This window comes from Euleptes europaea, chromosome 5, assembly GCF_029931775.1.
Source record: "Euleptes europaea isolate rEulEur1 chromosome 5, rEulEur1.hap1, whole genome shotgun sequence".
NCBI lineage: Eukaryota > Metazoa > Chordata > Lepidosauria > Squamata > Sphaerodactylidae > Euleptes > Euleptes europaea.
The window spans coordinates 5,692,215-5,764,303 of record NC_079316.1 but is presented as its reverse complement, the minus strand read 5'-3'; positions in this window follow the sequence as shown (position 1 = coordinate 5,764,303).

The following is a 72,089-nucleotide window of genomic DNA, read 5'->3' as shown; positions in this document are numbered from 1 at the left end:
ATGTCAAGACACAGCAGACTTATGGCGACCCTATATACGTGGCTCTGCCTTGCCTGTTTTATCCTGACAACAACTCTGGGAAACAGGTTATCCTGAGAAAGAGTGACTGGTCCGAGGTCACCGACTATTCCAAAACACATCCATTTTTCCATTAGGACAGTGTGACAACCTGACAGATGCTCTTTCCTCCCTTCTTTCTGCCTCAGAAGCAACAATCTTGAGTGAAGAACCAGCAACAGAGAGTAATTTTTATTTTATTTTATTTATTACATTTCTACCCCGCTCTCTCCAACCCGAAGGTCGGGCTCAGAGCGGGTGAACCTTCTTCCTCCAGCCATTTCCCTGCTCGAATTCACACAAAACCCCAAATTGTGTTTCACTCTCTAGGGAGAAAATATCAGCACTTGCTATCATCTCCCTGCAGGTGGAAATGCACGGGGGGAGGGAGGAATACTTGGAGGGGAAAGGTTTAAACAGTAAGGATATGAAAACACAACTGTCATAATGCCCACCCAGCCCAAAACATGTCCCACTTGTAAATGTCCAGGAAATCCCAAATCCAAACAGGGCTGTTCCTGATATTCTTCTGATCTCTGGTGCCCCCACCCCGGGTTTGTTCAAAATTGCAGCTTCTACAGCTGCATTTAGGGGAAAGAAAAAGAAAAAGGGGCGGGGGGGGGAGACATCAGGTGTGTCTTGAGCCTCTGTGGGGGCTCTCAGCCGGGCACCGATGTTTAGCTCCATGTCCTGGGGCGCATTGATCTGGTTACCCTGTGGCTACACAACAGTGGTAGCCGTTTGGGATCCGCTTCTCATCCTGTGTGCCTCTGTGCCATTCGTTGACCTGTCGGTTATTTTGTGGGGCTCTTTAATTGCATTGTGGTCAAATCGTTCCGTTTAAGCTGCGTTGGGTTTCCAATTTTAATACAGATTGGAAGGTATGGTCAATATATATAAATCAGTATTTTAGGAACAGAAAAATTTATGTTCTAAACCTTAAAGTCATTTAACAAAGTGTTGACTAAGATGGAAACAGTTAAATCAAAATTTACAGTAAAACAGATAAAACTAAAGTGTTATTCACAAAAGAAATAATATATATATTTTGTTTTGTATGAAGAGAGTTGGAAGTCGGTCTCTGTATTATTGTATTATCTTATTTTTTACTTTTTATTTCTTTTCTTTATCTTTTTCACTTTTTTTTCATATTTTCACATTTTGGTATATTCTGTAATATGTTGTATATTTCAATAAAGTAGAAAAAAAACAAAAAAGGAAGTCCTGAGATTTCAAAAATTGTTGAACACATTTCTTCTAAGAATGCCCCACATTGAATCCTTACAACTATCTAGCTTCCAAAGGGCTTTCAGGCCTAGCGTGAATTTGAACCCAGATCCACGTGGTCGTAAGTCAATACTCTGGCTCGTAAATGCATCTGACCCCCATCATGAATCTGGGCAAAGTGGGTCTGGCTCAATCCTGGGCATCTGTGGTGGCACACGAGGCACCTGTCTCCAGCATCTGCAAAAGGATTGCTTTCTTCCAGCTTTATACACAATTTAAAAAGGCATGCCACACTAACATTCATGAAGCTCATTAAAGAAAAAACCCACCACAAACCACCAAAAAGAAAAAAACAAAGTGTAAATTATCTCTGAGGAGAATGTGGGTGAGGAGGACAGCTGGGATTGGGAACTAACGTCCCTCAGCGTTCATCTACCAAGTCCAAAGAGACCTGTTAATTTTCCCCTGCCAACTCCTAGGAGACCTGCTCATCTCCACAATACTGGAATATTGAGAGGGAGTCAGCCTGATTCCTTTGAACTTACTGAGTAAAAGAAGAAGACTTGGTTTTTATATGCCGACTTTCTCTACCACTTAAGGGAGACTCAAACCAGCTTACAATCACCTTCCCTTCCCCTCCCCACAAAAGACACCCTGTGAGGTAGATGGGGCTGAGAGAGTGTGATTAGCCCAAGTTCACCCAGCTGGCTTTGTGTGTAGAAGTGGGGAAACAAATCCAGTTCACCAGATCAGCCTCCACTGCTCATGTGGAGGAGTGGGGAATCAAACCCAGTTCTCCAGATCAGACTCCACCACTCCAAACCACTGCTCTTAACCACTATTCCATGCTGGTGTAGTTGAGTTGGGGGGAGGGGAAAAATCTTTTCCATTCAACCCAAATTAATCCTACTGCCAGAACTCTTTGGGTTTCAAAGTGGCGACCCCAAAAAGTGTGCAGCAGGTTGGACTGGGGAGGAATAAGGGTTTCGGGATGCCTTTCTAGAACTAGGGGATGGGCTGTGGCTCAATGGTAGAGCATCTGCTTGGCATGCAGAAGCTCCCAGGTTCAGTCCCCGGCATCTCCAGTTAAAAAGACAAGGCAAGTAGGTGATCGGAAACACCTCAGCCTCAGACCCTGGAGAGCCGCTGCCGGTCTGAGTAGGTAATACTGATTTTGATGGACCAAGGCAGCTTCATGTGTTCCTTGTCAGGTAAAAATGTTTGTAAATTGGGGTTGCCAGCTGTCCACATTAGGATTTGTCCAGCAGCGGGGAGGCTATAGATATCTGCTATCTTCATCCTGTCTATTTCTTCCTAGGATTTGGAAATGTTTTTGCCGGTTTTGCAGGTGTCAGAAAAAGAATTCAGTTGGCAGATAACTAAAGTATTGAGTTTCAAAGAGAAGGGCAACCACTAAAAGGACCCTTATTTGAGTTACCATTCAAAGAAGATCCACATCCGAACCAACTCATATGGATTCTCTGAAGAACGGGAAGGTCAGATCTATGCCTCAAACTCTTGCCCCACATTGAACATTTCTGAGGTTCCTCCACTGCATGGAATCTTCAATGCAGAAGGAGACAGGAGCTGGACTTGAATCTTCTTCCACCTAAAGTCCCCTTCCTTGCTCTTTTCCCTATGAGACCTATTGGGGGTTTCAATCATGGCTAAATCTCCTTCCACAGGCCCAGCATTGATACCTTTTCTTCCCCTTTTCTTACAATAACCAATCAGACGCTACAACGCTGAGAGAGGAGGGTGTCACGGTCTCTGACAAGAGTTTACATGGCTTCTTCTATGATCTGAGGTTGTCTTTGACATCTGAAATACAAAAAAAGCTCTTTTCCCAACCTAAGCAGTTACATGGTTTCTCCTTGTGTGGGTTCGTGGATGTTCTTGAAGATTGCCACACTGACTTAATCTCTATCCACACTCTTGAGCATTCTCCCCTGTGTGGGTTCCCAGATGTTTGTAAAGATCGTTGTTACAACTGAATGTTTTTCCACACTTTGAGCATTCAAAAGGCTTCTCCCGTGTGAATTCTTTGATGCCTTTGAAGATGGTCACTGCGACTAAATCTCTTTCCACACTTTGAGCATTCAAAAGGCTTCTCCCCTGTGTGGGTTCTTAGGTGCTGTTGAAGAGAGCCACTCCGGCTGAATCTCTTTCCACACTCTAAGCATTCAAAAGGCTTCTCCCCTGTGTGGGTTCTTAGGTGCTCTTGAAGAAAGCTACTGCGACTGAATCTCTTTCCACACTCTAAGCATTCAAAAGGCTTCTCCCCTGTGTGGGTTCTTAGATGTTTGTGAAGACCGCCATTGCAACTGAATCTCTTTCCACACTCTGAACATTCAAAAGGCTTCTCCCCTGTGTGGGTTCTTAGATGCTGTTGAAGAGAACCATTCACACTGTATCTCTTTCCACACTCTGAGCATTCAAAAGGCTTCTCCCCTGTGTGGGTTCGTAGATGTTGTTGAAAATTGCTACTCTGAATGAATCTCTTTCCACACTCTGAGCACTCAAAAGTGTTCTCCCCTGTGTGGGTTCTTAGATGCTGTTGAAGAGAACTACTCACACTGAATCTCTTTCCACACTCTGAGCACTCAAAAGGCTTCTCCCCTGTGTGGGTTCTTAGATGTTTGTGAAGATCGCCACTCTGACTGAATCTCTTTCCACACTCTGAGCATTCAAAAGGCTTTTCCCCTGTGTGGGTTCTTAGATGCTCTTGAAGAGAACCACTCAAACTGAATCTCTTTCCACACTCTGAGCATTCAAAAGGCTTCTCTCCTGTGTGGGTTTTTAGATGCTTTTGAAGATGGCCACTGCGACTGAATCTCTTTCCACACTCTGAGCATTCAAAAGGCTTCTCCCCTGTGTGGGTTCTTAGATGCTCTTGAAGAGAACCACTCACACTGAATCTCTTTCCACACACTGAGCATTCAAAAGGCTTCTCCCCTGTGTGGGTTCTTAGATGCTCTTGAAGAGAACCACTCACACTGAATCTCTTTCCACACTCTGAGCATTCAAAAGGCTTCTCCCCTGTGTGGGTTCTTAGGTGCTTTTGGAGAGAGCCCCTGCAACTGAATCTCTTTCCACACTCTGAGCATTCAAAAGGCTTCTCCCCTGTGTGGGTTCTTAGATGCTGTTGAAGATAGCCCCTGCGACTGAATCTCTTTCCACACTCTGAGCATTCAAAAGGCTTCTCCCCTGTGTGGGTTCTTAGATGCTCTTGAAGAGAACCACTCACACTGAATCTCTTTCCACACACTGAGCATTCAAAAGGCTTCTCCCCTGTGTGGGTTCTTAGATGCTCTTGAAGAGAACCACTCACACTGAATCTCTTTCCACACTCTGAGCATTCAAAAGGCTTCTCCCCTGTGTGGGTTCTTAGATGCTGTTGAAGATAGCCCCTGCGACTGAATCTCTTTCCACACTCTGAGCATTCAAAAGGCTTCTCCCCTGTGTGGGTTCTTAGGTGCTTTTGGAGAGAGGTACTCTGACTGAATCTCTTTCCACACTCTGAGCATTCAAAAGGCTTCTCCCCTGTGTGGGTTCTTAGATGTTTGTGAAGATCGCCACTGCAACTGAATCTCTTTCCACACTCTGAGCATTCAAAAGGCTTCTCCCCTGTGTGGGTTCTTAGATGTTTGTGAAGATCGCCTTTGCAACCGAATCTCTTTCCACACTTTGAGCATTTAAAAGGCTTCTCCCCAGTGTGGGTTCTTAGATGCTGTTGAACATTGCTACTCTGACTGAATCGCTTTCCACACTCTGAGCATTGAAAAGGTCTCTGCCTTGTGTGTATTCTTTGGTGCACAAGGAGCTGTGATCTGTATTTGAAGTACTTTCCACACTGAAAGCATTCACGTGCCCTCATTATACTATGCTTTGGGATGATTGCCTTACTCTTCCTTCCATGAAAGAACATCCTTCCATTCTCTGAGCAGGTAAATAGCTTCTCACCTGAATTAATCCTTTGGTGTTGAAAAAGGTCTGACTTTTGCGAGAAGCTCTTGCCATCTGAGCAGCTAGAAGGTTTCTCTCCTGAATGTGTTCTTTGATGTCTAAGGAGCTCTGCTCTGCAAAAAAAGCTCTTTCCACACTTCAAGCATCCATGGGTCTCCTTTCCTCTGTGCATATGCAAATGGCTATCATATTGGGTTTGATCTGAGAAGTTCATGCCACACTCCAAATACTTATACGCTTCCTCCACCTTGGGGATTTGTTCACACAACTCCCACCCTTGGCCAGGAATGGGTTTATCCTTCTTCTCGACCATGGGACTTCCTGTCTGCTTCTTAGGTCTGCCTTGATTCTTGACATTTCCTTGCAAATTTTCATTTTTGACTTTATCTGGCAATAGCTGATGCAGTTCCTCATCGCCCTCATTCCACTGATCATCCCCTGTGGAATAAAAAGAGGAGCCCATTAGCACACACACACACAAGGAGGTATGACATTCCCTTGAAGTTCCATCCATACTCAAAACATTGCAGTGGCTTTTTCCTGCTGTACATTGAAATGTACACTAATAGACACTTGAAAAGGATGTGAAAGCCTGCTGCATCAGAAAGGCTTGCTTTGCAGCCAGCAATTTATGCAGCGCCTGACCTGAGTGAATTCTTTCATGTGAAGTAAGGGCTGCTTTACGACTAAAGGTCTTTCTGCACTCAGCGCACGCATATGGTTTAACTCCTGCGGGAATTTGCCTCTTGGAAACATCACTCGTGTTCTTACTGAAAGTCTTTCCAAAGGCCACATTTTCATTTTCCCTGGAGTGGATTCTCTGCTTAGCACGGAGGTCTTTGTTCCTTCTTGTTTTGGTTGACCTTTCTTCATGGACTGGGATTTCATGGAAGCCCCCTCCTCTTTGGGACAGTATGGGCTTATCCCTCCCCTTGTCTGTGTGGCTTCCCTCCTGCCTCTGGGGTCCATCTCCATCCCCAACATTACCTTCGGAGTCTTCATTCTTGGCTTCTTCTGTAGAGAATGCCTGGAATCCCCCAAGCATCTCCTCTACATGTGCTGTTGGAAGGAAGAAAGAGGTCCAGTCAGTACCTATGTAACAAGCCAAGCCACCCATCAGGCACTGCTCATTAAGGGGTCTGCATTTCCTTTACCAGACCTTCTTCCTTTCCAACTAAGCCACTGGTCACACCTTCTACCCAGCCGACCCCCTCCAGATGAGCAGTTATTATATCCTGCCTACCTCTCCCCTCCACATACTCCCCATATGTACTAGAAGTATTTTTACACCTCACTTTTCGGTACCCTGAAGAGTCTCAACGTGGCTTACGAATCACATTCCTTTCCCTTCCCCACAACAGGCACATTGTGAGGTAGATGTGGCTCGGAGAGTTCTGAGAGAACTGTGATAAGCCTAAGGCCACGCAGCAGGCTTCAGGTGGAGGAGTGGGGAATCAAACCCGGTTCTCCAGATTAGAGTCCTCTGCTCTCAACCACTACAACCACTGCTTGCAGGGGGGGGGGAGAGAGAGAACCCAGGACTTCACCAAGTGAACCCCACAGTTCAAAGGGGACCCTCACAGTTTTTGGAAGAGGTGTCAGTTGTTGGAAGGGCAGGCAAGGCCCAAAGGCATCTAGGTGATTGCTGTAGGAAAGGGCCTTTGGCCTCCTCCAGCTTGGCTGTCCATAAGTAACACCCCCCAACCTTTTCCTTGAATATCCAATATTTAAGGATACAGCCACCCCTCAAAAGCTGCAGCTGAGCTCAGCATCAAAAAGAGCTTCTGAGCCACCCAGATTTCAAGCCCCAGAAGGCCTCCCTCCCTTCCCTCCTCTCCCAGCAGATTTATCATTCTACCAAACAATGAGTTGCTAAGAAGTGAAGCAGCAATCCTCCATGGCGATTCCTTGCTAATTCACTGGACATAACCATGGAGGATACTCAAAATGATATACTGCTGCTGTTCAATATTTTGATCCTTGCTTCATTCAATGGCAGCCATTTACACGTGTGGAACCTACGAAACAGCCTTACCCAGAGAGGCCACACTCCCACAGTTCTCCAGCATGACTTCCCTGTAGAGAGCTCTCTGGTCTGGATCCAGCAGGGCCCACTCTTCCTCGGTGAAATGCATGGCCACCTCCTCAAAGGAAACCAGAGACTGAAAGAAAAAGACTCCCTCGTCAGAGATCACGCCAGGCAGAGACGGCCCTCTGGAAGGGCGCAGGATGGAGACCTTGGCATGAGTAAAGGGCCTCTTTCACTTGAACACCGGAGCAGCCACTGCAGGAGCAACCCTGCCCCCGCCCCAAGAAAGGAAGGGGGACTCATCTCCCTTACCTGGACCAGAGGTGAAGCAGCCGCTTCCACACCTCCGCAAAGATGACCGCTTAACAGCGTCTCTACACTGCCTGCAAGGGAGACAACAGAGGAAGGAAGAATGTTAGCCTAGCCTTCCTATTTCATTTACTTGTTTAAATCCTGCTTCGCACACACCCATTTCCAGGATGTTTGTATTGCTTGACTTTTGTGATGTCAAGTCACAGCTGGCTTATGATGACCCCGTAAGGTTTTCAAGGCAAGAGACGTTCGGAGGCGGTTAGCCATTGCCTGCCTCTGCGTCATGCCCCGGTGTTCCTTGGAGGTTGCCCTTCGAAATACTAACCAGGGCTGACCCTGCTTAGCTTCTGGGCTAGCCTGGCACTATCCAGGTTAGGGAATGTATTATATACACTCAAGAACATTCAGGGTTTCAGCTGAATGCAACATCAATGTGACATAAATCTGTCTTGGCCCTCCATGAATCTGTCTACTCCCCCTTCAAGTGAGTGACCATCACTACATCCTGTGGCACCAAGTCCCAAAAGCTCACACTATGTTGTGTGCAGACCTATTTCTTTTTTCTACCCAACAACTTCACCATGTGCCCCAATCCCATCCCGCCACAAAGCAACTTTACCATGTGACAGGGCATCTTGGAGACGCTCCTGGGCCTCACCCCGCTGCCCTTCCTCCGACAGAACTCCTTCTGCCTCGGAAAGCTTCACTTCCATCTTCAGGGATGGTCCCCACATCTGAAAGAACAGCAAGGGAGACAGGGAAGGTAAGATTCTTCACCCCTGCATCGACTAACAGAGCTGCTTCAAGCTCAGGAGCCAGAATCAGGGATGGTTGTTTTCCCAGCCGAGTGAATTCTCTAGAGGTATCAATATCTGGCAGAGAAGCTTTAGGATAAAGTCATTGCTTGAAGGATGTGAACGAAACCCCCTCACCTGCTCTGCCTGCCTCTTCTCCTCAGCCTGACTCAGGAGGAAACCTTCGGCCAGGGCCACCGCCTGGGAACTGGTCTCCGGACCGCATCCTCTGACCCAGCACTGCATTTCCTGGGGCAGGATGCTCAGGAACTGCTCCAGGATCACCAGGTCCAGCATCTGCTTCTTGGAGTGCCTCTCCGGCTTCAGCCAGTGGTTGCAAAGTCCATGAAGCTGGCTGCAGACTACTCGGGGCCCATCGGCCTCATGGTAAAGGAACTGCCGAAAAAGTTGGCTATCTGCTGTCCTCGTTTCCTGAGCCAGGTTCTCTGGCACAGCTCTTTCCCAGAATTCAACGGCACTCTCTGCTTGGATGGGATGGGGACCTTCCCTTGACCTCTTGCCAGTTCCAGGTCCTTCTGTGTCCTGCTGTTCCATCCCCTTCCCTTTCTCTTGGGTGGCCTCTGACTGTGGAAAGATGCCCTTACTCTTGTGGCTATGAAGAGGGAGAGGAAAAGATATCAAAAAGACAGAAAGAGACCAAAAGAAAGCACACCTACCTCACTTTCCCTTCTTCTCAAGAGGTACCTCAGGATTGCCCCAGTGGATCAGAACAAGCGTCATTGTCGTAGTTTGTGGATCAGGATTAATGTCATGGCACTAGATTGCATATCAGGCTTTTTAATGAGATGCTTGTTTGGAGGCGGAGGAGATCTGGGGTTCCCCCCCCCTTTTTTTTTACCTTTGAGGAGTCTCAAAATGGTTTACAATCGCCTTCCCTTCCTCTGCCCACAACAGGCATCTTGTGAGGTGGGTGGGGCTGAGAGAGTTCAGAGAGAAGGGCGATTAGCCTGAGAACATCCAGCAGGATTCACGTGGAGGAGTGGGGAATCAAATCTGATTCAGCAGAGTCATCCACTGTTAACCACTATACTACACTGGCTCTCAGGAAAGTAAACATCTATTGTGGAAGCTATGAGCTTGGCCCTCCATCTGGGGATCAGTCTGTCTACAGCAGGGGTGTCAAACATAAGGCCCGGGGGCCGGATTTGGCCCTTGAAAGCTCTTATCCGGCCCGCGAACCAGTCGAGGCAGACACACACACAGTTCCAAGGTGTCAATGATCAGAGACTGTTAAATAAAAGAAAATACTGGAAGAGTGTTATTGTATTAAGCATGTTTGTATTTTAAGTAAAAAATAATCATTAATTGGTTTTGCCTTTGTCTTCTATAACAGTTTGTATCTCCGGTATCTTGCATTAAATGTTATGGTACACATGGCCCAGCCTGACACAGAGACATTTACGTCACATCCGACCCTCATAACAAACGAGTTCGACACTCCTGGTCTAGAGGCAACTGTAGCCCGGGACAAAAGGACTGGTGACAGCTTAACCATGGCTGATCTCTCCTCCATCGGCTTGAAGCAACAGGCAATAGCTCTGCCTAGCAGAGGGTCGGGGCAGAGGTGTGCCTGACCTCGCCAGGGGAGAGCAAAAAGGCTGCTGGCATGAAGAGGAGCAGGAGGAAGCAGTGAACACCCAGGAAAACGGCACATGGCCAGGAGGGGGGAGATACAGCCAAAATGCACAGCATGTGGGGCAGCCAGTCAGCATGTCTGATTCATGCCCTGTGATCCCTTCTTTCTGAAACCAGTAAATAGGGTTTGGGTTGTAGAACCAACCAGAAATCTAAAAAACAGAAGCAAAGCATAAACGTTAACATGACACAGCAAATGATGCAAAATTGCAGCGTAGGATCTGACTTACAGCAAGCAGTACACAGTAGTATACAACACAATTGCTAACCATTTGTCCAAGTAATTTTGTGAACTGTTTTGCACACTGCCACCCTACTGCGGAAAGCCAGGAGAGTGGGTGTCATCCTGACCTCCTCAGGCAAGCTGATCCACACTGTGGGGACCACAACATAGAAGGCACGTGCACAGACAGTTGTTGATTTCGCCCATTTGCAGGCTGGCACCTGCAGAAGGCCCTGCTCAGCTGAGTGAAGCTATCATGGTGGAATTTAGGGGGAGAGACGGTCACGCACATATCAGGGTCCAAGGACCATGAACGGCTTTCTGTGTGGTAGCCAATACTTTTAATTGAGCCTGGAGGGTCTGGGAATGATATGCAGGCTCCATCCAGCTGCCGATAACAGTCGAACCCCAGCATGGTCAGTGCAGTATAGTAGTTTAGTCACCACGGCATGGATCCAGGAACCAGATCAACCGCATCAAGGTGAGGGGCTATTTTTCCAGCTAGGCTGAGTTGGCAGAAAGCCTCTTTTTTTTGCAGCTGCATTAACTTGCTCCTCTAGCAATAATGCAGGGTCCAGTATAACCCCGAGGCTGTTAAATGTGCCAGCAAGGGTCAGCTGAATCCCAAGAAAAGCAGGCAGCATAACTTCCTTCCAGACCTCCAGCTTCCCAAGCAGCATTTCTTCTGTCTTTCCTGGACTTAGATTCAGTTGGCTCATACTTGACTATTGAACCACAGGCGCCAGGCAGCAATTTAGGATCTCTACTGCATCACCGGGAGAGTTGGGGAAGGATGCATAGAAATGGGTCTCCTCAGCATACTGATGACAAGCAACCCCTACCTGCAAACGATTTGGTCTCAGGGCTTCACGTAAAGATTGACAAGCATGGGGGACAGGATTGGGCCCTGTGGGACCTCCACAGGATGGATAGAAGAAGAGAAGGATTTTATATGCTGCTTTTCTCTACCTGAAGGAGACTCAAAGGGGTTTACCATCCCTTCCTCTCCCCACAACAGGCAACTTGTGAGGTTGGTGGGGCTGAGAGAGGTCACCCAGCAGCATTCCTGGGGAGGAGAGAGGAATCAGCCCCGGTTCTCTCCAGGATAGGTGCCACCACACCATGCTGTGGCAGGTCCCACACTGATGATAAGCGGTCTCTAATGGCAATTCTTTGGTTCTGGTCCAGGTGGAGGGATTTAAACCTGTCCAACGTAGAGTCCCTGATGCCTCCTTCTGCTTGCCAGCAATTCAACCAGATGGGCCAAGTCCACTGTGCCAAAGGCAGCAGATCAATCCAGGAGGAGCAACAAGGAGGAGGCCTGACTTTTGACTTCTTTTAGGCGGAGGCATCTCCCTCTCGTAGCCCGGTCTGAAATCAGACTGAAAAGGGCCTGGAGCAGAGGAGTTCTCCAAGAACACCTGGAGTCATGTCGGCTACTCATGAGAACATAAGAAAGGCCCTGCTGGATCAGACCCAGGCCCATCAAGTCCAGCAGTCTGTTCACACGGTGGCCAACCAGGTGCCTCTAGGAAGCCACTAACAAGACGAGTGCAGCAGCACCATTCTGCCTGTGTTCCCCAGCACCCAAAATAATAGGCATGCTCCTCTGATACTAGAGAGAATAGGGATGCAGCATGACTGGTATCCGTTCTAACTAACAGCCACGAATACCCCTCTCCTCCATGAACATGTCCACTCCCTCTTCAAGCCCTCCAGGCTGGCAGCCATCACCACGTCCTGGGGCAGGGAGTTCCACAATTTAACTCTGCGTGGTGTGAAAAAATACTCCCTTTGATCTGCTTTGAATCTCTCCCGCTCCAGCTCTAGCAGGTGACCCCGTGTTGTAGCATTATGGGAGAGGGAGCAAAACCTCTCCCCGTCCACCAGTCTGCCTTAGGAGGGGCAGCACGGAGATTCCCTCTGTGTGCAAAGTGCCCTGGAGTCACAGCCAGGTTAGGGTGACCCAGGAGGGCTTTCAAGGCAAGGGATGAGCCGAGGGGGTCGGCCATTGCCTGCCTCTGCATACAGGCTTCCTGGGGGGAGGGGAAAGGAGGGGAGGGGGGTCTCCCATCCCAGGACTAACCATGATGACCCACCCTGCTGAGCTTCCGAGACTGGAGGAGAGCCTCCTGGGCCACCCGAGCTCGGGGCTCCGCTTTGTCTGCAGGGGTGCATTATTTTTGTTTTTTCCAGCAGCGGAGGGGGGCTACATTTGGAAACGATTTAAAACTGACCCCCCCCCTCGAAAGGACTCCTGAGAGCTGCATTTCTCTCTTGCAAGGCTGGAAAGCTGATCCCCCACTCACCCCCCTGCAATGACTTACTGGTGAGTAGACCGCCCCAGGATGCCGCTGCAAGGCTGCTGCCCGCTGATGCCTCTCTGAAGCCCCTCGAGGTCTCCTTTGCAATTCAGTAACAAAGCCCCCCCTTTGCCTCCCCTCCTCTTTGCCTCCCCCCCCACCCCTTGCCCGGCCGCTCTAGCAAACAGCTCGGCCGGTTAACCCCTTCGGTGCTGCAGAGGAGCGAACAAAGGGGCTTCCTGCTGTTTGCAATGAGGATCGGCGGCCGGAGGCGGGTGGTGGGAGCGGATTCCGGCCAGGCTGCAGCTCAGCGACGCCCCGTGCAGCTCAGCGGGATTCCTCGGGAGTAACTCCGCACAGGGTGGCGTTTCTGGGGAATCCCCAGGCTGTTGGGACCACAGCACAGCTGAGTTGGGAGAAAGAAAATTAAAGCAAAGCCAGGCAGGATCACGCTAAGGGTCCGGAACCCTCCTCGGATCTATTCAATGGGGCTTATTACTCCCGGCAAAGCGGCTTTAGGGGGGACAGGGTAAAAGCCGGAACAGGCCGGAACGGCCCGGAACGGGCATTAAACAAATCATACCGCAGAAAAAAGCAGTGGCATGTCTTGAGGGGGCTCCAGAACAATATTTTAGAAATCGAAACACGGAGAGAGCGCGCATTTATTAACCCATTCCAGGCCAAAATGCCTCCGGAACGGCACAAAATGGCCCGGAACGGGCATTAAACAAATAATGCCACATCAAAAAACACTGGCATGCCTTGCAGGGGCTCCAGAACTATATTTTAGAAATCGAAACGCGGACAGAGCGCGCATTTATTAACCCATTCCAGGCCAAAATGCCTCCGGAACGGCACAAAATGGCCCGGAACGGGCATTAAACAAATAATGCCACATCAAAAAACACTGGCATGCCTTGCAGGGGCTCCAGAACTATATTTTAGAAATCAAAACGCGGAGAGATTGCGCATTTATTAACCCATTCCAGGCCAAAAAGCCTCCGGAACAGCACAAAATGGCCCGGAACGGGCATTAAACAAATCACACCGCGGCAAAAAGCAGTGGCATGTCTTGAGGGGGCTCCAGAACAATATTTTAGAAATCGAAACATGGAGAGAGCGCGCATTTATTAACCCATTCCAGGCCAAAATGCCTCCGGAATGGCACAAAATGGCCCGGAACGGGCATTAAACAAATAATGCCACATCAAAAAACACTGGCATGCCTTGCAGGAGCTCCAGAACTATATTTTAGAAATCAAAACACGGAGAGATTGCACATATATTAACCCTTTCCAGGCCAAAAAGCCTCCGGAACAGCACAAAATGGCCCGGAACGGGCATTAAACAAATCATACCGCGGCAAAAAGCTGTGGCATGCCTTGCAGGGGCTCCAGAACAATATTTTAGAAATCAAAACGGGGAGAGAGCGCGCATTTATTAACCCATTCCAGGCCAAAATGCCTCCGGAACGGCACAAAATGGCCCGGAACGGGCATTAAACAAATAATGCCACATCAAAAAACACTGGCATGCCTTGCAGGAGCTCCAGAGCAATATTTTAGAAATCGAAAAACAGAGAGATTGGGCATATATTAACCCTTTCCAGGCCAAAAAGCCTCCGGAACAGCACAAAATGGCCCGGAACAAGCATTAAACAAATCATACCGCGGCAAAAAGCTGTGGCATGCCTTGCAGGGGCTCCAGAACAATATTTTAGAAATCGAAACGCGGACAGAGCGCGCATTTATTAACCCATTCCAGGCCAAAATGCCTCCGGAACGGCACAAAATGGCCCGGAACGGGCATTAAACAAATAATGCCACATCAAAAAACACTGGCATGCCTTGCAGGAGCTCCAGAACAATATTTTAGAAATCAAAACGCGGAGAGATTGCGCATATGTTAACCCTTTCCAGGCCAAAAAGCCTCCAGAACAGCACAAAATGGCCCGGAACGGGCATTAAACAAATCACACCACGGCAAAAAGCAGTGGCATGTCTTGAGGGGGCTCCAGAACAATATTTTAGAAATCGAAACATGGAGAGAGCGCGCATTTATTAACCCATTCCAGGCCAAAATGCCTCCGGAATGGCACAAAATGGCCCGGAACGGGCATTAAACAAATAATGCCACATCAAAAAACACTGGCATGCCTTGCAGGAGCTCCAGAACTATATTTTAGACATCAAAACGCGGAGAGATTGCGCATATATTAACCCTTTCCAGGCCAAAAAGCCTCCGGAACAGCACAAAATGCCCCGGAACGGGCATTAAACAAATCATACCGCGGCAAAAAGCTGTGGCATGCCTTGCAGGGGCTCCAGAACAATATTTTAGAAATCAAAACGGGGAGAGAGCGCGCATTTATTAACCCATTCCAGGCCAAAATGCCTCCGGAATGGCACAAAATGGCCCGGAACGGGCATTAAACAAATAATGCCACATCAAAAAACACTGGCATGCCTTGCAGGAGCTCCAGAACTATATTTTAGACATCAAAACGCGGAGAGATTGCGCATATATTAACCCTTTCCAGGCCAAAAAGCCTCCGGAACAGCACAAAATGGCCCGGAACGGGCATTAAACAAATCATACCGCGGCAAAAAGCTGTGGCATGCCTTGCAGGGGCTCTAGAACAATATTTTAGAAATCGAAACGCGGAGAGAGCGCGCATTTATTAACCCATTCCAGGCCAAAATGCCTCCGGAAAGGCACAAAATGGCCCGGAACGGGCATTAAACAAATAATGCCACATCAAAAAACACTGGCATGCCTTGCAGGAGCTCCAGAACAATATTTTAGAAATGAAAACGCGGAGCAATTGCGCATAAATTAACCCTTTCCAGGCCAAAAAGCCTCCGGAACAGCACAAAATGGCCCGGAACGGGCATTAAACAAATCACACCGCGGCAAAAAGCAGTGGCATGTCTTGAGGGGGCTCCAGAACAATATTTTAGAAATCGAAACATGGAGAGAGCGCGCATTTATTAACCCATTCCAGGCCAAAATGCCTCCGGAATGGCACAAAATGGCCCGGAACGGGCATTAAACAAATAATGCCACATCAAAAAACACTGGCATGCCTTGCAGGAGCTCCAGAACTATATTTTAGACATCAAAACGCGGAGAGATTGCGCATATATTAACCCTTTCCAGGCCAAAAAGCCTCCGGAACAGCACAAAATGGCCCGGAACGGGCATTAAACAAATCATACCGCGGCAAAAAGCTGTGGCATGCCTTGCAGGGGCTCTAGAACAATATTTTAGAAATCGAAACGCGGAATGAGCGCGCATTTATTAACCCATTCCAGGCCAAAATGCCTCCGGAAAGGCACAAAATGGCCCGGAACGGGCATTAAACAAATAATGCCACATCAAAAAACACTGGCATGCCTTGCAGGAGCTCCAGAACAATATTTTAGAAATGAAAACGCGGAGCGATTGCGCATAAATTAACCCTTTCCAGGCCAAAAAGCCTCCGGAACAGCACAAAATGGCCCGGAACGGGCATTAAACAAATCACACCGCGGCAAAAAGCAGTGGCATGTCTTGAGGGGGCTCCAGAACAATATTTTAGAAATCGAAACATGGAGAGAGCGCGCATTTATTAACCCATTCCAGGCCAAAATGCCTCCGGAATGGCACAAAATGGCCCGGAACGGGCATTAAACAAATAATGCCACATCAAAAAACACTGGCATGCCTTGCAGGAGCTCCAGAACTATATTTTAGAAATCAAAACGCGGAGAGAGCGCGCATTTATTAACCCATTCCAGGCCAAAATGCCTCCGGAACGGCACAAAATGGCCCGGAACGGACATTAAACAAATAATGCCACATCAAAAAACACTGGCATGCCTTGCAGGAGCTCCAGAGCAATATTTTAGAAATCGAAACACAGAGAGATTGGGCATATATTAACCCTTTCCAGGCCAAAAAGCCTCCGGAACAGCACAAAATGGCCCGGAACAAGCATTAAACAAATCATACCGCGGCAAAAAAGCTGTGGCATGCCTTGCAGGGGCTCCAGAACAATATTTTAGAAATTGAAACGCGGAGAGAGCGCGCATTTATTAACCCATTCTAAGCCAAAATGCCTCCGGAACGGCACAAAATGGCCCGGAACGGGCATTAAACAAATAATGCCACATCAAAAAACACTGGCATGCCTTGCAGGAGCTCCAGAGCAATATTTTAGAAATCGAAACACGGAGAGATTGCGCATATATTAACCCTTTCCAGGCCAACAAGCCTCCGGAACAGCACAAAATGGCCCGGAACGGGCATTAAACAAATCATACCGCGGCAAAAAACAGTGGCATGCCTTGCAGGTGCTCCAGAACAATATTTTAGAAATCGAAACGCGGAGAGAACATGCCTTTGTTAATCCTTCCCAGACCAAAATGCCTCCAGAATGGCCCAAAATGCCTCCAGAATGGACCAAAATGCCTCCGGAATGGCACAAAATGGCCCGGAAGAGGCATTAAACAAATCATACCACAGCAAAAAGCAGTGGCATGCCTTGAAGGGGCTCCAGAACAATATTTTCAAAATCAAAACGCGGAGAGAGTGTGCATTTATTAACCCTTTCCATGTCAAAAAGCCTCCAGAATAGTCCGGAACGGCTCGGAACGGCCTGGAATGGGCGTTAAACAAATATTAACACAGAAAAAAACAGTGGCATACCTTGTAAGGGCTTCAGATAAATATTTTAGCAATCAAAACGGGGAGAGAACATGCATTTATTAACCCTTTCCAGGCCTAAATGCCTCCAGAACAGCACAAAATGCTTCCGGAACAGCACATTATGGCCCGGAACGGGCATTAAACAAATCATACCTCAGCAAAAGACAGTGGCATGCCTCTCAGGGACTCCAGAACAATATTTTAGATATCAAAACGCAGAGAGCGCACACATTTATTAACCCTTTCCAGGCCAAAATGCCTCCAGAACGGCCCAGACGGACATTAAACAAACAACAGGACCACAAAAAACTGGGATGTGTTGAAAGCCCTCCAGAACAATATTTAGAAACCAATACTCAGAAATAGTATGCATTTATTAACCCTTTCTGGGTCAAGATGCCCCCAGAACGTTCATCTTTCCTTTTTAAAATAGCAGTTGAATATATCACTATGATATGGCAGTGTTTCTCTCTGATTCTCCAAATTCCCAGATGTATTTTTTTTAAGTGTCTAGCTACTGTTGCAAATATGTTCTCCACTTATATCTCTGCAATGAAACGGGCTAGAGACTTACTTGTTAAAAATGAAACCTGGAAATTCAGAGAATCAGTTAGATACATTTTTATAACATAAGATTGTAAAATGATGTCCATGTGCTGATAAGAAGAGTCATGGTGCCAGAGGAAGTGAACTACTGCTTCCGGGGACAGGGGAAGGTAAGATGGCTGTTGTGTGGGTTGGCCAGGCAAAATTCTACTCACATTACAGCCATCCAGGGTTTGCTGAGATCTTTCTCACAAATTTGCGGCCAAGCAGATTTGGGAAAAATTAGAGACAAGCAGGGGAAATCCCAGGAGATGCACAAATGCATCTCTCTGGGCACCTGCTGTCCCTTTTGTCAAACCCCTCTTCAAATACCAAAGCTTCATGCACATTTCGAATCAACTCAAAAGACAGCAGTAGCATTACAGTTTTTATTCACATCTATCCACTGTACACAAGGCACATCCTCCCCACCTTCCCTTTATTATTGCACTCATGTTCATTCTCACCCACTGCCTGAATTAAGATAGTATATTCTAGGTGGCCCTACAGAAGGGGCTACAATCCCTCAGTTCAAGATTCTACAGCAGGTTCAACCTTTGGCATGTCCAGTTCAAGAAGAATTGCTGCAAGCTGGATTAAAGAATATCTGTGTTAGAAAACCTGGGACAACTACTGCCAGTCTGAGTAGAGGAAGGGCCATAGCTCAGTGGTAGAGCATCTGCTTGGCATGCAGAAGGTCCCAGGTTCAATCCCTGGCATCTCCAGTTAAAGGGACTAGGCAAGTAGGTGATATGAAAGACCTCTGCCTGAGACCCTGGAGAGCCATTGCCAGTCTGAGTAGACAACACTGACTTTGATGGATCAAGGGTCTGATTCAGTATAAGGCAGCTTCATGTGTTCATGTATTCATGACTGGCTGTGGAGAGCAATGCTTAAAGTAGTTTCAGTTGTTCACTTGTTTATATACGTTAATATTGTATCTCTTTTTTATTGTTAGCTGGTTAAATACTGCACTTGGTCTTGTGGAACTTTAACAAATTGACTGATGTGCAAGTAGGGGACCTGCAAAAACTCTTGGGGAGGGGAAATACCCATTCGCCCCTTCCACAGAACCCTTGGCTCTGATTAGGTTGAGGCCATGCCTTAAGCCCCAAGCTACCAGTGGACAGTTGCAGGGGGGGGGGTTATTGGCATTGAAGTATGCCCAGAGGCCCTTTCAGCCCTGACCCACCACAGAAGACCCTGTTGCCTGCCACTCCCACCCAATCCTGTATTGTTCTCCCCTCCTGTAATCTGCCCAACCATCCTTTCCATAGCCCTCTCTTAGATCATCCTTACCTTTGCAAGGGGATCTTCAGGTACTAAGCAACCCAACATTTCAGACCATTTTCATGTGATTTTTGAGCAAGTGGAAATGTTGATGGCTAATTTGGATGGAGTGTAACCCCCATTTTGGGGAGGGAAGATGACATTGGATGTCATCAAATTTCAGAAGCTAAGGAGGGTTGGTACTTGGATGACAGACCACCAAGAAAAACTTTGCAGAGGAAGGCAATGGCAAACCACCTCTGCTTCTCACTTGCTTTGAGCTCCTAACTAGGATCCCCATAAATTGGCTGTGACTTGACACTTTACACTCACATGCACACACCCCATTTTAAATCCCACTTTTCAGATTTCTCTGCAAATGGGTATTCCTAAAAATTGTAGAAACATATCTGCTGGGGATGTAATTTAACTCCATGCCATTAAGCTTTTCCTGCTTATTTCCTTTATTAAAGGGACAAGACATTTTTCTCAAGACCTGTTGGTAACCCTTGTTCCAGGCCACTTTATCAGCTACATTAAGTGAACTTCCATACAGAAGAATCACATGCACAGCATGTTTAAAGAATAGTTACCTGAGTAATCCTTTGCCTTTCAAATACATTTGCACGCTACCAAAAAGTCCACATATGTGGCATATTAATAGAAAGAAATATGAACATACAATTTAACACACAAACTGTGCATTCCTGAGCTTTGGAACCCAAAGTGCTTCCACTGAGAGCCCATAGCCACTTACTCCCCACCGCAGCCCATCCCCGTGTGGTCATGCGACCTATTGGCATAAGGAGGGCAGCGAACTCCCCATGGGGAGCGGAGTGGCCGAGGGTCCATGGGTCGGTGTTTTGCATCGCCGGGAGAAGCAGGATGTTAACCCTGAGGTCATGGTGGCTGACAGCCCTTATCAAACCACCATCCACTCCTGTGGCTTCTTCCACTGTCTTGGCCTCCCAATCCACAAGCTTTCCTGTCTGACTGCATCTTCTCGGTGGTGCCTTGTTGGCAGGGGAGTGGTGGGAGGGCTGGGGGCCACCACAGCACTCTGTCCATGCAGAACCGCACTGTAATGCTGGCTGCAGCCATGAACGGGGGGTTCTCTGACGGTGTCTCTGCACATTGGACAGCGCCTGCTAAGGGCTCTCTGGGGAGGCTGAGGTTCAGCGCCTGGGCAGCTCTGACAGTGGCTGGCAAGCCCTAGAGAAGCTGCAGAGGGCATGGGTTGGCATTGCAGTGCTGGCAGCTCCCAGCCATCCTTGTGGACATTTGTATGGAGCTGGAGGTGTCCTTTGGTGCAGGGATGCTCACGGCCACAACCTCCCAGTGCAAGTAGCGTCCATCGGGGGGGGGGGGTGTGTGGCCTGCACTGCTCCCCTGCTCCCTGCACCCCGAAAAACTCCAGCAGTCGGGCCACCATGACATCTCGGCCAGGTGTCTCCACACAGGTGGCTACCTCACTGCTCAATCAGGCTCCATGGGTCTTGCTGCCTTCCGAGCTTGGACGTCCCACGGCACAGCCACAGGGATGGCCGGGGCCTGCACACTCACGGGAACAGCCATCTGTACAGATGTGCAGTGTCAGGATCAGGCGTCTACCCCTAGCATCCCATAAGCAAACCCGTCCAGGCAGGTAGTCCTGAAGCAGTAATACTTTATGAGGAGCAAAAAGGTAGAGTAAAAGAACTGACTGTCATCAAACAGAAGAAGGCTGCTAATGGCGCTACATTGGCAGGTTACATGTTTAAAAGCACTCTAGCCTGTGAAAGTAAAACAAAGCGAGGTAAACCCGAGATAAGGTCTTCCTAGGAAGTGTAGACTAAATGTTACACAGCTGTGGAAAACACGACGGACAAAATTATACACAGAGTTTACAGGCATGAGAACCAAGGTCTTGACGTGAAAAAAGAGGCTGGCCTACTCATGTCAAGCAACCAGCAAAGGCCTGACAAACCAGCAAAGGCCTGACATTCAGTTCCTGTGTCTCGCCCCATTGGCTAGAGCAGTGGTTCCCAACCTGTGTTTTCCGGGGGTTCGTCGCCACATTATAGTATAAGAGCTCCGGTGGTGCGCGCGCAGCTCTCCCCTCAACCGCCATCATCTCCTCCTGCTTCTCACCCGCTCCTCCGCCATGAAGACCAAGTTCTGTAACGGCGACGAGGCCGACCCTTCCCCACTGGGGATCCTGCTGGGCTGCAGCCCGGGCCCCGTCCTGCCCGCCCTCGCCCAGTCACACTCCTCCGCACCATCGCTGCCTCCCTCCCTCTCCAAGGTGGAAGCCAAGGAGCTGGGGCTCCGGGGCCAGCAGCCCCTCGTTCTGCTGCCGCCGCCCACCCCTCCCTCCCCGCCACTGTAAGCCCTTGGCCCAAATCTGAACCCAAAAACCAACTCAGAGACAGTCAGGTCCAAAGAAGCTGGTTTTTACTGGTCAAAATAGGTTAACAGAGCATAAAGGAAAAGGTGACAGCAATGACATTTGCTGGCTTGAACTTGGAAATATAAAAGCATGAAAAAACGCAAGAGATTACAGAACACAAACAGCACTGTGGTTCACACAGCTTCAAAGGCATTTAGGTATGCATAACAGTCCTTGAGTTCTTGAGCCTGATCAGTGAGAAATCGAAAGGAAACGAAAGCAACTGAGATACAAGCCTGACAGCCGCTTGAGGACCAACCCAATCTCCGCACTGGCCGCAAGGCATATCTGTGGTGCAAGGAGTTCCTGTTGGGGGCGTGGCGGGGGCTGCAGGAGGACCAGCTGCGCATCACTCCCATCAGGTCAGCACCGGGTGGGTGGGGTAGGCTGCTCGAGTTGGTGAAGGCATGGTCTGCTAGGGGAAGCGTTGACCGCCACGGGTTTCTGAGCATGTACAGAGCGCTCTTCCCTCGCCATGGAGTCATCCCCCCAGCCATCTTGTGTTAGTCCAGAACAGTCTCCTGATGTTGTAGCCGGTGGCGGAGTGGGGCTAAAACTATTGGTTGCCAGGAGACAAAGGGGCCCCACCCACAACTATAAGGCTGTCATTTGGTTTTTATAAAAAAATAAAATTTTCGAAGAATACAAAAGGGGGGGGGGAAGTACAATTAAAAATTCAGTTTCATGCATTAATAGTATTGGAACTTCTGTTACGTTTTCAGGCTACTAAAAGGTCATCAACATTTTAAACATATTGTCTAATCAGTGGCAAAGGGGGTCTAAAAATGTTGGTTGCCAGGAGACAAAGGGGCCCCTCCCACAACTATAAGGCTATCATTTGATTTGTATAAGAAATAAATAAAAAATTTCAACAATACATAAGTGGGAAAAAGGCACAATTAAAATTTTATATGCATGCAGTAATAGTATTGGAGCTTCAATTATGTTTTCAAGCTACTAAAAGGCTATTAACATTTCAAACATATTGTCTAATGTTTAAGGGGCCCCCACTTCATTGGGGGCCCACTTGCCATTAGGCAAATGGACACCCTGGCCAGTCCGCCACTGCGGCAAGGGTGTGAGTTTGCCCGATGGCAAGTGGGCTCTATGGGCCCTTGATTAGTGAATTAAATATTACGTTAATTAAATATTATGCAATTAAATATTACGTTGGAATTATATTCTGAAAAATCCATTTTTAATGTGTTTCTTTATCCTACTGAAAATCTCATTTTATGGCTTTCTGCAAATGTGGCAGGGGTCGCAGGTTACTAGGCAATTGTAAAAGTGGGTCGCGACTCGAAAAAGGTTGGGAACCACTGGGCTAGGGAGTCTTGAAGACAGATCCCAGTAAAAAATGGGGCCGACGGAACTATCTGTCAGACCCTGCCCTGCCGAGCAGAAGTGTGTTGGCTTGTGTGTGGCACCTCCAAGCTTGGACCCTTACAGACCTACCCCCATTTTCTGGGACCACCTTTCCCTTGGTTCAAAGGCAAAGCTTGCAGCCACCCTCTTGCCGTGAGTGGCCACTGCCCCCTTTGCCAATCTGTGGCCTCCAGTGCTGGGAGCAGCCAGCGAGTAAGGTGGCTTCCAGGTGGTGGCCCAGGGAATGCTGCCATGCAGCCATTGAGGGCTCCCACGTGTATAGGCGCAGGGGGGTGGCAGGAGGACTATGTGGAGATGATGGAGGACATGCTGGACATTAGGGAAGGCACAATGTGTTCAGATGGGTGGCTGCATGGCAGTTGTACTTGCCAGCACAGAGGACTGATACCTCACTACCACTGGTGATGCAAATGAAGGGCGGGTAGGCACGGATCCATAGGAAGGACACCTCATTCCCTACCATCTACCCGCTCCCCCTCATTCTGTGCTCACACTCCCCAAGACCCGTTGCCTTCCAATAAAACTGCTGTCGCTGAAGGCAATGCCTCCTGACTCTTGTCTTGGTGGCAGGGGAGCGGCGGATGAATTGGGGGCTGCCATGGCAATCCCAGACCCCAGGGAGGGATGTGGGAGCCCATTGAAGGGGTGCTTCTGCTGCCATCTCCATGTGAGGCAAAGATTCAGTGGCTGGACAGCCCCCACATTGGCCGCAGAGCCAGAAAAGAGGTCACGAGGGCAAGGGCCAGCGTCGCTGCACTGGCAACTCCCAGATACCTTCGCGGACATTCGCATGGAGGATCCGCCGTCCTTTTGGTTTCAAAAATATAGTTCTGAAGTGTCTGTAAGGCATGCCACTGTAAGCCCCTTGTTACCCGAATTGCTCTATAATTGGGGAAATTAGCTTAGCAATCGGTAACTATGTATTTTTATAGCGAGATCGCACTCAACTCTACCAGAATCCGTTTAATGAGACTTTGAATAAAGACAGACAAAGGATTCCAAATTAAACAGTGTTTATGTCTTCAAGCATTCAAATGGTGCAACACAAACATACAAGAGGCTAAGAAATAACAGGCAGTAGTACAGAGACGTTTGCCAATGTGGCAGGAGAGCGTTGACCAAATATTTGCCGTATCTAGACGAGGTGTTGTCCAATTTCATGTAGACTAATAAACAGATTGAAAAGGAAGACCGAGATGGGGGTAGGGGTTCCCGGGGACTTGACCAGCAAGACGGGAGGGAGCGTGACTAGACTGCGCAAAACCAAACCAACAGAGTAGGGCTGTCAAAAAAAAATTCGGTACAGTTCGGATTCGGCTGAATTTGACCCTTGTGGGGTCGGTACGTGCAGAAGTCCGAACTCCCCCGCTTCGGATCCCCGGTAATTCGGGGGGATCCGGAGTTCGGGGGAAAATTCGGCCGAAGCGCGCCTTCAGGGATTCCCTGAAGGGGGGCTGGCTACCCTTTAAACTCCCAGCTGGGAGGCGCAGATCAGTTTAAAGGGCAGCCCGCGCCTTTCAGCGGGCTCCCCTGAAGGTGGGGCCGAATTGGCCGAATTTATTCGTGAACTCCCGAACTCGCTGAATTCGGCCCCCCCGGTTGCCCGCCAGATTTGAGTTCGGATCCGTCCGAACTGAAAATCACCGAATCAGGGGAAATTCGGTTGATTTTCAGTTCGGACCGAACCGAATTGACAGCCCTACAACAGAGTAACAGCTAAGGTGCCAGGAAAGACCTAAGGTGACATAATGGGCTGGGATTCCCACAGTTATACTGTTTTTCTGGGGGCAGGGAGAGGGGTGGTACCCCTCCTAGGTTCCCAGGTGGCAAAAGGTGACAAAAGGATTAATCTGTGGCTGCCGGGGCGGAGTAGTGAGAATTTAGAAATCTATTCTAATGCCAATGGCTGTAGCACCCGTGATGAGCTGGAATCTCTCTGCTGATGAGATTTACATTCAGGAACAATAGGAGCGATCTGTGCAAACGTCCTGGGGCCGCTGCGGCTGCTGTGGTGGAATGACTCATCTGGACTGCTGCTGATGGCCCATTAAGCAGTGGATGTTGCAAGGGGAGGGGGTGCTTGACACTGATTTCCTGACCTTCTGCTTCTTCTGACATGGCTGCAGCTGGAATACAGCCTATCCTGGAACATGGCTTCGCTCTGGTTCAGTGGAAGCTGCCCCTGTATCTGCTTCCTAGCTGCTGGCTGCACGGCGCTCGCAGGAGCGGCTGAGTCCGTGACTACGGAGGGCGCAGCGGCCATCCCGTAGCGTTTGGGGCGGGCGCGCGGCCAGCAGAGCAGTCAAGTGTCAGCACAGCGGGTTGCCAGATCACGTCCGGGAGGGGGGGGCAGGCCCGTATGCTAACACCCTGCAAGGCATGCCACTGTTTTTTGCTGTGGTATGATTTGCTTAATGCCCGTTCCGGGCCATTTTGTGCTGTTCCGGAGGCTTTTTGGCCTGGAAAGGGTTAATATATGCGCAATCTCTCTGTGTTTCGATTTCTAAAATATTGTTCTGGAGCTCCTGCAAGGCATGCCAGTGTTTTTTGATGTGGCATTATTTGTTTAATGCCCGTTCCGGGCCATTTTGTGCCGTTCCGGAGGCTTTTTGGCCTGGAATGGGTTAATAAATGCACGCTCTCTCCGCGTTTTGATTTCTAAAATATTGTTCTGGAGCCCCTGCAAGGCATGCCACTATTTTTTGCCGCGGTATGATTTGTTTAATGCCCGTTCCGGGCCATTTTGTACTGTTCTGGAGGCTTTTTGGGCTGGAAAGGGTTAATATATGCGCAATCTCTCCGCGTTTTGATTTCTAAAATATAGTTCTGGAGCTCCTGCAAGGCATGCCAGTGTTTTTTGATGTGGCATTATTTGTTTAATGCCCGTTCCGGGCCATTTTGTGCCGTTCCGGAGGCATTTTGGCGTGGAATGGGTTAATAAATGCGCGCTCTCTCCGCGTTTTGATTTCTAAAATATTGTTCTGGAGCCCCCGCAAGGCATGCCACTGCTTTTTCCTGCGGTATGATTTGTTTAATGCCCGTTCCGGGCCATTTTGTGCCGTTCCGGAGGCATTTTGGCCTGCAATGGGTTAATATATGCGCAATCGCTCCGTGTTTCGATTTCTAAAATATTGTTCTGGAGCCCCTGCAAGGCATGCCACTGTTTTTTGCCGCGGTATGATTTGTTTAATGCCCGTTCCGGGCCATTTTGTGCCGTTCCGGAGGCATTTTGGCCTGGAATGGGTTAATATATGCGCAATCGCTCCGTGTTTTGATTTCTAAAATATAGTTCTGGAGCCCCTGCAAGGCATGCCAGCGTTTTTTGATGTGGCATTATTTGTTTAATGCCCTTTCCGGGCCATTTTGTGCCGTTCCGGAGGCTTTTTGGCCTGGAATGGGTTAATAAATGCACGCTCTCTCCGCGTTTCAATTTCTAAAATATTGTTCTGGAGCCCCTGCAAGGCATGCCACTGTTTTTTGCCACGGTATGATTTGTTTAATGCCCGTTCCGGGCCATTTTGTGCTGTTCTGGAGGCATTTTGGCCTGGAAAGGGTTAATATATGCGCAATCTCTCCACGTTTTGATTTCTAAAATATTGTTCTGGAGCTCCTGCAAGGCATGCCAGTGTTTTTTGATGTGGCATTATTTGTTTAATGCCCGTTCCGGGCCATTTTGTGCCGTTCCGGAGGCATTTTGGCCTGGAATGGGTTAATAAATGCACGTTCTCTCCGCGTTTCGATTTCTAAAATATTGTTCTGGAGCCCCTGCTAGGCATGCCACAGCTTTTTGCCGCGGTATGATTTGTTTAATGCCCGTTCCGGGCCATTTTGTGCTGTTCCGGAGGTTTTTTGGGCTGGAAAGGGTTAATATATGCGCAATCTCTCCACGTTTTGATTTCTAAAATATAGTTCTGGAGCCCCTGCAAGGCATGCCAGTGTTTTTTGATGTGGCATTATTTGTTTAATGCCCGTTCCGGGCCATTTTGTGCCGTTCCGGAGGCAGTTTGGCCTGGAATGGGTTAATAAATGTGCGCTCTCTCCACGTTTCGATTTCTAAAATATAGTTCTGGAGCTCCTGCAAGGCATGCCAGCGTTTTTTGATGTGGCATTATTTGTTTAATGCCCGTTCCGGGCCATTTTGTGCCGTTCCGGAGGCATTTTGGCCTGGAATGGGTTAATAAATGCACGTTCTCTCCGCGTTTCGATTTCTAAAATATTGTTCTGGAGCCCCTGCTAGGCATGCCACAGCTTTTTGCCGCGGTATGATTTGTTTAATGCCCGTTCCGGGCCATTTTGTGCTGTTCCGGAGGTTTTTTGGGCTGGAAAGGGTTAATATATGCGCAATCTCTCCACGTTTTGATTTCTAAAATATAGTTCTGGAGCCCCTGCAAGGCATGCCAGTGTTTTTTGATGTGGCATTATTTGTTTAATGCCCGTTCCGGGCCATTTTGTGCCGTTCCGGAGGCAGTTTGGCCTGGAATGGGTTAATAAATGTGCGCTCTCTCCACGTTTCGATTTCTAAAATATAGTTCTGGAGCTCCTGCAAGGCATGCCAGCGTTTTTTGATGTGGCATTATTTGTTTAATGCCCGTTCCGGGCCATTTTGTGCCGTTCCGGAGGCATTTTGGCCTGGAATGGGTTAATAAAGGCACGCTCTCTCCGCGTTTTGATTTCTAAAATATTGTTCTGGAGCCCCTGCAAGGCATGCCACAGCTTTTTGCCGCGGTATGATTTGTTTAATGCCCGTTCCGGGCCATTTTGTGCTGTTCCGGAGGCTTTTTGGGCTGGAAAGGGTTAATATATGCGCAATCTCTCCGCGTTTCGATTTCTAAAATATTGTTCTGGAGCTCCTGCAAGGCATGCCAGTGTTTTTTGATGTGGCATTATTTGTTTAATGCCCGTTCCGGGCCATTTTGTGCCATTCCGGAGGTTTTTTGGCCTGGAATGGGTTAATAAATGCGCGCTCTCTCCGCGTTTTGATTTCTAAAATATTGTTCTGGAGCCCCCGCAAGGCATGCCACTGCTTTTTCCTGCGGTATGATTTGTTTAATGCCCGTTCCGGGCCGTTCCAGCCTGTTCCGGCTTTTACCCTGTCCCGCTTTAGGGTTGCATTGGAAATCTGGGTTCCTGTAACGTGTTCCCTGTTTCTCACATCAAAGTGCCAGCTCGGTCGCTTCCTGGGGACTGATGTGATTCTGCTGCCCCATCGGATAAGGGTCTCCCTCTCTGGCTGGGGAAATCCCTGGAGATTGAGGGACATGAGAAGAGCCCCGCTTGATCCGACCAGTGCCGGGTTGCCAACCTCCAGGTGTAGAAAAGAGCAAGAGTCCAGGAGCACCTTAAAGACTAGGTTATCCAGGCTGTGGTATTTTCTTTCCTGACGTTTCGCCAGCAGCTGTGGCAGGCATCTTCAGAGGAGTCACACTGAAGGGCAGTGTTTCAGTGTCTCAGAGACACTGTCCTTCAGTGTTACTCCTCTGATGATGCCTGCCACAGCTGCTGGCGAAACGTCAGGAAAGAAAATACCAAGACCACGGTTCCACAGCCCAGATAACCCACAAGAACCAATGCTCTTAGGCCGTTTTGGACGGTAGTCGTGTGGGTTCTTCAGTAGAACAGCTAGATTGGAGGCCAGGTTTCTCGAATCTAGAGCTACTTTTCATCTCCTTCCACGAAGACAGGTTTTTGGAGCATTCACATGACCTCCTCCCCAAATCATGCACATTCTGTGCCCCCCCACCCTGCTTTTTAGTGCATTGTTAGCAAGAAAACACACACTTTTTCAGGCCCTGCCTACATTGGGGCCATTTTTCTTGCCTCACCCCCCCCACACACCCCTCCCCGCAGCTGGCATTCTGCCCCTGCCCACTACCCTGTTTTTTTAAAGCTTCACTCCATGAATTATTAATAACTTAACATTACTAGTTGACTATCGATATTAACAACAGTATCAGGACATGACTGTTATGGAGTTTGGAAATGTTGGGAAACAGGCTATGCAGCCCGCTGTGACATACCACAGGCACATGCAGTTTACTTAACCGCCCAGGACTTAAGATGCTGGATCTCACTGAGGGGTCCAGTTCTTCAGCTGGATTCCAGGATTCCCCAGGAGATCTGGCCGCTTTGGCAATTGGACTCTATGGCATTGAAATCCCTCCCCTCCCCTCCTCAGGCTCTGCTTCAAAAACCTCCCGCCGGTGGCAAAGAGGGACCTGGCAATCCTAACCAATCCTAACCATAAGCCACATTTGAGGAGTCGCCCCGGTCTGAATAAGACAGCTTTGAGAAAAGCAGCAGCACATTCTGAGCATTTTGGGCACTTTCTCATTAATGCGCTTTCATAAACAGAGGGCAACGGGGCAGACAGATCGGCTCCCCTTCTCAGCGGGATACCTCTCACCTGGTTGTTAGGAAGATGATTCTTCTGTAAATCTCCATTTTGCACAAGGAGCCCCGCAAGAAAAGGCATAATTAGCGGTAATGTGACAACCGCAAGCGCTTGACTTCTGCATGAAGCATAACATTTTCCCTTTTAAATAAAATTATTATTTTTCAAAATACCATTAAACAATAATTTCAACAACAAACCAGTGTCATCAATAAGGAAAAAGAAAATATAATATTGTTGTTGAAAAGATCTTCCTACTATTAAGTAAAATGTAAAAAGCTTCCCCTTCATCTTCCTCCATCTTTTCATAAACCTGATTGATCTTTTGAATTAAAGATTCTAACCCATATATTCTTTTATATCTTTAAAGTTAATTCTCTTTGATTCATATCAATTCAACTATAATCACAGAATATTTCCAATCATAAACAAAGAGAAGACCTATTTCATCATCATAAACCAAACATATACAACAGTTATTGATTTTGACTATTAAGTGTTATGTATAGTAATATAAAATGAGAAAGAAAATGATTTAAAATTAAGAATGAAGTTAATATATAATATTTAGCAAAATTGACTAGTAAAAATGGATTAGATCAGTAAGTAGTCTTAACTTTCCTTAATTAAAAGTCCATTTAGCAGTAAGCACTCCATGTCTCCCAATCACCCAAAGCTTGTATTGTTTTTGATTTGTCAGAACAATGAGATTTGCTTTTTCTGCCATTTCTAGCTTCTTTTATATCGTTTCTTTCGTCCATGCTGTCCAGATGATCCACCAGCTGCTCCTTTAAGAGATAATTCTTCTTTTTCTTGATCTTGTTTGTTCTTGAGCCGAAATAGGGCTCACTAAGTCCTTCCCGTGATTTCTCAGAAAGTTTTCAGCACCTTCCAGTGAAATTATAGTAAATCTATTTTCTTTAACGATGAAAGTAAGCCCTTGTGGGAATATCCAGTGATACCGGATTCCGTTCTTTCTTAATGTCATGGTGAAATCCTTAAATGCAGTTCTCTTTGCCATTAAGTGACGAGGAATATCTTTGAGAATCATCAATGGGATCCCTCCTACTATCAGTGGATTCTCATAGTGAATTTGAATGATAGTATCCTTCATTCTGATGTCATAAAAGGAACTCATAATGTATCTGGCTTTTAATTTCTCCAATCCGGTCGGCAGTGGAATTCTGTATACTGTATATACTCGGGTATAAGCCGATCCGAGTATAAGCCGAGGGTCAATAATGCTGCGCTCTAAAATGGCGGCCACCTGTCTCCAGCATCTGCAAAAGGATTGCTTTCTTCCAGCTTTATACACAATTTAAAAAGGCATGCCACACTAACATTCATGAAGCTCAACTCATTAAAGAAAAAACCCACCACAAACCACCGAAAAGAAAAAACAAAGTGTAAATTAACTCTTTGAGGAGAATGTGGGTGAGGAGGACAGCTGGGATTGGGAACTAACGTCCCACAACGTTCACCTACCAACTCCAAAGAGACCTGTTAATTTTCCCCTGCCAACTCCTAGGAGACCTGTTCATCTCCACAATACTGGAATATTGAGAAGGAGTCAGCCTGATTCCTTTGAACTTACTGAGTAAAAGAAGAAGAGTTGGTTTTTATATGCCGACTTTCTCTACCACTGAAGGGAGACTCAAACCAGCTTACAGTCACCTTCCCTTCCCCTCCCCACAAAAGACACCCTGTGAGGTAGATGGGGCTGAGAGAGTGTGATTAGCCCAAGTTCACCCAGCTGGCTTTGTGTGTAGAAGTGGGGAAACAAATCCAGTTCACCAGATCAGACTCCACCACTCCAAACCACTGCTCTTAACCACTATTCCATGCTGGTGTGGTTGAGTTGGGGGGAGGGGCAAAATCTTTTCTATTTAACCCAACTTAATCCTACTGCCAGAACTCTTTGGGCTTCAAAGTGGCGACCCCAAAAAGTGTGCAGCACGCTGGACTGGGGAGGAATTAGGGTTTTGGGATGCCTCTCTAGAACTAGGGGAGGGGCTGTGGCTCAATGGTAGAGTATCTGCTTGGCATGCAGAAGGTCCCAGGTTCAGTCCCCGCCATCTGCAGTTAAAGAGACTAGGCAAGTAGGTGATCGGAAACACCTCAGCCTCAGACCCTGGAGAGCAGCTGCCGGTCTGAGTAGGCAATACTGATTTTGATGGACCAAGGGTTTGATTCAGTACAAGGCAGCTTCATGTGTTCCTTGTCAGGTAACAATGTTTGTAAACTGGGGTTGCCAGCTGTCCACACTAGGATTTGTCCAGCAGCGGGGAGGCTATAGATATCTGCTATCTTCATCCTGTCTATTTCTTCCTAGGATTTGGAAAACAAATGTATTTGCCGGTTTTGCAGGTGTCAGAAAAAGAGTTCAGTTGGCAGATAACTTGTTCCAAATTAGTTACAACTAATAATTTATACATTCTACCTATCAATCCTTTATTTCCTTTTATTAATATTTTCTCTAATTCAGATTTACTTTTATTAAATCCAAACTGATTATCTTTATTAAATATATTTCTTAACCTATAATACATAAACCAATCCTTTATTTCAAGTTCTTCCCTGCTTTTTAAAACCCATTTTCCATCTTTCCGTTCAATAATATTCCTATAAATATCCATTTCTTTTTTATATATATAAATTTTTATAATTAAACAAAAAAAGATAAACAAAAATAAAATCATAATACAATACAAAAAAAATACAAAATCACACATAGCACTATTACATCCAGTACAAATACAGTATATGTTATCCTTCATAAAGTATATAGTGCCCAAATCTCCACCACCCACCTTTGTGCCCTCCACCCTTGGACTCCCGGAGTGGTGTTATGACAGTATTTAAAAATCTATTATTATAATCATTTATTAAAAACACATTAATCTATAATTCATTAACTATAGTTGTAAAGTCCATTTTTGCCAATTTATCCCAATATGCAGCGGCCTTTAGCCATAGTTTTTTTTAATTCATCCATATCTTTACCATGTAAAGAATCTGTAAGTTTGGCCATCCGCATATACATCCATAGCTTTTCTCTCCAAACTTTAATTGAAGGTTTATTTATTTGCTTCCAGTTCTTAGCAATTGTAATTCTAGCTGCAGCAAAACTATATTGGCATATGACTCTATCACCTTTATCTAAATTCTTTTTAGGAATACCCAATAGACAAAAGGCAGGATCTTTTTTTATTTTTGAGTTAATCAAATTATTAGTTTCCTTTAAAACTAATCTCCAAAATCTCTTAATTTTTTTACAACTCCACCAAACATGCATAAATGTACCTATATTCGTTCCGCACTTCCAGCAAAGACCCTCGTCCTCTTTTTTCATTTTGCTTAAAAATACAGGAGTTATATACCATCTATAAAACATTTTATATAAATTTTCTCTTATTTCATTGCAAATGGTAAATTTAAATTGCTTCTTCCACAAATTTTCCCATACTTCCCGATCTATATTATAACCTAAATCTCTCATCCATTTCACCATCACTGGTTTAATCCTTTCCTGTTCCAAATTCATTTCTATCAATAATTTATACATCCTTCCTATCAGTCCTTTATTCCCCTTAATTAATATAATTTCAAATTTAGATTTGGTATAATTAAACCCCGTTTTGTTATCTTTATTAAATATATCTCTTACTTTATAATACAAAAACCAATCTTTAATTTGAAGCTCTTCTCTAGTTTTTAACATCCAAATCCCATCCTTACATTCTATCATTTCTCTATATATATTAGTATCCAGATTTAAATGGACTCCTTTTCACAAAAGCTTCTATAGGATTAATCCAACCGGGAGTTTTATTTTCCAAGAAACCTTTATATTTCTTCCATATTTGTAATAAACTACTCCTAATAATATGGTAATTGAAATCTTTATTGACTTTCTCCTTTTCATACCATAAATATTCATGCCACCCAAATCGTAAATTAAATCCCTCTAATTCCAATAATTTCGGATTCTCTAATCGAATCCAATTTTTTATCCAGGTGAAACAAGCTGCCTGGTAATACATTCTCAAATCTGGTAATCCCAACCCTCCTGTTTCTTTCAATTCCACTAAATTATTGTATGCTATTCTATGTCTTTCTTTGCCCGAGAGAAAATTTAAAATATCTTTCTTCCAATTTTTAAATATCTGTGCACCTTTCAGTATTGGTAAATTTTGAAACAAGAAAAGCATCTTAGGTAATAATGGTATTTTTTCCCAACTTTTAAAATCTTTTATTATCTGTTGCCATTGATTCACATAATTATTCTGAAATAAATTAAGATTATTATGTGATATCCATATTCCTAAATATTTAATTTTATGTTCGATACTAAATCCTGTCTTTTTAGTCAATTTTTGTTGTTGTGAAAGAGTCATATTTTTAACCAATACGTTAGTTTTATTTTTATTAATTTTAAAATTGAAAGCTGTCCATAAACCTCCATAATCTTATTCCATCTGTCAATTTGCTCAATCGGATCAGTCAAAAAACATACAAAATCATCTGCATATGCTTTAACTTTATAATGATTTCTCCCCAGTCTTACCCCAATTACTTCCTCAGTTTGCCTAATATTTGGTAATAAAATTATAATACCAAAATAAACAACAAAGGAGAAAGAGGACATCCTTGTCTCGTTCCCTTCTGGATTTCAATCTGTGGTGACACCATTCCATTTATTAACAAATTAGCAGTTTGGTATGTATATACACTTTTTATGGCAGTTTTACAGTTCTCCCAAAAATCCATAAATTGTAATATCTTAATCATAAACTGCCAATTCACATTATCAAACGCTTTTTCCGCATCCAGAAATACCATAGCTAACGGGGTTGTGTCTTGTTCTGCATATTCTAAAAGGTCTACTACCACTCTTACATTCTGACTATTCAATCTTCCTGGTAAAAAACCTGCTTGATCTTCATGTATTATTTGATTTAATACCCTTTTCAATCTAGCTGCTAAAATTGCAACAAATAATTTATAATCATTATTCAATAATGAAATCGGTCTGTAATTTTTAACTTCCGATGTATCAGTATTCGCCTTCGGTATTAATACTATATTTGCTAGTTTCCAAGTTTGAGGAATAGACCCATTTAACAAACAAGAATTCATCACATCTAATAAATAAGGGCTTAACTGATCTTTAAATACTTTATAATAAAAAGCAGTAAATCCATCGGGCCCAGGTGATTTATTTAGTTTGCTTTTACCTATTACCTCTTGTAATTCTTCCCTAGTTATTGGAGAATCCAGTAATTCTTTGTTATCTTGAGTTATTTTTCCCCAATTTGATTGGATAAGATATGCATCCATATCGATTTCCAACAACAAATTCTTTCTATATAAATTTGTATAATAATCCACAAATGTTTCTATTATCTCCTCCTTATCTCTTGTTATCTTACCCTTCCTTTTAATTTGAGATATCGGTACTTTTTTCTCTTTGTGTTTGAGTTGCCATGCTAACAATTTACCCAGCTTGTTAGCATGTTCAAAAAATCTTTGTTAAAAATAATTTTCTGTTCAATTTCATCTGATATTAAAAATTCATATTGATGCTGCCATTTTCTAATCTTATCAAGCTGTTCCCGTTTAGCTGTTTTATCATGAAGCTTTCTAAGTTGTCGTTCTCCTTGTCTTATTTCATCCAAAATATTTTTTTTCTTTACCTCCCTTTCCTTAAACCATCTTGTATTTTGTTGAATACTCCATTTCTAAATTCAAGTGTATTCCACTTCTCATATGAGCTTCTACTGGGTTAACCCATCCCAGAGTCTTGTTTTCTAAAATCCTTCTATACTTTTTCCAAATTTGGAATAGTCCAACTCTAATAATATGAATATTAAACTCTTTATTTACCTTTTCCTTCTCATACCATAAATATGCATGCCAACCAAAATGTAAATTATAACCCTCTAATTCTAATATTTTGGTGTTCTCTAACATAATCCAAGTCTTTAACCATACGAAACAAGATGCCTCATAACACATTTTTAAATCTGGTAACCCTAAACCTCCTGTTTCCCTTGACTGAATCAAATTATTATATGCTATTCTATGTTTTCCTTTACTCCACAAAAAATTTAAAATATCTTTTTTCCAAATTTTAAATATTTTGGTTCCTCTTATAATTGGTAAATTCTGAAATAAAAAAGCATCTTAGGTAAAACCATCATTTTAATTACCGAAATTCTACCCCATAATGATAAAGGTATTTTTGCCCAATTTTTTAACTCCATACTAATTTGTTGCCAAAGTTTTATATAATTGTTTTTAAATAAATTAAAATTATTTGAAGTTAAAATAAAGTATTTGGGAGTTTGGTTATGTTCAATAGTAAAACCAGTATGTTTTGATAGTTCTTGCTGCTGCAAAAGTGTCATGTTCTTAATCAATATTTTTGTTTTATTTTTATTTATTTTAAAACCCGCAAGCTTACCATAAACCTCAACCATTTTATTCCATTCTACAATCTGACTATTAGGGTTAGTTAAAAAACAAACTAAATCATCCACATAAGCTTTAACCTTAAAATGATTTCTCCCAATTTTAAAACCTATAATATCTACCGTACATTTCTAATCTTTCTCAATAAAACTTCTAACGTTGTAATAAGCAATAAAGGTGAGAGAGGACAGCCTTGTCTAGTAGCCTTTTGAATTTCAAATTGTGATGTTAAATTCCCATTAATCAACAACCTAGCAGTTTGATAAGTATAAATATTTCCAATAACTAATTGGAATTTTTTCCAAAATCCATATATTCTAATACTTTTCTCATAAATTTCCAATTTACATTATCAAATGCTTTTTCTGCATCCAAAAATATCATTGCAAAAGATATAGTACTAAATTCCGCAAGTTCTAAAAGATCTAATACTACTCTGACATTTTGACTAATCAGTCTTCCTGGAAGGAAACCTGCTTGGTCTTCATGTATAACCTGGTTCATTATAGTCTTCAATCTATTTGCTAGGGTTCATAGGTGCTGTTGAAAAGAGCCACTCTGACTGAATCTCTTTCCACACTCTGAGCATTCAAAAGGTTTCTCCCCTGTGCGGGTTCTTAGATGCTCTTGAAGAGAGCCATTCTGAATGAATCTCTTTCCACACTCTGAGCACTAAAAAGTGTTCTCCCCTGTGTGGGTTCTTAGATGTTTGTGGAGATCGCCATTGCAACTGAATCTCTTTCCACACTCTGAGCACTCAAAAGGCTTCTCCCCTGTGTGGGTTCTTAGATGTTTGTGAAGATCGCCATTGCAACTGAATCTCTTTCCACACTCTGAGCATTCAAAAGGCTTCTCCCCTGTGTGGGTTCTTAGATGCTGTTGAAGATGGTGACTGCGACTGAATCTCTTTCCACACTCTGAGCATTCAAAAGGCTTCTCTCCTGTGTGGGTTCTTAGGTGCTGTTGAAGAGAGCCACTGCGACTGAATCTCTTTCCACACTCTGAGCATTCAAAAGGCTTCTCTCCTGTGTGGGTTCTTAGGTGCTGTTGAAGATGGCTACTGCGACTGAATCTCTTTCCACACTCTGAGCATTCAAAAGGCTTCTCCCCTGTGTGGGTTCTTAGATGCTCTTGAAGAGAACCACTCACACTGAATCTCTTTCCACACACTGAGCATTCAAAAGGCTTCTCCCCTGTGTGGGTTCTTAGATGCTCTTGAAGAGAACCACTCACACTGAATCTCTTTCCACACTCTGAGCATTCAAAAGGCTTCTCCCCTGTGTGGGTTCTTAGATGCCTTTGAAGATCGCCACTCTGACTGAATCTCTTTCCACACTCTGAGCATTCAAAAGGCTTCTCCCCTGTGTGGGTTCTTAGATGCTGTTGAAGATGGCCACTGTGACGGAATCTCTTTCCACACTCTGAGCATTCAAAAGGCTTCTCCCCTGTGTGGGTTCTTAGATGTTTGTGAAGATCGCCACTGCAACTGAATCTCTTTCCACACTCTGAGCATTCAAAAGGCTTCTCCCCTGTGTGGGTTCTTAGATGTTTGTGAAGGTCGCCTTTGAAACTGAATCTCTTTCCACACTCTGAGCATTTAAAAGGCTTCTCCCCTGTGTGGGTTCTTAGATGCTGTTGAAGATTGCTACTCTGACTGAATCGCTTTCCACACTCTGAGCATTCAAAAGGTCTCTGCCTTGTGTGTATTCTTTGGTGCACAAGGAGCTGTGTTCTGTATTTGAAGTACTTTCCACACTGAAAGCATTCACGTGCCCTCATTATACTATGCTTTGGGATGATTGCCTTACTTTTCCTTCCATGAAAGAACATCCTTCCATTCTCTGAGCAGATAAATAGCTTCTCACCTGAATGAATCTTTTGGTGTTGAAAAAGGTCTGAGTTTTGAGAGAATCTCTTGCCATCTGAGCAGCTAGGTTTCTCTCCTGAATGTGTTCTTTGATGTCGAAGGAGCTCTGCTCTGCAAAGAAAGATCTTTCCACACTCCAAGCATCCATGGGTCTCCTTTCCTCTGTGCATATGCAAATGGATATCATATTGGGTTAGATCTGAGAAGTTCATGCCACACTCCAAATACTTATATGCTTCCTCCACCTTGGGGATTTGTTCACACAACTCCCACCCTTGGCCAGGAATGGGTTTATCCTTCTTCTCGACCATGGGACTTCCTGTCTGCTTCTTAGGTTTGCCTTGATTCTTGACATTTCCTTGCAAATTTTCATTTTTGACTTTATCTGGCAATAGCTGATGCAGTTCCTCATCGCCCTCATTCCACTGATCATCCCCTGTGGAATAAAAAGAGGAGCCCATTAGCACACACGCAAGGAGGTATGACATTCCCTTGAAGTTCCATCCATGCTCAAAACATTGCAGTGGCTTTTTCCTGCTGTACATTGAAATGCACACTGATACACTTGAAAAGGACGTCAAAGCCTGCTGCATCAGAAAGGCTTGCTTTGCAGCCAGCAATTTATGCAGCTGCTGACCTGAGGGAATTTTTTCATGTGAAGTAAGGGCTGCTTTACGACTAAAGTCTTTCTGCACTCCGCGCACGCATATGGTTTAACTCCTGCGGGAATTTGCGTCTTGGAAACATCACTCGTGTTCTTACTGAAAGTCTTTCCAAAGGCCACATTTTCATTTTCCCTGGAGTGGATTCTCTGCTTAGCACGGAGGTCTTTGTTCCCTCTTGTTTTGGTTCACCTTTCTTCGTGGACTGGGATTTCATGGAAGCCCCCTCCTCTTTGGGACAGTATGGGCTTATCCCTCCCCTTGTCGGTGTGGCTTCCCTCCTGCCTCTGGGGTCCATCTCCATCCCCAACATTACCTTCGGAGTCTTCATTCTTGGCTTCTTCTGTAGAGAATGCCTGGAATCCCCCAAGCATCTCCTCTACATGTGCTGTTGGAAGAAAGAAAGAGGTCCAGTCAGTACCTATGTAACAAGCCAAGCCACCCATCAGGCACTGCTCATTAAGGGGTCTGCATTTCCTTTATCAGACCTTCTTCCCCTCCCAACTAAGCCACTGGTCACACCTTCTACCCAGCCAGACCCCCTCCAGATGAGCAGTCATTATATTCTGCCTACTTCTCCCCTCCACATACTCCCCATATGTACTTTAAAGAAAAAAAGCAGAAAAGAATCGGTCCCCCACCAGTCACATTTGACTTGACATGCAACTCTTTTGATTCTCTGCTACTGATGATTAAATAGAATATTTTTTTCACCCCACTTTTCTGTACCCTGAAGAGTCTCAAAGCGGCTTACGAATCACATTCCTTTCCCTTCCCCACAACAGGCACACTGTGAGGTAGATGTGGCTCAGAGCTGAGAGAACTGTGATTAGCCTAAGGCCACCCAGAAGGCTTCAGGTGGAGGAGTGGGGAATCAAACCCAGTTCTCCAGATTAGAGTCCTCTGCTCTCAACCACTACAACCACTGCTTGCGGGGGGTGGGGGGGGGAAGAGAGAGAATCCAGGACTTCACCAAGTGAACCCCACAGTTCAAAGGGGACCCTCACAGTTTTTGGAAGAGGTATCAGTTGTTGGAAGAGCAGGCAAGGCCCAAAGGCATCTAGGTGACTGTTGTAGGAAAGGGCCTTTGGCCTCCTCCAGATTGGCTGTCCTTAAGTAACCCAATGGCAGCCATTTACACGTGTGGAACCTACGAAAGAGCCTTACCCAGAGAGGCCACACTCCCATAGTTCTCCAGCATGACTTCCCTGTAGAGAGCTCTCTGGTCTGGATCCAGCAGGGCCCACTCTGCCTCGGTGAAATGCATGGCCACATCCTCAAAGGAAACCAGAGACTGAAAGAAAAAGTAGACTCCCTCGTCAGAGATCACACCAGGCAGAGACGGCCCTCTGGAAGGGCGCAGGATGGAGACCTTGGCATGGGTAAGGGGCCTCTTTCACTTGAACACCGGAGAGGCAACTACAGGAGCAACCCTGCCCCCACCCCAAGAAAGGAAGGGGGACTCATCTCCCTTACCTGGACCAGAGGTGAAGCAGCCGTTTCCACACCTCCGCAAAAATGACCTCTTAACAGCGTCTCTACACTGCCTGCAAGGGAGACAACAGAGGAAGGAAGAATGTTAGCCTAGCCTTCCTATTTCATTTACTTGTTTAAATCCTGCTTCGCACACACCCATTTCCAGGATGTTTGTATTACTTGACTTTTGTGCTGTCAAGTCACAGCTGGCTTATGGTGACCCTGTAGGGTTTTCAAGGCAAGAGACGTTCAGAGGTGGTTTGCCATTGCCTGCCTCTGCATCACGCCCCTGGTGTTCCTTGGAGGTTGCCCTTCGAAATACTAACCAAGGCTGACCCTGCTTAGCTTCTGGGCTCTGATGAGATCAGGCTAACCTGGCGCTATCCAGGTCAGGTCATGTATTATATACACTCAAGAACATTCAGGGTTTCAGCTGAATGCAACATCAATGTGACATAAATCTGTCTTGGCCCTCCATGAATCTGTCTACTCCAAGTGAGTGACCATCACTACATCCTGTGGCACCAAGTCCCGAAAGCTCACATTGTGTGGTGTGCAGACCTATTTCTTTTTTCTACCCAACAACTTCACCATGTGCCCCAATCCCATCCCGCCACAAAGCACCTTTACCATGTGACAGGGCATCTTGGAGACGCTCCTGGGCCTCACCCAGCTGCCCTTCCTCCGACAGAACTCCTTCTGCCTCGGAAAGCTTCACTTCCATCTTCAGGGATGGTCCCCACATCTGAAAGAACAGCAAGGGAGACAGGGAAGGTAAGATTCTTCATCCCTCCATTGACTAACAGAGCTGCTTCAAGCACAGGGGTCAGAATCAGGGATGGTTGTTTTCCCAGCCGAGTGAATTCTCTAGAGGTATCAATATCTGGCAGAGAAGCTTTAGGATAAAGTCATTGCTTGAAGGGTGTGAACGAAACCCCCTCACCTGCTCTGCCTGCCTCTTCTCCTCAGCCTGACTCAGGAGGAAACCTTCGGCCAGGGCCACCGCCTGGGAACTGGCCTCTGGACCGCATCCTCTGACCCAGCACTGCATTTCCTGGGGCAGAATGCTCAGGAACTGCTCCAGGATCACCAGGTCCAGCATCTGCTTCTTAGAATGCCTCTCCGGCTTCAGCCAGTGGTTGCAAAGTCCATGAAGCTGACTACAAACAGCTCGGGGTCCATCGGCCTCATGGTAAAGGAACTGCCGAAAAAGTTGGCTATCTGCTATCCTCGTTTCCTGAGCCAGGTTCTCTGGCACAGCTCTTTCCCAGAATTCAACGGCACTCTCTGCTTGGACGGGATGGGGACTTTCCCTTGACCTCTTGCCAGTTCCAGGTCCTTCTGTGTCCTGCTGTTCCATCTCCTTCCCTTTCTCTTGGGTGGCCTCTGACTGTGGAAAGATGCCCTTACTCTTGTGGCTATGAAGAGGGAGAGGAAAAGATATCAAAAAGACAGAAAGAGACCAAAATAAAGCACACCTACCTCACTTTCCCTCCTTCTCAAAGACTGCCCCAGTGGATCAGAACAAACGTCATTGTCGTAGTTTGTGGATCAGGATTAATGTCATGGCACTAGATTGCATATCAGGCTTTTTAATGAGATGCTTGTTTGGAGGCAGAGGAGATCTGGGGCTCCCCCCCCTTTTTTTTTTTTTTACCTTTGAGGAGTTTCAAAATGGTTTGCAATCGCCTTCCCTTCCTCTCCCCACAACAGGCATCTTGTGAGGTGGGTGGGGCTGAGAGAGTTCAGAGAGAAGGGAGATTAGCCTGAGAACATCCAGCAGGATTCACGTGGAGGAGTGGGGAATCAAATCTGATTCACCAGAGTCATCCACTGTTAACCACTATACTACACTGGCTCTCAGGAAAGTAAACATCTGTTGTGGAAGCTATGAGCTTGGCCCTCCATCTGGGGATCCATCTGTCTACAGCAGGGGTGTCAAACATAAGGCCCGGGGGCCGGATTTGGCCCCTTGAAAGCTCTTATCCGGCCCATGAACCAGTTGAGGCAGACACACACACCCCAGTTCCAAGGTGTCAATGATCAGAGACTGTTAAATAAAAGAAAATACTGGAAGAGTGTGATAGTATCAAGCATGTTTGTATTTTAAGTAAAAAATAATCATTAATTGCCTTTGTCTTCTATAAAAGTTTGTATCTCCGGTATCTTGCATTAAATGTTATGGTACACCTGGCCCGGCCCGACACAGAGACATTTATGTCACATCCGACCCTCATAACAAACGAGTTCGACACTCCTGGTCTAGAGGCAACTGTAGCCCAGGACAAAAGGACTGGTGACAGCTTAACCATGGCTGATCTCTCCTCCATCGGCTTGAAGCAACAGGCAATAGCTCTGTCTAGCAGAGGGTCGGGGCAGAGGTGCGCCTGACCTCGCCAGGGGAGAGCAAAAAAACTGCTGGGATGAAGAGGAGCAGGAGGAAGCAGTGAACACCCAGGAAAACGGCACATGGCCAGGAGGGGGGAGAGCCAGCCAAAATGCACAACATGTGGGGCAGCCAGTTAGCATGTCTGATTCATGCCCTGAGATCCCTTCTTTCTGGGCCTCCTGATGACCACCATGGCTGAGAATTTATTTTTCTTTACAAAATTCAGACCCTGGCTTTCTGTCCCCACAACAGCCACCAATTCAGCTAACAAATTAAACCATGCATTTTTTAAAAAATTCCTTTATCTCTAGTCTGCTTTGCTCCCTGGGAGTCAAAATGGATTGCAGCAAGTGAGTCGATACAATCAACAGAAAGGGACGTTCAAGAAGCCAGTAAATAGGGTTTGGGTTGTACAACCAACCAGAAATCTAAGAAACAGAAACAAAGCATAAATGTTAACATGACACAGCAAATGATGCAAAATTGCAGCATAGGATCTGACTTACAGCAAGAAGTACACAGTAGTATAGAACACAATTGCTAACCATTTGTCCAAGTAATTTTGTGAATTGTTTTGCACACTGCCACCCTACCGCGGAAAGCCAGGAGAAAGGGTGTCTTCCTGACCTCCTCAGGCAGGCTGATCCACAATGTGGGGGCCACAACAGAGAAGGTATGTGCACAGATAGTTCTTGATTTCGCCCATTTGCGGGCTGGCACCTGCAGAAGACCCTGCTCAGGTGAGTGAAGCTGTTGTGGTGGAGTATAGGGGGAGAGACGGTCACACAGATATCAGGGTCCAAGTACCATGAACGGCGTTCTGTGTGATAGCTAATAGTTTTAATCGAGCCTGCAGGGTCTGGGAATAATATGCAGGCTCCATCCAGCTGTCGATAATAGTCAAACCCCAGCATGTTCAGTGCATTTTAGCAGCCTAGTCTCGATGTCACCAGATTAGCCACATCAAGGTGAGGGGCTATTTTTCCAGCTAGGCTGAGTTGGCAGAAAGCCTTTTATTTTGCAGCTGCATTAACTCGCTCCTCTAGCAATAATGCAGGGTCCAGTATAACCCCGAGGCTGTTAAACGTGCCAGCAAGGGTCAGCTGAATCCCAAGAAAAGCAGGCAGCATAACTTCCTTCCAGACCTCCACCTCCCCAAGCAGCATTTCTTCTGTCTTTCCTGGACTTAGATTCAGTTGGTTCATACTTGGCTATTGAACCACAGGCGCCAGGCAGCAATTTAGGATCTCTACTGCATCACCAGGAGAGTTGGGGAAGGATGCATAGAAATGGGTCTCCTCAGCATACTGATGAATAGCAACCCCTACCTGCAAACGATTTGGCCTCAGGGCTTCATATAAAGATCGACAAGCATGGGGGACAGGATTGGGCCCTGTGGGACCTCCACAGGATGGATAGAAGAAGAGAAGGGTTTTATATGCTGCTTTTCTCTACCTGAAGGAGACCCAAAGGGATTTACCATCCCTTCCTCTCCCCACAACAGGCACATTGTGAGGCTGGTGGGGCTGAGAGAGGTCACCCAGCAGCATTCTTGGGGAGAGAAATCAACCCCAGTTGTCTCCAGGATAGGTGCCACCGCTCTTAACCACCACACCACGCTGTGGCAGGTCCCACACTGATGATAACAGGCCTTCAATGGCAATTCTTTGGTTCTGGTCCAGGAGGAGTGATTTGAACCTGTCCAACGTAGAGCCCCTGATGCCTCCTTCTGCCTGCCGCCACCTCAACCAGATGGGCCAAGTCCACTGTGCCAAAGGCAGCAGATCAATCCAGGAGGAGCAACAAGGAGGAGGCCTGACTTTTGACTAATTTTAGGCGGAGGCATCTCCCTCTCGTAGCCCAGTCTGAAATCAGACTGTAAAGGGCCTGGAGCAGAGTTCTCCAAGAACACCTGGAGTCATGTCGGCTACTCATGAGAACATAAGAAAGGCCCTGCTGGATCAGACCCAGGCCCATCAAGTCCAGCAGTCTGTTCACACGGTGGCCAACCTCTAGGAAGCCACAAACAAGACGAGTGCAGCAGCACCATCCTGCCTGTGTTCCACCGCACCCAAAATAATAGGCGTGCTCCTCTGATACTAGAGAGAATAGGTATGCAGCATGACTGGTATCCATTCTAACTAACAGCCACGAATACCCCTCTCCTCCATGAACATGTGCACTCCCCTCTTCAAGCCCTCCAGGCTGGCAGCCATCACCACATCCTGGGGCAGGGAGTTCCACAATTTAACTCTGCGTGGTGTGAAAAAATACTCCCTTTGATTTGATCTGCTTTGAATCTCTCCCCCTCCAGCTCTAGCAGATGACCCCGTGTTGTAGCATCATGGGAGAGGGAGCAAAACCTCTCCCCGTCCACCAGTCTGCCTTAGGAGGGGCAGCGCGGAGACCGGTCAATGACTGGCTCCACCGGTTTTCTCTCTGTGTGCAAAGTGCCCTGGAGTCACAGCCAGGTTAGGGTGACCCAGGAGGGCTTTCAAGGCAAGGGATGAGCCGAGGGGGTCGGCCATTGCCTGCCTCTGCATACAGGCTTCCTGGGGGGAGGGGAAGGGAGGGGAGGGGGGTCTCCCATCCCAGGACTAACCATGATGACCCACCCGGCTGAGCCTCCTGGGCCACCCGAGCTCGGGGCTCCGTTTTTTTTGCAGGGGTGCATTTTTTTTGTTTTTAGCAGCGGAGGGGGGGGCTACATTTGGAAACGATTTAAAACTGAACCCCCCCCCCCTGGAAAGGACTCCTGAGAGCTGCATTCCTCTCTTGCAAGGCTGGAAAGCTTCTTCCCCACTCGCCCCCCTGCAATGACTTACTGGTGAGTAGACCGACCCAGGATCCGGCTGCAAAGCTGCTGCCCGCTGCTGCCTCTCTGAAGCCCCTCGAGGTCTCCTTTGCAATTCGGCAGCAAGGCCTCCTCCTCCAAGGAGCCTTTCCTCTTGGCCTCCCCCCCTTGCTGGGCCGCTCTAGCAAACAGCTCGGTCGGTTTAACCCCTTCGGTGCTGCAGAGGAGAGAGAAAAAAGGGGCTCCCTGCTCTTTGCAATGAGGATGGGCGGCCGGAGCCGGGTGGTGGGAGCGGATTCCAGCCCGGCTGCCGTCAGCGACGCCCTGGGCATCTCAGTGGGATTACTCGGGAGTAACTCCACACAGGGTGGCGCTTACTGGAGAACCCCCAGCTGAGCTGGGGAAATGTTAACTCTCCTTGAGAGGCCGAATGAATCGCGATTGTGGTGGGAAAGAATTCTGGCCAAGCACGCAGCAGAGTCACAGACTTGTTTCTTAATTAAACAAAAACCCTTTACTGTGCTAAAATTAGGAAGGGTCACATGGCGGAAAACAATAACAGTCTTTCTATCTAGTGCCCTATAAATCTTGCTGGAAAACTCTTAGCAGGTACTATGGCTTAAATCACTTTGTCTGTGCCTTAGCCCAAGAGAGCTTAAGAACAAACATCTTGCTTGTGTGAGATTCAATAGCAATAGCAATTCAATAGCAACTGACGCATTCCTGCCCCAAAGTTAGCACCTTTAACAAAAGAACAGGGTAATAAAACATTTCTGACTTCGTGACCTGGTGCACGTTGTTCGCAATGGCGATTCTCCAGCCAACAGAATACTTACATCTGTCTCTCGCATCATCCCCATGAGACAATCTAAACTTTGGAGGTAAACAAGTTCGCCCTTTAACTGCCCTGACAGAAATGGAACTGGCACTGAATCCCAACAGGAAAAAGAAAACTAAAGCAAAGTCCAGCCAGATCACGCCAAGGGATCCGGGGCAGGTCTCACCGGATCCCTCCTCAGGCCTATTCAATGGGGCTTATTACTCCCAGGAAAGCGCCTTTAGGGCTGCACTGGAAATCGGCGTTCCTGTAACGTGCTCCCTGTTTGTGAAATCAAAATGCCACCTTAGACAGACCGCTTCCTGGGGATGGTTGTGATTCTGCCCCGTTGGACGGGGTCTCCATCTCCGGCTGGGGAAATCCCTGGAGATTGTGAAGACCGTGAGAAAAGAGCCCTGCTTGATCCGACCTGTGCGGGGTTGCCAACCTCCATGGGGTACAACTGACCTCCACACAACAGAGACCAGTCCACCTGGAGATAATGGCCGCTTTGGAGAGTGGGCTCTGTGGCATCATCCCCCATTGAAGACCCTTCCCCCCGCCCTCCACTGGCTCCACCTCCCAAAATCTCCAGGTATTTCCCAACCTGGAGCTGGCAACCCTAGACCACCGAGGGTCCATCTAGACCAGCATCCTGTCTTACACGGTGGCCGACCACTGCCTCTGGAGGGCTAACAACAGGGCAGAGAGGCCGAGGCCTTCCCCTGACGTTGCCTCCTGGCACTGGGATTTACAGCTTGACTGCATCTGAACGTGGAGGTTCCCTTTCATCACCAATGATAGACTTAACTTCCATTAATCTATCTGATGCCCTTTTAAAACTGTCTATGCCTGTGGCCACCACTACCTCCACTGACAGCGCATCCCACATTTTAACCACCCACTGTGTACTGAAGAATTCCCATTTGTCCAACCTGAATCTACTGCCTGACAGCTTCATTCATTGCCCTTGAGTTTTCGTATAGTGAGAGAAAGAGAAAAAGTTCCCCTGGTCAATTCTCTCCACCCGGTGCATCATTTTATAAACCTCTCTCATGGCCCCCTGATGTTGTCTCTTTTCTCAACTGAAAAGTCTCAGGCTCTTCGGCCTTTCCTCACAGGGAAGGAGCTCCAACCCCCGAATCATCTGGGTTGCCCTCTCCTGTAGTTTCTCCGGCTCAGCAATGTCCAAATGAGGCTGCACCATCGATTTATACGGGAGCATTCTAATATCAGTCATTTTGTTTTCAACCCCTTTGCTCATAGACCCTAACTTGGATTTTTCACTACTTGGATTTTTCACTACTGCAACACACTAGTTTGACACTTGCATGGAGCTATCTCCTACTATGACCCAAAGATCTTTCCCCCTCTCAGTCTCAGCAATTTCAGACCCCATCAGCCTTCCCTGAAGTCGGGATTCTTCCTCCCAATGTGCATCTCCTTTCACTTACCAAAATGGAACTTCTTTTGACACCTTGTCACCCACTCACCCAACTTGTGGAGATCCTCCTGGAGCTCTTTGCAGTCATTCTTAGTTTCCACCATCATGAATAATTGTGTCATCTGCAAATTTGGTCACTAAGCTACTCACTCCTCGTTCCAGGTCATTGATGAACAAATTAAACACTATCATCGCCAACAACGATCCTTGTGGGACTCTGCTGCTTACTTCCCTCCCTTGTGAGAACTGTCCATTTATTCCTACCCTTTTAAGTTTACTCCCAAGTGTTTGGTGAGGTGCCTTGTCAAAAGCGTTTTGAAAGACCAAGTATATCATGTCTACTGGGTCACTGTTGTCTACGTGCTGATTTACTTTCTCAAAGAACTCCAAAAGGTTAGTGTGGCAGGACTCCCCTTTGCAGAAGCCATGCTGATTTTCCCTCCACAGGCTTGTTCCTCTATGTGCCTAATCCTTCTACCTTTGATTAATTTCTACTAATTTGCCTGGGACAGATGATTGGCTGACTGGTCTCTAATTTCCGGGTTCCGCTCTAAACCTTTTTTTAAATTGGTGTAACATTTGCTACTCTCCAGCCTTTTGGTTCAGTGGCTGAATGTAGTGATAAGTCATTTAGTCACTTTCTCTGCCCTCAGAGGCTTTGGGGGATATTCACATGACTGTTTTCAGGTTGGGGGTCTAAGAAAGGGTACCCCTTCCATCATTGATTATAGTAGCAGAAATTTTTAGATGGGGCTTTATTGTGGCAGCACTCATGGGCACTCTGTACCAGCACCTTTGGGGAGGTGTGCTGCCAAGTCATGAGAGGGGAGTCTCTTGGCAGGCTATTCCCCCAGGACCACGTCCATAGCACTGGGCTCGATTCCCACCCAATTGTTATGATTAGTCTTCAGCTATTATGGCAAGAACATATTTGCACAAGCAACCCCAATAGAGTAGGACATGGTGCTTCTTGGTTGTTCCTATTCAATTCAACACTTTTCAAAGCTCTTTCCCCCAAGCTATTTCAGGGTCAAAAAGTTTCTTTTGATTCTTCAGCAGTGGCAAATGTAAAATTAAGAATAAAGTTGTCAGGACAAACATATTGTCTGCCAATGGAGGGCACTGCAGGAGTGTTTTTCAAAAACCATCCGCAGAAAAGTGAATTTCGGCTGAGCAAACTGCTCTTCGGGTAGCCGTGTTGGTTTTCAGAAGAAAAACTAGATTCTGATTGGTCTCGCAGAGGATACTGGACTCGAATCTGGCTGCTTTTGTCTCCTTCCACAAACACAGCTTTTTGAGCATCCACATGACCTCATCCCCAAATCATGCATTTTCTGTGACCCCCCCCCCTTCCCATTGTACTGCAACGTGGACAAGAAAACACATACTTTTGCAGGCCCTGCCTGCACTGGGGTCATTTTCTTACCTCATCCCTCCGCCCCACAGCTGGGATTCTGCCCCTGCCCACTACACTAAGAAAATGACCCCAGTGCAGGCAGGGCCTGCAAAAGTATGCGTTTTCTTGTCCACATTGCAGTACAATGGGAAGGGGGGGTCACAGAAAATGCATGATTTGGGGATGAGGTCATGTGGATGCTCCAAAAAGCTGTGTTTGTGGAAGGAGACAAAAGCAGCCAGATTCGAGTCCAGTATCCTCTGCGAGACCAATCAGAATCTAGCTCTTCTTCTGAAAACCAACACGGCTACCCTCTGAAACAGCCCAAGAGCAGTTTGCTCAGCGGAAATTCACTGAACAGCCTGGGGATCCCCCAGAAGCGCCACCCTGTGCGGAGTTACTCCCGAGCAATCCCGCTGAGCCGCACGGGGCGTCGCTGAGCTGCAGCCTGGCCGGAATCCGCTCTGGCCGCCGATCCTCCCGGAAAGAGCAGGGAGCCCCTTTGTTCGCTCGTCTGCAGCGCCGAAGGGGTTAAACCGACCGAGCTGTCTGCTAGAGCGGCCGAGCGAGGGAGGCGGATAGGCCCCTTTCCGGGCGGCGGGGTGGGCTTTGCTCGAGGGGCTTCAGAGATGCATCAGCGGGCAGCGGGATCCTGCGACGGTCTACTCACGAGTAAGTCATGCAGGGGGGTGAGTGAGGAGTCAGCTTTCCAGCCTTGCAAGAGAGAAATGCAGCTCTCACGCGTGTTCTCGGGGGGATTCGTTTTAAATCGTTTTCTGCTCCAGACCCTCTCCAATAACCCCAAAGGGGCATGAAGGTACTAAGATGTCCAATAAACAAGTCTCCTGCCAGGTTGCGCCTTCTGTCTGGGAGTAAGTAGAACTTGTTGATGATTGATAACAAACCTCTTTGAATGAAATGACCCACATTCAGGTTGCTGATTCACCGGGGACCGTTGCAAATTACATTCAACTTCAACTGTGTACATTTATAATTGAAACAGAAAACTTACAGTTGACACATCACAGTTAATACAGTGATAGTCCCTTTTCAGTCTGTTTTCAGACCGGGCTGCAGGAGGGAGATGGGCTCCGTCTCAAAGTAGCCAAAGGTCTATCTTCCTCCTTGCTGCTCCTCCTGGATGGATCTGCTGCCTTTGGCACAGTGGACTTGGCCCATCTTGTACAGGTGCCGGCAGGCAGGAGGAGGCCTCGGGGGTTGTACGTTGACAGGGTCAAATCCCTCCACCTGGACCAGAACCAAAGAATTGCCATTGGAGGCCAGTTATCATCAGTGTGGGACCTGCCACAGCACGGTGGGGTGGTTAAGAGCGGTGGAACGTCTCCTGGAGAACTAAGGTTGATTCCTTTCTCCTCCACAGGATGGGTGTTGAGTGACCTCTCTCAGCCCCTCCAGCCTCACAAGGTGTCTGTTGTGGGGAGAGGAAGGCATGGTAAATCCCTTTGGGTCTCCTTAAGGTAGAGAAAAGCAAGGTATGAAATCCTTGTCGTCTTCTATCCATCCTGGGGAGGGCCCACAGGGCCCAATCCTGTCCCCCATGCTTGTTGATCTTTATGTGAAGCCCTTAGGCCAACTCCTTAATAGTTTGGGGTTGGCTGTCAGCAATATGCTGAGGAGACCCAGCTCTATGCATCCCTCCCCAACTCTCCTGGTGATGCAGTAGAGATCCTAAATTGCTGCCTGGCGCCTGTGGTTCAGTAGCCAAGTGTGAAGCAACTAATCTAAGGCCTGGAAAGACAGAAGAAATGCTGCTTGGGAAGGTGGAGGTCTGGACGGATATTATGCTGCTTCTTTTTTTGGGATTCAACAGACCCTTGATGGCACAGCTAACAGCCTCGGGGTTATACTGAAACCCACACTATTGCTAGAGGAGCAAGTTAATGCAGTTGCCAAAAAAGGCTAGCTGGAAAAATGGCCCCTTATGTTGATGCAGCTGTTCTGGCCTCTGGATCCATGCTGTGGTGACATTGAGACTAGACTGCTATAATGCACCGAACATGCTGGGGTTCGACTGTTATCGGCAGCTGGATGGAGCATGCATATTATTCCCAGACCCTCCAGGCTCAATTAAAAGTATTGGCTATCACACAGAAAGCCGTTCCTGGTACTTGGATCCTGATATCTGCGTGACCGTCTCTCCCCCTATACTCCTCCCATGACAGCTTCACTCACCTGAGCAGGGCCTTCTGCAGCTGCCAACCTGCAAATGGGCAAAATCAACATCTGCCGGTGCACATGCCTTCTCTGTTGTGGCCCCCACAAATGTGGATTGGTGTCAGGATTATTTGGTGTCAGTGCCTGCCATGATGTATATAGTGATTTATCTGTTATGGTAACCAGTTCAAAAGTTTGGGTTGCTTGACCTGTATTCTGAATCCCCAGCGGGAGTTGAGAGAGGGGAGCTGGGTGTGTGTGTAGGGGAGGTTTCTAAGAATTCCTACAGCACTGCAGAAAAGTGACCTTGAGAGGCACAGATAACATTGGAGGCCTCTGGGAAAAGAGGAACCACCTGGACGTGAGGGGGATGGGATCTTGTGCCGGCTATACCAGGAGCCTATTGGAATGTAAGGGTGGGTTTGATTTAAATCAAATCGATTTAAATCACTAGTCATTAAGACTTGATTTAAATCATGGTTTTTTACAGAAAGACTCGTTCTTGCTGGTATAATAATATTTACAACCAGATGAAGGTTTCATTTTTGGAATAATAAATTTTCAGAGTAGTTTTTACAATTATATCAAAAATTACTGGCTTGGTTATGCTATTAGAAATGCAGAGACAGATAATTATGAAATTACTGCAAGGAAGAGGAATTTCATTAAAATATTCCCAAACCGGGTCTCTTTTACGGCCTGCTGCCATTGTAGGTTTTCTCCTCCAGGGAGAGAATATTGTGATAAACCTCAGGCTATAGACACAAATGTCATGGAATCTCAGAGGGGCTTATTATCTCTGAGCAGCCCTGGCTCTGGAGAAGCTGGCCTTCCTTTTTCCAGAGAGGAGGAGAGATACGGTTGGTGGGCCTAGGCTGGAGCAGGCTGACAGGAAGAATAGGCCGAGGAGGAGATGCAGGCTGGTGGAAAGCTGGAAGAGGGGAACCAAGGACTGGAGCAGAGAACTTCAGGGATTCCTATTGCAGGACTGAAGTTCCAGGTACAGACTTTGTTGTTTGGCCAGTGTCAGGTGAGCCCTGGGAAGAAGGGCCTGGAACCAGGGAACTCTTATTAATTGACTGGCGAGCACTTCAAGGCCTCACCAAGGACTTACAGATCCCAGTTACTATTTCCACCACCACCACCACTTTGCTTCTACATTAAAGTGCCTGTTGTGTACAGTGAAGTGTTAGTGCAGTTGTTGGAACCCACTGGGGTTGGGAAGAGGCTGCCAGCCCTGAAGTGCCTTCAGCACTTGCCTCAAGTCTGAGTTGCACAGGCATGCAACTGACTTGCACAATTATCACACAAAGATCCCAAGACTTGTGGAGTATTCTGCTCACAAGGTTGCACTTTCATTTTTACTACTTGCCCCTCCCTCTGCACACTTAGCTACTTGTGCAGATCTATTCCACTCCAAACAATCTATTCATTGAACCTCTTGGAACTTAGCACTTAAGAGGTAAGAGGTTGATTCTGTGTATATAGATTTGCAAAGGAACAATGAGATTAAGATTTTTTCCTCAACTCTTTGTTTATTTTATAACATTTTTGCAGTGAAGAAGAGTCATGTTATCTCTGCAGACACAAATTCACACTTTTGAGAACTGCAAAAACAAGCATCTGTGATAATATCTTCTCGTTAGAAAAACTGCCCCAAATAATCTTACAGAATCCTCTGGAAGAGTATAACATTGTGAACGGATTAATGGAATTCATTTACCAAAAATTTTAAACATTGCATCAATATAAAGCCTCATGCTACATAATTAAAAACTACTTCTTATTTCCTTATGAATAGCCTTTGGACTATAATGGAAGAAAACAATCTTTAGAAAGATTTTTCCTCCAAACGCATTTTATTTTAAAAACGCTGGTTTTTAAAAAATCCAAATTTTTTGATATATATTTTTTTAAATCATTGATTTTTATCCACCCTGGAATGTATTGGTCATTAGAGTTTTTGTGCTTGTACCAGAGCGATGAGATTTTTCTGAATGCTCCTTGGAATTACAATAAACCACTGGTTACTGCTGAATAACTGCTGAGTGCCTGTGATTACTGAAATATTGTCTGGACAACAAGAAGTCTCACAATCAGCCTGCCTGAGGAGGTCATGAAGACACCCGCTCTCCTGGCTTTCCACAGTAGGGTGGCACTGTACAAAACAATTCACAAAGTTACTTGCACAAATGGTTAGCAATTCTGTTCTATACTTCTGGGTATAGCTTGCTGCCATTGTGCATCGTTTGCTGTGTCCTGTTAACATTTATGCTTTGCTTCAGTTCTGTTTTTAGATTTCAGCTTGGTTCTACACCCAAACCCTATTTACGGGTTTCTTGAACGTCCCGTTCTGTTGATTGTTATAGACACACTTGGTGTAATCCACCTGGGCTCCCAGGGAGCAAGGCAGAATTTTTTTTAAAAATGTATGCTTTAATTTGTTAGCTAAATCGGGGGCCCTTGTGGGGGCTGAAAGGCAGGGTCTGAATTTTGGGAATAAAAATACATACTCGGCCATGGTGGTCATCGGGAGGTCCAGAGAGGCGTCCCAGCTGTGATCACATGGGATGAATCATCCATGCTGACTGGCTGCCCCAAATGCTGTGCATGGTGGCTGGTGCTCCGCCCACCTGCCATTTACCTGAGTGTTCTCAGCCTCCCCCTGGTCCTGTTCCTCCCAGCAACCATTTTGCCCTAATCTCGAGAGGTCAGACACCCCTGACCCTCTGCTGGACAGAGCTATTGCCAAATGCTTTATGCCGGCTGAGGAGAGATCTGCTATGGTTAAGCCATCACCATTCATTTTGTCCTGGGCTCCAGTTGACCGTGAGCTGTTGCCTCTAGACAGACTGATCCCTGGACATGGGAGAAGAAGAGGACTTGGTTTTTGTATGCCGACAATCTTTACCACTTAAGGAAGAATCAAACCGGCTTACAATCACCTTCCCTTCCCATCCTCACAACAGATGCCCTGTGTGGTAGGTGGGGCTGAGAGAGCCCTAAGAGAGCTGTGACTAGCCCAAGGTCACCCAGCTGGCTTCATGTGTAGGAGTGGGGAAACCAGCCCGGTTCACCAGATTAGAGTCCGCCACTCATGTGGAGGAATGGGGAATCAAACCCGGTTTCCCACATTAGAGTCCACTGTTCCAAACCACCACTCTTACCCATTACACCACGCTGGCTAAGCTCATTGCTTCCACAACAGATGTTTACTTTCCTGAAGGACCAAACAGGTAGGTGGTATAAATGTCTTTTCCTTTGGTCTCTTTCTCCCCTTTCGATAATTTTTCTTCTCCCTCTTCATAGCCTTGAGAGTAAGAGCATCTTTCACTCAGTGGCTACCCAAGAGTAAGAAAAGGAGATGGAACTGCAGGACCCAGAAGGACCTGGAAATAGCAAGAGATCAAGGGAAGGTCCCCATCCTGTCCTAGCGGCGAGTGGTGTGGAATTCTGGGAAAGAGCTGTGCCAGAGAACCTGGCTCAGGAAACAAGGACAGCAGATAGCCAACTTTTCCGGCAGTTCCTTTACCATGAGGCCGATGGGCCCCGAGCGGTTTGCAGCCATCTTCATGGGCTTTGCAACCACTGGCTGAAGCTGGAGAGGCACTCCAAGAAGCAGATGCTGGACCTGGTGGTCCTGGAGCAGTTCCTGACCATCCTGCCCCAGGAAATGCAGTGCTGGGTGAGAGGATGTGGGCCGGAGACCAGTTCCCAGGCGGTGGCCCTGGCCGAAGGTTTCCTCTTGAGTCAGGCAGAGGAGAAGAGGCAGGCAGAGCAGGTGAGGAGGTTTCCTTCACACCCTTCAAGCAATGACTTTATAATTGGGCTTCTGTGCTAGACATTGATGCCTCTAGAGAATTCACTCGGCTCGGAAAACAACCAACGCTGATTCTGGCCCCTGTGCTTGAAGCAGCTTTCTTGGTCGATGCATGGGTGACGATTCTTACCTTCCCTGTCTCCCTTGCTGTTCTTTCAGATGTGGGAACCATCCCTGAAGATGGAATCAAAGTTTTCTGAGGCAGAAGCAGCTCTTTCGGAGGAAGGGCTGTTGGCTGAGGCCCAGGAGCGTGCCCAGGATGCCCTCTCCCATGGTAAGGGTGCTTTGTGGCTGGATGAGACTAGGGCAAATGGTGAAGCTGTGGGGTAGAAAATGAACGCAGACTGAGCTTGTGGGACTTGGTGCCACAGGAGGTAGTGATGGTCACTCACATAAAGGGGGATTAGACAGATTCATGGAAAGGAATCGCATTTTTATTCACATGAATTAGAATATTAATCTCTCTCCTTCCTTCCATTAGAGGGACTCCAGGTGTCCCAAAAAAGGCAAGTTAGACAAATCTGGGTAGCCATGGTGAATGAATGGAACTGACGTGTTCTGGGACAGCATACCTCTGAAAACCCATTGCTGAAAACCCATTGATTTGGCTGCTGTACCCCCTGCGTAGAGGCTTTGTTGGACAGTGTGGAAAAATGTATGTTGGACTAGGATGCCAAGATGTGGGCTGGCACCCCTGTAAGCTTTGGGGGTAGTTCTTGGGGTGGACATGATGTCACATGATGTCGTGTCTAGCTGAAAACCTGGACACAGACGCTCTGGGAACCCGTTGATTTTACTATAGAGTTTTTAGATGCGCTAAAGTCACCTCTGGGTTTTTGGACAGACATGACGGAGATGTATCATGCAACATCATTTCTGTCCCTTCTTTTTCTCCCCAAAGCCCAGCCTCATTGGGAGAATGCCTTGTCTGGGCCTTTGGTCTGATCCAGCAGGATTGCTGTCACGTTTTTGAGCTCCAGAGTTCACAGGGCCAATTTCAAGTCTCACAGAAGTCTGAAAAGTATCAGCAGCATTTAAGAGCAGCCCAAGGCTTCTGGGTATCTGGTGCTTCTCTTCCGCCTCTCCCACCATTTACTAAAAAAATCATTGTGAATCTTCTGAAGTGTACATAATACATGCCCTGACCTGGATAGCCCCAGGCTAGCCTGATCTCATCAGAGCCCAGAAGCTAAGCAGGGTCAGCCCTGGTTAGTATTTTGATGAGCGACCTCCAAGGAACATCACGAGTGTGACACGGAAGCAGGCAATGGCAAACCACCTCCGAATGTCTCTTTCCATGAAAACCCTATGGCAGTGATGGCGAACCTTAGAGACCGAGTGCCCAAACTGCAACCCAAAACCCACTTATTTATCGCAAAGTGCCAACACGGAGCAGTTGGGCGGCAGGGAGTCCAGGAAAGTGGGGATGCTTTGAACTACTGCCAAGGGCCCCACAGCAATCTAGGCTCCCTGCAAACACTGGTCTGAGCGGCTATGGACCGCTGCTGACTGCCCCCTCCCCGTGGGCGCCGGGTGGGGGCCTAAGCGGGTGGGCTCTGGGGCCGCAGAGGGCAGCTGGCTGGCCGTGACGCACGCAGCTGAGCTGGAATGCAGGACTATACCTGGCAGCAATTCAGTCCACACCAGGACAGCTTTATACAATTTATTTACAATATTTACACAGTCAGGATACACTTCACTCCAACAAACTGCTCTACCAAACATCTATTTTCTCTCCACCACACTTCTGTACATATATCATGACTTATATACATTTACATCCATACAATTGACCAATCATATACAATTGCTGTGTCATGGTGAGTCATTCTGGAAATTCCCTTTTCAGGCTCCTCACGCCACCTAAACCGGTTCTGGCTGGCTTAGTCACATGACACTAGCTGTCACTTTAGATCAGTCTAATCGATGTCCAAACTGCTGACTAGTTACACATTACATATGTTGTCACGCCTCCCTAGTCAAAGGTTGACATACTCAATTCTTTCCTCAGAACTTGAAATTTTTCTGCAGATAAACATTTTGTGAAAATATCTGCCACATTTTCATCAGTGTTACAATGCTGCAATTTTACATATCCATTGCTCACAGCATTTCGTACATTTTGATATCTTATGTTAATGTGCTTACTTCTGGTATGTACACCTTGATCCTATGCTAGTTGTTGTACCGCAGTATTATCACACATTATCTTTATTGGTAGTTGACAGTTCACATTTAAGTCTTTCAGCAGTTGCATACACCACTCTGTTTGAACTATGCAGTCACTTAACGCTGAATACTCCGCTTCACGTGAACTTGTTGACACATGAGTGTTTTATGGACTTCCATTGTATCAATGCTCCCAATACATATATCACATACCCTGATGTAGATTTCCCATCAATGTATTCACCCCAACTATCATCACTGGAACATTCCAAAGCTGTTTGGTCATCTGCCTTTAGCATCAGTTTGTGTGACATTGTCCCCTTTAAGTACCGGAGAACTTTTAGCTGCCACCCAGTCCTTCTGATAAGGACAAGCTGCTTTTCTGCACAACCAATGTATTGCAATACATATATCAGGCCTTGTCCAACAACAAATATATAGTAGTGATCCCACTAAAGATTGATACAGCTGTTTGTGTTGGAACAATTCACCATCCGGCTCTCTATTATAGCTGGTTGTCATAGGGGTTGTAACTTCATGAGCTTCACTCATGCCATACTTATTCAGTAATTCACTGATTTTGGTTTCTGATACACTTTGTTTAAACCCTTTCTTAGTCAAAGCATCTTTCACACATATATTTCAGGCGCGTCCTGATTGCTTCAAACCATACAACGCCTTGTGTAACCTTAGCACTGTTTGTGTATTGTGACACTTAAATCCAGGAATTTGCTCTAAATATAGCTCTTTATGGGTGCATTTAAGTAAGCTGTGTCAAAATCAAAATGATTCACAAACATTCCCTCAGTTCCTGCTTTGGTTAATGCTATTCGAATTGTCTCCATGCGAATAGTGGGTGCTTATGATTCATAATAATCCTGCCCTTCAATCTGCGCAAAACCTCTAGCTACAAGTCTTGCCTTGCATTTGACATTGCCGTCCAGCAGGTTTTTGAGTTTATACAGCCATCGACATCACAAAGCTTTTCTGTCAGTTGGTAACTCAGACAATGAAAACACCTTGTTAGACACCAAAGAGTTATATTCCACCTCCATAGCTTTTAGCCAAGCATTTTTCTGTTCAATATCCATAGTTAACACCTCATTGTAACTATTTGGCACCGTCACAAATACATGATTTACCATGCCATACCTCTGAGGGGGGATACCTTTTGTTGATCTAGAGCACTGGTTCCCAACCGGTGGTCCACGGACCACCAGGGGTCCGCGAAACAAAGTTATAAAGTAAACCCATAATAAAATAATATTTACGTGGGTGCGCGCGGAGCGAGCGTGAGCGCCAAAAGACAGTGGCGGAGTCCGACGCCTGGTTGGTGGGTCGGCGGCGAGCAGCATGCGGGTGGCGACGGCCCCCCCGGCACGCATGGTGAGTGGCTTCTGGGCGTCCGGGGGCTCTGGCGAGCGACCCGCCGCCTGTTGAACGGGGCAGGGGGCGAAGGGGGAGCAAAAATCAGAACAAAAATGCACCCCCAGGTCTTACCCCAGCTCCCGGGCTCCTTTCGGTGGGAGGCACTGTGAGTGTGGCGCTGCTTTCCGCGGCACCAGTCTGCGTCAGTCTCCCGGGGCAGGAGCGCCGCCTCTCCCCTTCTCCTCCTCCTCCTGGGAGCCTTTCTCTGCTCCTCTGTTTCGAACTGTTGCATGGTAGGGCATGCATATCTCCCCCCCCCCCCGGTCGGGATTTGTACTTGGGAATCGTGTTTAAGGCAGACAATAAGAAAAGACTTTATTTTTTTTAATCGAAGGGCGGCGTTGGTTGCAGCCGCTCATAAAACAAACAAAAAATACATTAAAAGGTTGTGGAAACCCTTTTTTCCAGTTGTGTGGTAAAAGGTGTTAATGTTGTAAAAACCTGGTATGCGGTGAAGAGGATACAAACGAGAGGCATCAAGTGTCCAAAAAATCTTTCCGCTTAAAAAGAAGAAATGCATTTCCATATTAATGAAAGTAGCCCGTGTAGCTCTGAGCAACAGTATTAGCCCCAGAATTGCCCAGCTTGTAAAAAGGATGCAAGCTCAAAAATCACATTGATTTTCAATTAAAAGTTCTCTAATATAACAAATATATTCAAATAGTATTCTAAGTTTAATTTTTAACTAACAGTTATGATTAAAGTTTATTTTTCAAATTCTCTGAATTTTTATTTTGAACCTTGAGGTCCCTGCACCGAACAAAAAAGTCCTAGTGGTCCCTGGTCAAAAAAAGGTTGGGAACCACTGATTTAGACACTCAAACATCACACTCCCTTGGCATGCTACAGTAGCTGAATGTCCATCTGCCAAACTTACATGTCCCTAAGACGATTGCTGTGAGTTCATTAACAGTTTCTTATCATTTACAAAGATAGCTGAGGCTCCAGAGTCGATAATCCACGTCTCTTGCTTGCTGTCTGCTGCCAATCTCACCACTGTTGCTTGCTGGGTGTAGTTGGAGGAAAGTTTTTTCCCTCCTCTGCCTTTCTTTGCTGCTGGGCAAAATCTTTTCAAATGCTCTGTAGATCCACCAGGTAAAACATCTCACGCGTAGTGCTACATTTCCCGGCTTACAGGTTTCAACGACCTTGGGCCTGCAGCTGCTGTGATAACTTGCTTCTGACTTGGCACTGCTCCCGGTCTGGACGACTGCCAACTCCCTTTGCTGGTAACGAGACTCTTCTTCAAGCAGTCTCCCAGTTACATACCCCCACGTTAATTTGGCTGCATCAACAGATTCCAACGCAGATATGAGAGAGTCAAATCTCTCAGTCAGGGAGCTTAACACAATGAAAACTTGATCCTGGTCAGGTATTTGTTTTCCCCTCTGTGCCAGCAATTGGAAATAAGTTGCAAGTGAATTTAAATGAGTTCTCACCGTCTGTTGAGGCTGCATTACGGTCCTGTAGAGCCTTCTCATCAGAGATATCAGGGAACCGGCTGTGTCTTGTACATAGACAGTTTTTAGGCTATCCCAAGCCTCTTTTGCCGTGCCCTTGCCTGCTACATGGACTAGTTGGTCGTCAGCCACGCTTAGGAGAGGGGGGGAGGCGCGGGGGTTGCTAACGCCTTCTGGTCCTTTAACAGTTCATCTGCAGTAGGAGCTTGTGGGGGAGAATCTGCAAACGTCCATAATGACTCCCGTTTGAGATAATGCTCCATTCTTAGCGACCATACGGTGTAATTGTCTGCAGTCAGTTTATCCACCATCAAGGTAAAATTAGCTTGTGCCATGGCTACCTTGCTCACCGGCAGCTGCTGATTATTCACCTCTGGTTCCTCCTCCGACTCGCTGTCAGACTCAATAGATGTGTCTTTGGACTGTGTTTCCAGTTCCTCAGTGTCACTGGCTTCTGTAGACATTCATCAAGTAGTTGCTCACCAACTCCAGTAGAACCTCCAGCTCTCAGTGCAGTCTATCTGGGCCCATAACCCTGACGCGCGCAGCTGAGCTGGAATGCAGGAGTATACCTGGCAGCAATTCAGTCCACACCAGGACAGCTTTATACAATTTATTTGCAATATTTACAGTTCACTCCAACAAACTGCTCCGCCAAACATCTATTTTCTCTCCACCACACTTCTGTACATATATCATGGACTTATATACATTTACGTCCATACAATTGACCAATCATATACAATTGCTGTGTCATGGTGAGACTTTCTGGAAATTCCCTTCTCAGGCTGCTCACGCCACCTAAACCGGTTCTGGCTGGCTTAGTCACATGACACTAGCCGTCACTTTAGATCAGTCTAATCTATGTCCAAACTGCTGACTAGTTACACATTACATATGTTGTCAGGCCGAGGGCTTACCTCCACCAGCAGGAAGCAGGGGATGATGGAGCGGCTCCTCTTGAGCTCCTGCTGCCCACCAGCCATGGCCGAAGAGGGTGGAGCTGGCTCTCCACTGGTGTGTGTGGGGGGTGGGGGTCTCCCTGCAGAAGGAGAGTTGGGGAGGGCAGCGGTGTTGGAAAGGGCTCCAGGCCAGGAGCACCTGCCAGGCCCACCAGCGTATGGGGGTAGGAGCTTCCACATGAACACCTGAAGCAGCCTGCCACTAAATCAGACCCTTGGTCCATCCAAGTCGGTCTCGTCTCCTCTGCTCGGCAGTGGCTCCCCAGGGTCTCCGACAGGAAAGGGTCTTTCGCTTCCCCTCATTGCCCGGTGCCTTTCAAGCGGAGATGCTGGCGGGGACTGCCTGTCCCGGGGCCCGTCTGCCTGCCCAGCGGAGGCACTGCCACTGAGCCCCTCCTGGCTGGCCTGTGCGGTGCTGCTGGGCACCCGTCTCCCGGCGGGAGGAGGAGGAGGCCCCAAAGCAGCGCCGGCCGGCCCTTCCCTCCCTCCGCCATGCGCTCCTGGCCTCTCCAGACGGGTTCCCGGGGGGAGAGCGCTGGCGAGGCTCGGGGGGGTTCTGCCGTCGGCCGCTCTGCAGGGAGGGGGTCGCGGGGCTGCCTCCTGCCTCCGCACCCTGGGGCCCCTGCCGGGAGGAGCTAGCAGGGGCCAGAGAGACCGCTCAGCAGCTGCCGCCGGGTGAGCGAGTGCCCCCCACCGATGGCTCAGGAAGCCCCCCGCCCCCCTGCCACCGCCGGCAGGGGCTCACCTGGGCTGGCTTTCAGGCGCCTCTCTGGCCGGCATGCATTGCAGCCGCCCACCAGGTACCCCCTCCCTCCCTCCACAGAAGCCACCGGCCGCTTGGATCCCGCACGCTTTCCCGCCAGGCGCCGGAGCCCGGGGAGAGGGGGGGAGGCGCGCGGGTTCAAAGCCCCCGCCTCCCAGTGGGGAGTCCAGGAAAGGGGGGGGCTTTGAACCGCTCAGGCAGCACAGAGCGGTTCAAAGCCCACGGTTCAAAGCTGGGCAGCTGGGAGTCCAGGAAAGGGGTGTGGCTTTGAACCGCTCAGGCAGCACAGAGCGGTTCAAAGCCCACGGTTCAAAGCTGGGCAGCTGGGAGTCCAGGAAAGGGGTGTGGCTTTGAACCGCTCAGGCAGCACAGAGCGGTTCAAAGCCCCCAGCTGGGCGGCGGGGAGTCCAGGGCGCATGCCCACAGAGAGGGCTCCGCGTGCCAAGTCCGGCACGCATACCATAGGTTTGCCAACACGGCCCTATGGGGTCGCCATAAGTCGCCTGTGACTTGATGGCACAAAAACCAAGTAATACAAAACACCTGGAAATGGGTGTGGGAGAAGCAGGATTCAAACAAGTAAATGAAATAGGAACTCGAGACAAACATTCCTCTTTCCTCTGCTGTCTCCCTCGCAGGCAGTGGTGAGCTGCCATTAAGCCGATGTCTTTGCGGAGGTGTAATTTTAGCTTTTTTTAGCTCAACCTCTCAGGTTTGTACTCAGCAATTTGGTTGAGTTTCATAAGGTTTTTCCCGCTCCCCTTTTTTGGTGTTTTTGCAAACTTTATGTGGTTGCCATAAGTAAGCTGTGATTCTACGGCACAAAAAAGAAACAATAGTACATCCACCCTGGAAATGGGTATGTTTGAAGCAGGATTCAAACAAGTCAATGAAATAGGAAGTCTAGGCTAACATTCCTCTTTCCTCTGTTGTCTCCCTTGCAGGCAGTGGAGAGATGCTATTAAGCCAACGTCTTTGCGGAGGTGTGGAAGCGGATGCTTCACCTCTGGTCCAGGTAGGGAAGATAAGCAGGAAACTCCGGAGTCCCCCTTCCTTTCTCGGGGGGGGGGGGGCGGTGATCCTGCAGTTGCTGATGTGTTCAGGTGAGAGAGGCCCTGAATACCTCTCAGGCTCTCCATCCTGCACCAGAGTTCCCCCTTCCAGAGTGCCGTAACTGCCTGGCTTGATCTCTGATGAGGGAATCTGTTTTTTCTTTCAGTCTCCGGTTTCCTTTGAGGAGGTGGCCGTGCATTTCACCGAGGCAGAGTGGGCCCTGCTGGATCCAGGCCAAAGAGCTCTTTACAAGGAAGTCATGCTGGAGAACTATGGGAGCGTGGCCTCTCTGGGTAAGCCTCTTTCATAGGTGCTGCACATGCAAATGGCTCCCATCAGGATAATGCATTAATCAAAGTCTTGAACAGCAATATATCATTTTGAGGCCTGCTGAGCCACTTGTTTCTCGCTGGGAGCCTCGAGGTGGTGGCGTGGCAGTGAAAGCGACATTCAGCACAGGTTGGTGGAGTGATCCAAGCCACCTAGCTAGCCCAGGGGCAACTGAGGCCAGTGTTGTGGCCATCACTCAAGCTAGAGAGGGTGTCCTGGCCTGAGGTCAGGGCGGGACTGAGAGGCTGAAGTAGTCAGTCACTGTACTTTTTTGGCTAGATTTTAAGATTTTGTGATTCGCTGGAAACCATGTTACTTACCTTCATAAACCAGACATTTGCAAGTGATGATACAACGTATTTTGAATTGTGAAACAATTCCTTTTTATTGCCAATACTTCAAAAAATAGTAAAATGAAAAGATCAAAACACTGTTAAATAGAAAAGTCACAAAATACATGTAAAATATTCTTAGCTTCTAGCAAAATAATTTAGATCTGGGTACAGGCACACAAAAGCAAAATTACTCTTCAAGGATACTTATATTAAACCCCTACTGCCTAGTGAACAGTGTCTTTCATATCAGCAGTCGGTGATGTACCTTTTATCTGATAGAAATCCTACCGTTACCCAACAAGTAGCTAGTTCTCACTCAGAGAGAGAAGGGCATCTTCATTATGGGTGTTTCCTTTGCCTCTTATCTCGGGAGGCAGGAATCAAATATTTAAATTTTTCTGACCTCTGAGGGTAAATGCCCCCTTGTGATCAGTTCTGTTTCCTGCCTTGAACGGGAGAGCAGCCTTCTACCAGCTCTCTGCTACAGAACACAATAGAGAAACCTTAACCTTACTTATTAGACCTAAAAATATTCTTATTTTAACAAACCTAAACTATACCTAACTAATCTACTACTCAATTCTAATTACTGTCTTAATTTTCTATCTATTCTCCTCAGAAGGGTCTTTTCCCACCAAAACAAAATGGCGGATTGGCATCAGGACAGCTATATAGCGCCTGCCGATTTAGACCCTAGCCTGCTAGTGGCCTTACCACTACAATTAGACGAACCCTCGGACAGTCACTCTGGTGACCTGAGGACCAAAACTCAAAAGGAAGCAGCGAAAGCGGCAAGAACGGCGCAGGCAAGTACAAATAGGTCAGCTCGACCGCTAACAAGCACGCCAAACGCCTGCTGCAAAGCGCACGCTGCTCTGCCGCGCCTGAAAGACGTGACTGCCAGATTGCAACAGAAAGCGGCCGGGAGGAAACAGCGGCAGCAGCCGCTCCTCCCATGCAGCACGAACGGGGGGGGGGGGGGGGAAATGAAGGAGGCTGGCGGCTCGCCTTTGCCTCGCAATGCTCCATCCTCAGGCGGCTCGCCTATTATTATTAAAGGACAGGAAGCACCAACGGAGACATCGACTGCCGGTAAGGTGACTTCGCCCACCCCCATAGATGCAGCCTGTTTTACTCCTGTAAGAGCAGAGCTCTCCGCCCTGATTAAAAATGCCTTCACAGATGGATTAAGGGCAGTATAACCTCCTTCTCCTGCCCCATCCATGCAGGGATCGTAGGGATCACACCCTCCAGCACCACAAACAGTAATCTGATCGCTAAAAGGGCAGAATATCAGTCAAAGCAGGGGAACGGCTGTGGCTCAGTGGCAGAGCATCGGCTTGGCATGCAGAGGGCCAATTCTGGCAGTAGGTGATGTGGAAGACCTCTGCCTGAGATCCTGGTGAGCCGATCGACAGTCCAAGTAGTACCAAGGAAGTACATGCCGGCCCACCTAGGCAGCGCTGAAAGCTAATTTAGGGCCCCAAAATTGCCAATTGGTACCCAGACTGTCTATGGTATTTAACGCAGAAGATTTCCCTCTGCATTTGCATAAAAATCTAGCTGCTCTTGATCTCTCAGAGTGGGAGAAAAGACTCCAGATAGGTTTGTGCCAGCGCTTGATTATTTCTAACTCTGTTGAAAGTAGAGTGGGAGAAACCAATGGCATCCATACAATGCTCCACAGCCTCTAGGAAGTTTTTATGTTTTGGTTAACAGTACTTCTGAAATTCTAAAAGTGCCTTCAGTAGAACCACCTGTCTCTGCCTTCACTCCTCCAACCTTGTTACAGAGGTAGGCCTTGCCATGATTAGGGACCTACAGATAGGAAGGCAGAGTTAGCATGCATAAATGCTCAGTGGCCTTGGCACTCACTATCAAGCGCTTCTATCGCATCTGCCCTAGTATACAGAGCAGCAATAATTTGGACTAGGAAGTTATATCAACTTGTTCCACAGGAAGAAAGAAACGCCTCTACAAGAGTACCCATGTTTTTTGAGAGTGGTATTCTTTCTAGCTGATTCGACCTTAGATACCATGCCATATGCAGCTAGGACACTAGCCACAGCATCAGATGCCAGAAGGGCATCCATGTTTTTTGAGAGTGGTATCCTTCTAGCTGATTCTACCTTAGATAACATGTCATCCATGTTTTCGAGAGTGGTATTCTTCTAGCTGATTCCTCCTTAGATAACATGTCATACGCAGCTAGGACACTAACCACAGCCTCAGCTGCCAGAAGGGCTCTCTGGGTATGCCCCTGGCAAGCGGAGTATATAGATCAAAATTGGTACTTATGGGCTTCCTGTATCAGGGAAAGACCTTGCTTGGAGACAGTTTGGTCCCCATATCAGTGGAGACCAAAAACAAGATTCTACGCAAGGAATCCAAGGGATCACTCCCTCTATGTCCTTTCGTTCATACCACATACTTCAAAGATACAGACCTGATCAACCTAGAAACCACTGGAGCCAGAATCGCAGCTCCTTTCGTAAAGGAGGACAATTCAATAAATCTCCAAAATTCTCCACCTTCCAAGGCAATAAAGGAGATAAACCCGACCGCCCAACCAAACAGTGACGCCAGCCACCAGCCAGTGAGAGGCAGGCTCAGTCTATTACACCCTCAGTGGTCACCTCCCAACCAGGCCTCTGAGTCACAAACATTATCTCACAAGGCTATCAGATAGAGTTTTCTTACACTCCTTCACATCGACTAGTAATATCTCCAACATCCAAAAAACCAGAACAAAATACATAGAACTTCAGAGGCCTCTTAGACATCAAGGCGATGGAGCCAGTCTCACCATTGGAGCATGCATTGGAAGTCTATTCAGTATTCTTTACTGTTCCCAAGAAAGGTGGCGGATGGAAAGCCATCCTAGACCTCAAATATCGGAACAGATTATCCCATTAAAGCACTTCAGGATGGAGACACTAAAGTCAGTCACACAGGCCCTCAGGGAAAAGGATTTTCTTACATTCTAATATACCCGGCACATTGTTGTTTCCTTCGGTTCCTGTACAAGGACACCTCTTCCAATTCAGGGCCTTACCATTTGTGTTAACATCGCCCCTCCTCGAGTATTCACCAAAGTTCTGGACACACCAGTCACATCACTGCGCAAGGAGGGTGTGAGAATGCACCCTTCTTAGACAACATTCTGATTTGCGCAAGCTCAAAATAGCAGAGCATAGATCATTCAGAGAGAGTTCTGAACAGGTTAACAGAACACGTGTCATAATCAACTTCACAAAGACCCACTTAGTTCCATCCCAACGATTGAGACATCTGGGGATGGACATAGACACACTGACAAACTCCTTATACCTTCCAGTGGACAAAATCCACAACATTTCATCTCTAGCAAAGAAAGCGATTAATTCCCGGTCGCCTTCTCTCATGTCCCTGACCAAACTGAAGAGTCACATGTCTGCATGCATTCCCGCAGTTCAAGGGGCACGCTTACGAGCAAGACCCCTTCAATGGTTCCTAAGGCCGTACCAAAGAGACATACCAAGGAAGAAGTGACAGAAATCTCATCCTGACGAAGTCAGATCAAGCCTAGTATGGTGGTTTCAGTCTCAGAATTTGACGAAAGGAAGTTGGTATCTCCGTCCAACACCCGATTCAAATCTTCATGGATGCATGTCTGTCAGGTTGGGAAGCCACACTCAAGGCACAACGACTCAAGCAACATGGACCATCAAAGAACAGAATCTTCACATCTTTGCGAGCAGTTTGTATGTACTTCTAAGTAATGTTCTTTTAATCTAATCTGTTTTAACCAATTTTGTAATTCTGTTTATGATATACTGATGTAAATGCCTAATAAAGGTAATGATGATGATGATACTCTTCAAGGAAGTCATGTTGGGGAGCTTCCCACAGCCTAACTTAGTCACAAGCATACTGGGAAAGATCTCCATACAGACAGCACTCCATGGTTGTCTGGGGGATAAAGACCCCATTTCTCTTAATTTCCAAGCCTTTTTATATCCTTTCTAGAGGTCAATCATTATGACAACCAATAAAAATCAGTAGAATTGTTACGAGAATTTTGCAGTGTTCTCAGACATCAGAAGGCATAAAAAGACAAAACATCCCTTTAACTAATATCTTTCCCAAACTTTGGTCTTATATCAGACAGACAGATGCCATAGGAATAACACCCAAACATTTCCTTTCTCAAAATAAAATTCCATTATCACCCTTTCATCTTCAAGGCTTATTAACCACAAAAGACAAATGAACTTGTTTTTCACCATCTGGTATTATCAGAAAAACCTTGACTTTGTTTTGACTCATGCCAACCTTCAAAGGACTATACGATATCTGGGAACATGGTATCTGACCTTGTTCTGTGGTCTTGTGGTCTAGCATCCTGTCTCACAAACAACTTGTTGTTCACAGGTATCTGCCTTCATGCAGGCTCACTTTTGAAGTCTTAAATGTTAATTCAGATTTTAAATCAATGCAGCAAGTTGTCAATAATCGTAAATGTTGTCAATATACTTTTACCATAGAACCTTGACAACCCTAATAGGACTGAACACACCATTATAAAATGCATGTAAGGCATTTCTGCATTTCTAAAAGCACAGCAGAGTCATATGAATAGGACATCTCCTTTCCTGTGCCCATTGGGGGGAAAGGAAAATTAAACTTACAAGGTCACTGTTTACCTAAACATTAAAACCACAAGTCTTGTCTGGCCTAGGTTCCCATTCAGCTGGCTGTTTCTGCTGACAGTATTGTCTTTCCCATCCTTTCATTTAAATGTACATTTAAAAGCCAGTCAGTGATCCCTTAGGACAAATCTGAAAACCTATTTAAAATTATGTTGAAGTTTGCCAAAAATCTATATTTTTAACACAAAATATATTGAAAATCCACAATAAGGCCCTCAGGAAGACTGGAAGGGGCCACCTCCCAGTTGCTCAGTTGCCAATCATTACTACACACTTGTCCCTCAAATGGGATTACAGTCGTCATCTCTGACTGTGATCTGGAATGGTTCCGTCCCACTAACACTGGATTGTGGGCTTTAATCTTGACCAGGTTTCCAGAAAAAAAGTTTCCCCTTGATTGGATTTCTTTCCTTCTCCGTATAAGAGCTCTCACTTTCTCTCTCGGTACCAAAGGAGCCAGGATTGTCACAGTGACAACGGTGGAGACAGACAAAGGCCTTGCATCTGAAGAATGGCTGGAGAGTTTCTCAAGAGGATCTCAAGGGAGTACTTCCTTCCCAGATGAGCTGGCTGCAAGTGAGTATTCTTCATGTTTATGTCCAGGGAATGAGCAAGAAATCGCCCTGGAGGGTTTTTTTCCTCACTCCACAGAATCATAGAATCATAGAGTTGGAAGGGGCCAACCAGGCCATCTAGTGCCGCCCCCCTGCATAAGGCAGGATCAGCCTCTAGCATCCCTGACAAGGGCTTGTCCAGCCTCTGCTTAAAGACTGTCAGTGAAGGGGAGCTCACCACCTCCCTAGGCAGCTGATTCCACTGTCAAACAACTCTTACTGTAAAAAAATTTCCCCTAATATCCAGTCTAATATCCAGCAGGTACCTTTCCGCCCGCAATTTAAACCCAGTATTGCGAGTCCTATATCTGCTGCCAACGGGAACAGCTCCCTACTCTCGTCTTAGTGACACCCCTTCAAATACTTAAAGAGAGCAAAATGTCCCCCCTCAACCTCCTCCAGACTAAAAATAGCCAAGTCCCTCAGCCTTTCCTCATTGGCCTTGCTCTCTAGGCCCCTTATAATCCTTGTCACTCTCCTCTGCACCCGCTCGATTCTGGCCACATCCTTTTTGAAGTGGGGCCTCCAGAACTGCACACAATACTCCAGATGCAACTTCTTAGCAACTCGTACTTTGTTAGAATCATAAAGCCTTCTGGGAAAGGAGGGAGGTCTTCTGGGGCCAGAAATCTGGGAGGCCAGAAGGTCTTTCCAGGGCTGAGCTTAGCCGTTGATCTCGAGGGGCTGCTGTATACTTAAATATTGGATATTCCAGGAAACAGTGTGGAGTGTGTTTGTGTGGTGGGTTACTTAAGGATAGCCAAGCTGGAGGAGTCGAAAGGCCCTTTCCTTCAGTTCTCACCCAGATGCCTATGGGCCTTACCTGCCTTCCCGGCTTTCATCACAACTAGAAGGAAAATCTTTGTGCAGTTGCAGGATTGGATATCATGGAAACTTCTCGTGAACAGCCAGCATGGTGTAGTGGTTAGGAGTGGCGGACTCTCATCTGGAGAACCGTGTTTGATTCCCCACTCCTCCAACTGAAGCCTGCTGGGTGGCCTTGGGCCAGTCACAGTTCTCTTGGAACTCTCTCAGTTCTCTCAGTTCTCTTGGAACTCTCTCAGTTTTACCTCACAAGGTGCCTGTTGTGGGGAGGGGAAAGGAATGTGATTTGTAAGCTTCTTAGAGACTCTTGAGAGTAGAGTAAAGCAGGGCATAAAAAACGTATTTTCTTCTTGATTTCTATGTAATTATAAGAACATAAGAAGAGCCTTGCTGAATCAGACCAAGGCCCATCAAGTCCATCCGTCTGTTCACACAGTGGCTAATCATGTGCCTCTAGGAAGCCCACAAACAAGACAAATGCAGTAGCACCATCCTGCCTGAGTTCTACAGCACCTAATATAGTTGACCTGCTCCTCTGATCCTGGAGAGAATAGGCATGCCTCATGACTAGTATCCATTTTACCTAGAAGCCATTAATACCCCTTTCCTCCATGAATATGTCCACTCTCCTCTTAAAGCCTTCCAAGTTGGCAGCCATCACTACATCCTGGGGCAGGGAGTTCCACAATTTAACTATGCATTATTTGAAGAAATAATTTCTTTTATCAGTCTTGAATCTCTCTCCCTCTAGCTTCAGTAGATGACCCCACGTTCTAGTATTATGAGAGAGGGAGAAAAGCTTCTCCCTGTCTACTCTCTTCATACCATGCATAATTTTATAGACCTCTATCATGTCTCCCCTTAACCGCCTTCTTTCCAAGTTAAATATCCCTATGCATTTTAATTGCTCCTCATAGGGCAGTTGCGCCAATCCCCTGATCGTTTTGGTTGCTGTTTTCTGCACCTTCTCAAGCTCTGTAATATCCTTTTTTAGGTGTGGTGACCAGAACTACACAGTATTCCAAGTGTGGTCCCATCACAGATTTGTACAAGGGCAGTATGATATCAGCAGTTTTATTCTCTATTCCTTGTCTAATTATGGACAGCAAGGAATTTGCTTTTTTTTCAGCAGCAGCACACTGGGTTAACATCTTCGTCGAGCGATCCACTGCCACCCCAAGATCCCATTCTTAGTCTGTCACTATCAGCACAGATCCCATCAGTGTATATGTGAAGTTGGGATTTTTTGTCCCAGTGTACATCACTTTACACTTGCTCACATTGAATTTCATTTGCCATTTTAATGCCAATTCTTCCCGTTTGTAGAGATCCTTTTGGAGCTCTTCACAGTCCGATTTTGTTTTAACCACTCTAAATAATTTGGTGTCATCTGCAAACTTGGCTACTTCACTGTTTAACCCCAACTCCCGGTCATTGATGAACAGGTTGAAAAGCACCGGTCCCAACACAGATCCCTGAGGGACCCCGCTTCTTACACCATCAATCGTACCCCACTGCTCACATCATCAATAGTAGAGAACCAAAAGAGATGCACGACAAATTAAATGTGACCAGTGGGGGAAAGATTCTTTTCTACTGTTTTTTAAAGGTACATTTGGGGAGTATGGGGATGGGAGGCAGAATATTAAAACTGCTCACCTGGGGAGCCTGGCTGGGGAGAAGATTTGACCAGTAGCTCAGTTGGGAGAGGAAGAAGATCTGATAAAGGAAATGCAGACCCATTAATGAGCAGTGCCTGGTGAGTGGCTTGGCTTCTTGCACAGGTGCTGACTGGACCTCTTTTGTTCTTCCAGCAGCACATGTAGAGGAGATGCTTGGGGGACTCCAGGGGCTCTCTTTGGAAGTAGCCAAGAATGAAGACTCCGAAGGAAACTCTGGGGATGGAAATGGACCTGAGAGGCAAGAGGGAAGCCACACAGACAAGAGAAGGGATAAGCCCATTCCTTCCCGAGGAGGGGGCTTCCTGGAAATCCCAGGCCACAAAGAAAGGTCAGCCAAAACAAGAAGGAATGAAAGCCTCCATGCTAACCAGATAATCTGCTCCAGGGAAAATGAAAATGAAAGCGTGGCCTTTGGAAAGACTTCCAGTAAGAACAGAAGTGATGTTTCGAAAATTCCCTCAGGAGTAAAACCATACGGATGCGCAGAGTGCAGCAAGACCTTCAGTCGGAAATCAGCCCTTACTTCACATCAAAGAATTCACTCAGGTGAGGAGCTGTATAAATTGTTAGGCTGCAAAACAAGCCTTTCTGATGCAGCAGGCTTTCATGTCCTTTTCAAGTGTCAGGTAGTGTACACTTCAATGTATAGCGGGGAAAAGCCACTGCAATGTTTTGAACATGGACGGAACTACAAGGGAATGTCAGACCTCCTTGTGTGTGTGCTAATGGGCTCTCTCTTTTTATTCCACAGGGGATGATCAGTGGAATGAGGGCGATGAGGCACTGCATCAGCTATTGCTAGATAAAGTCAAGAATCAAGGCAGATCTAAGAAGCAGAAAGGAAGTCCCATGGTCGAGAAGAGGGACAAACCCATTCCTGGCCAAGGGCGGGATTTCCATGAGCTAATCCCCATGGTGGAGGAAGCATATAAGTGTTTGGAGTGTGGAATGAACTTCTCAGATCAACCCCAATATGATATCCATTTGCATATGCACAGAGGAAAGAAGACCCATCAATGCTTGGTGTGTGGAAAGAGCTTTCTTTGCAAAGCAGAGCTCCTTCGACATCAAAGAACTCATGCAGGAGAGAAACGTTCTAGCTGTTCAGATGGCAAGAGGTTCTTGCAGAAGTCAGACCTTTTTCAACA